This window comes from Eleutherodactylus coqui, chromosome 5 (genome assembly GCF_035609145.1).
Source record: "Eleutherodactylus coqui strain aEleCoq1 chromosome 5, aEleCoq1.hap1, whole genome shotgun sequence".
Classification (NCBI taxonomy): Eukaryota; Metazoa; Chordata; class Amphibia; order Anura; family Eleutherodactylidae; genus Eleutherodactylus; species Eleutherodactylus coqui.
The window spans coordinates 20756665-20822695 of NC_089841.1; the positions used below are offsets into that span (position 1 = coordinate 20756665).

At 40.6% G+C, this 66031-nt stretch overlaps 1 pseudogene; it reads left to right on the plus strand.

Annotated features, from left to right (window-relative positions):
• Positions 1 to 1908: 1908 nt before the first annotated feature.
• LOC136628714 (zinc finger protein 585A-like) lies at positions 1909 to 56595 on the plus strand (annotated as a pseudogene).
• The last annotated feature ends 9436 nt before the right edge of the window (positions 56596 to 66031 follow it).

Sequence of the window (66031 nt, forward strand, 5' to 3'; positions counted from 1 at the left end):
ACTCATTATGGTCAACGGGGTCTGTCCAGTACCTTATCCTGTGTATAAGAATAGTAAGTCCTAGTGGCTGAAGGAGCAGATCTCTCTGACCACCAGGATGTAGAATCCTCTGTAGAAGAATAGTAAGTCCTAGCGGCTGAAGGACCAGATCCCTCTGACCACCAGGTTGTAGACTCCTCTGTATAAGAATAGTAAGTCCTAATGACTGAAGAAGCAGATCACTCTGAGCACCAGGTTGTAGACTCCTCTGTATAAGAATAGTAAGTCCTAGTGACTGAAGGACCAGATCCCTCTGACCAGAAGGATGTAGAATCCTTTGTATAAGAATAGTAAGTCCGTGCTGCTGAAGCAGCAGATCCTTCTGACCACCAGTATGTAGACTCTAGAGATAAGCGAGCATACTCGTCCGAGCTTGATGCATGCTCGAGTATTAGGGTGCTTGAGATGCACGTTACTCGAGACGAGCACCACGCGGTAGTCATCTCAATTAAACGAGCACTGACCATTGAATTCAATGGAGTCGGCAATACAGCCGACTCCATTGAAAGCAATGGGCTGCCGGCGAGCGTGGGATGAATTTTCGGGAAGGGCTTAATAGTGAGACCTCGGAGCCCGAAATGCAGCCCTGCATGTTGCTCATCGCCTGCCCTATCCATTTCTGTGTTTTTTTCATGACTTTGGTGATTTGCTAAGATTTTCACAAATGAAAACCTTAGCGGAGCACCAGTCATATACAAAAATGCTCGAGTCGCCCATTGACTTCAATGGGGTTCGTTACTCGAAACAAACTCTCGAGCATCACTGAAAGTTCAACTCGAGTAACGAGCACTCGAGCATTTTGGTGCTCGCTCATCTCTAGTAGACTCCTCTATGTAAGAACAGTAACTCTTAGTAGATGGAGCAGATTCTTCTGACCACCAGGTTGTTGACTCCTCTGTCTAAGAATAATTAGTCTTAGCGGCTGAAGGACCAGATTCCTCTTACCACCAGGATTTAGACTCCTCTGTATAAGAATAGTAAGTCCTAGTAGATGAAGGACCAGATCCCTCTGATCACCAGGGTGTAGAAGATGCAATTCTTTGCAGGACAGGGCTGGGGCTGGAGGGCGCCCCCTGCAGGTTTATTTTGGTGGCCATTTGTATGACCTTCAGGATCTTTTCCATCTGTCATCAGGAATGTATTAGCCGTTCCTCGCTAGTGATATTTGTTATCTTTGTGACGGCGGCGTGTAACGGATTTCGCTATAAAAGCAGTCGGCCTACTTTCTGCTACAAATTGGGCCAGGACGGGATAGGGCGGTGTAAACTTTACTGAGGTTTGTGCAGCTTATTGGATGCCGCGATCTGGATGCTGGTAAACGTTTAGGTCGTGGAGTCAGTAAGTAATTAGTACAGAGAAGTAATTAGATGGGAATGGGCTCATCTTCTCACTCCTTTTCTGGAGGAGCCACGGGCATGGCTTGATAGGCATTCTGCCAGGACAACCCCGGGGCGTTACAGAGGGCCCCTGGCTGCCATGACACCTGCACGGCTCCCTGCGATCTCATCCCATTTAAATGGCGCTATCAGAATAGACAGCTTATCGGAGTTAGTGTCAGCCGCAATAAACAGCCAGCGCTCGCGCTGTATGGAGGGAGATCGCCGCGTTCATACATACCCCGACGCTGCAGGGCGTACATGTACTACCTATAGCACTAAGGGGTTAAAGGATTCCAGCAAATGTTTTTAGAAAATTCCTTATTAAATGAATTCCTAATAAAGTATTTCTAAGGTACTCCCACATTAAATGCTGCTATTAAAAATCCTACTTGTCCCTCACAATACCGGCGCTCATCCAGCTTTATTAGCAGATATAATAGCAATTGTCGTTGGGCGGTGGGGATGAGAAATGGCTGCAGGAAGAGGTTAACGGGAGGCTGTCCGGAGGATTCTGCTGCCCGATGTCACACATACATCCCAACACGCATGTACATTGCAGACATCTATATTGTGCGCTAAAACACCGCAGCGCTTCAGAGAAAACCCTGTAAAAAGCAGCTGAACTTGGAGATGTTGGTTTTTGTGGTTTTTACATTGGTTCATATTGTTTCCATTCAGGTCCCTACAGGACTGATTCATCAAAGATGGAGAAGGACAGAAACAAGATGGCGGAGAGTGTATTCAACCTCACCCTAGAGATACTCTTCCAGCTGACTGGGGAGGTGAGAGACTCTGAGGATGTCACATTACATCATTCTTATCTATGGTAATAACCGATGATGTCACTGGAGAGGGGAGAGATTCTGGTGATGTCATGTCATTCTTATCTATGGTAATGACTGATGATGTCACTGGAGAGGTGATGGACTCTGGAAATGTCTGTAGTGATATTTATTAATGTCTCCCCATACACAGGATTACACAGTAATGAGGAAGACCTGTAGTGATGACTGTCAGGCCCCTGTGTGTGATGGATGGGGAAGACCCCTGAGCCCAATCATGGGGCCCCCACTTCGCCCCCTGATACATGAGGACATTAATGTACAGAAGATTCTAGAACTCACCAACAAGATGATTGAGCTGCTGACTGGAGAGGTGACGCTGCAGGGAATGCTGGGACATTATACAGTAACAGCACTGGAGGCTTCTGGGTGATGACTGTATATTGTGTTGTCAGGTTCCTATAAGGTGTCAGGATGTCGCTGTCTATTTCTCCATGGAGGAGTGGGAGTATTTAGAAGGACACAAGGATCTGTACAAGGAGGCCATGATGGAGGACCACCAGCAACTCACATCACCAGGTAATGGATGTATTTAGCAGGATCATAGCTGTGGAGGGGTGATGTGGGGCATGTGCCCCTGGTGCTTGTAGGCAGGAAGTGGGGTGTGAGCCAGGCAAGACACTGTGCTAGTTGGATTAGTAGAGCCATTCACTACACAGTTGTTGATTAATGACAGTGTAATATCAGAAGGCCTACATATCACCAGTACACATTTAGGCCCCCGGCACATGGGCGGAAATTCCGCAGCAGGATGATTTCCTGCAGAATTTACGCCTTTGGAAGCTGCCATAAGATTGTGTTAGAAAACGCAATGCAATAAAACCAGGTATCCCCCCTCCTCTCATGCTTTTTGGGGGCTATTTTGTGACCTCAGCCGCGCGGATGGGGTGTAAAAAGTGGCACTCTGTGGGTTTCCGTAAGCTTGCCGAGGTGCGGCGGTCTCACACAGAAGGCGCTCAACAAGCTGCTCCTGGAACTGCATGAAGGGGAGCGTTCCCGGGGCTTCTTATAAAATACGTATTACAGGTAGCGGTCTGAGTAACACCGGGCTCATGTGGCCATATGTGATATCCGCTTGCGGAGGCCCGCAATCTGTGTTTGTAGCGTGCAGTATGTGTTTGTAGCCCAATAACATTTTAATGTATACTAATAAAGGATACATTTTAGGTATATGTCTATTCTGTGAAGGGTCTTTTCCTTTTGGTTACAATAAACTTTTTCTGCCTCAGAGAATTTATTTTGCAGCATGACCGGGAACTATGAAGTGTATAGGCTCCAGGGTCATACAAAGAAGCCATGGGGTCCCAGAGCAATACTCAGAATGCCTCCCTGCCCCGGCCTAGTCCTGGTCTGAGGTGACAGAATATAGAATTACTGTATGTACCAAGCTGTCTTATAGATGAGCAGTTCTGTATTTGCTGCACACCGTGTGTTACTGACATTCGGCTTCATGGGAGATTTTATATGAGTTCTTCATGGAAAACCAGAAACTAATGTTGGTGCAGAAATGGCCGAACTCCATCTGTATGGAATATAGTATTCCTGTAGCTTGGGCTCGGAGATCTTCCGGGGACAGGAGCCCGGGGCTTGTGGAGGACTCTGCTGTAAATTACTCTTCATGACCCTTTTTCAGACCCCCCTGGACCCCCATGTTATTGATGAAAACAAGAATTAGTTACTTGTAAGTCCCGATTCACATCTGTAGTTTTTGGTGATGTTTTCTGCACTGACAATCACTTGGTGTTTAAGTGAGCTGCAAACTAAGCGACTTCTAGGAGTGAATGATCCTCACTCCCTTGCTCTGCCAGGACTCGTGTTTACATGGACAGACAGTTGTCCGTAGGGGCTCTTTTCAGTGATTATTCTAGCCACTGTGTAAAAGCACCCTTAGATGATGATTAACTTTTTCTCCATGACTTGTCATTTGCACAGAAATGTTATAAAATATCAGGATCATTTTAAGATCTATAGTATAAAAAAAACAACAAGTTTATTCTTGACAGATGACTGTACCGGGAGCTCAGAGGGACGTCTGATATCTGCAGATTGTAAAGCAGAGGATTGCGGTATCACACAAGATACATATGAAGAACCTGCCATTATCCCAGATATCTCCTCAGCCCTTCACAGCAAAGATCCATCATCTGATCCTCTTATACAGGTCCCATCTTCTGATTCATCACAGACTGATAAGCAGAATAAATGTCACAGAAGGAGAAAACGTCAAAGGGCTGACAGAAAGGAGAAGCCATATTCATGTTCAGAGTGTGGGAAATGTTTTGCAGCAAAATCACTCGTTGTTAAACATCAGAGAATTCATACAGGAGAGAAGCCATTTGTATGTTTAGAATGTGGGAAATGTTTTGCAGTGAAATCAAATCTTATTAGACATCAAAATAGTCACACAGGGGTGAAGCCGTTTTCTTGTTCAGATTGTGGGAAATGTTTTGCAGTGAAATCAAATCTTATTAGACATCAAAATAGTCACACAGGGGTGAAGCCGTTTTCTTGTTCAGAATGTGGGAAATGTTTTGCAGTGAAATCAGACTTTGTTAAACATCAGAGAAATCACACAGGAGAGAAGCCATTTTCATGTTCAGAATGTGGGAAATGTTTTGCAGTGAAATCATATCTTATTAGACATCAAAATAGTCACACAGGGGTGAAGCCGTTTTCATGTTCAGATTGTGGGAAATGTTTTGCAGAGAAATCACTCCTTGTTACACATCAGAGAACTCACACAGGAGAGAAGCCATTTTCTTGTTCACAATGTGGGAAATGTTTTGCAGTGAAATCAGACTTTGTTAAACATCAGAGAAATCACACAGGGGAGAAGCCGTTTTCTTGTTCAGAATGTGGGAAATGTTTTGCACTGAAATCACTCCTTGTTATACATCAGAGAACTCACACAGGAGAGAAGCCATTTTCTTGTTCAGATTGTGGGAAATGTTTTGCAGTGAAATCATATCTTATTAGACATCAAAATAGTCACACAGGGGTGAAGCCATTTTCTTGTTCAGAATGTGGGAAATGTTTTGCAGTGAAATCAGACTTTGTTAAACATCAGAGAAATCACACAGGAGAGAAGCCGTTTTCATGTTCAGAATGTGGGAAATGTTTTGCAGTGAAATCATATCTTATTAGACATCAAAATAGTCACACAGGGGTGAAGCCATTTTCTTGTTCAGATTGTGGGAAATGTTTTGCAGGGAAATCACTCCTCGTTAGACATCAGAGGATTCACACAGGAGAGAAGCCATTTCCTTGTTCAGATTGTGGGAAATGTTTTACTGTGAATTCACATCTTGTTACACATCAGAGAACTCACACCGGAGAGAAACCGCTTCCCTGTTCAGAATGTTGGAAATGTTTTACTCGCAAATCACATTTACTGCACCATCAAAAAGTTCACACCGGAGAGAAGCTATTTTTTTAAATCTGTCTTGTCAAACTACAAAAAAGGTATAAAAAGTAAAGTGACATGTCATACACAAGAAAAGGGAAGCAATTCAGAGCAGTAAGTGATGAATAAGAAATGTATGTAATTACCAATAAACATCCGTTATCCGGAAACAAATACAATCCAGATAACCCACCTTTATATCAGCCGTGTACATAGAATATTTCACACTGATACGTATAACTGCGTCTCTAAACTTGTTTCTAACTGTTAATAAAAGTTTACTTGTATAACTTACATGTTTGTGTTTGGGCCGATCTTTCTTCTTCCTTTAGATGATGTTTCCACCACTGAGCCCAGCAAGAGGGTCTCCCCTCCATCTCATCACTATAGGGTCATATACTAGGAAGAGTCGTACACAGTAATATACAGCTGTGATCACATGGGAAAGGTTCTACAACTTCAGTGTAACATATCAGACTTTACTTATACAGGACTATACAACTTGGGGCGCACAGCCCGATAAAACAAACCCCCTACATGTTTCACACTCAGATGAGCTCTGAACACACCAGATTTCAGGAGAGCCAAGAGTTTTATACATAAGTGACAACTTGGGAAATCTGCTGCGACATAATAGTCCATATCAGGGTGCAAACATTTACAGATCAGGTAGATACTGCCAACAGGAATACATAAGATCTTACTTAGACTTCAAGCCTAACAGAACCCGGGCACACATCTCCGTAATCCAGTAAGACTCACGTAGGAAAGGTTTTCTGTGCCAATCACCTCACTGAGAGGGAGGATTAACCCTTAGAAGACATATTGAATCGGTTTTGGATGAAATGTTGTGATGTCATTCAGGCAAAAAGTGGTTCTTTGTACATTATAGCCATTTCCTTCCCGGGGAGGGGATTAGTACATGAGTTTCCTGAATTATGGAGTTGTGTGCCCGGGTTCCGTTAGGTGTGAATTCTAAGTCTGATCTTATGTATTTGTTCTGACAATATCTGCCCGATCTCAGATTTACATTTTCACTTTCTGTGGTGATTGAATGTAAATGTTCGCACCCTGATATGGACTATTGTGCCGGACCGGCTCTTCCAAGTTACTACTTATGTATAAACCTCTTGGCTCACCTGACATCTGACAAGCCATAACTAAGAGCTCAGCTGAGTCGGAAAGGTGTAGGCGGTTGGTCTTAATGGGATCTCCACAAAGGGCTTTCCCTTATTCACTAAGCTCAGTCTTTGCCACACGCTACTCTAGATGCTGAGGCAATAGTCAGACAGTGAGGGGCGCTGCTAGCAGCCCATCAGGATTCCGTTGGGTGATTATAAGGAGCTGATGAGCACCAGTGGCAGCCGCAGGCCTGGCAAACCCCTCCAAGTCAGCTAGAAGCATGGCGTAATATATTGCATATCAGTTATGCCCGGACAGGCAATAGTGTTTTGGACTGTTATAGGTCTACATCTAGAGGAAAGAAGGTTTCTACACAACATAGAAAGTGTTCTTTACTGTAAGAGCAGTGAGACTGTGGAATTCTCTGCCTGATGATGTGGTGATGTTCACTAGAAGAGTACAAGAGGCGCCTGGAAACCTTTCTTGAATGTAACAAGATTCCCAGTTATAGTCACTAGTTTGCTTCAGAGGGGCCGTGATACCCACGGCCGTGATACCCATTTGATTACTTCAAATGTCAATGGGACTTTCTAATGTTAAAATCGCAGAAGAACAAACTTGCGATTTTTTTGCTCTGCGATTTTAACATTGGAAAGTCCCATTGATGTTTGCAGTAAAATAAACGCAGCGATATCGCAGCATTAAAAAAACGCTAGTGGGTAAAAGCCCTAAAGCTTAGGAAGAAAGGGAGAAATCAAAACCATAAATTCAATGTTTTTCCCACAAGCATAAAGAATGACGGCTCACCCGGCCTCACTTGTTCCGCTGTCAGGAAACTTCATCGGCTCCATTTATTCCTAGGATGATGGGAATTTGATTGTGGAAATCCTCGTCTTTTGTACAATTGCATCTTAAGCGATAGGATTGCACAGAGGGGATGGGAATTTTTCATTTTTGGATATGGACCCTTTTGTAGTCTAACAGGCGGTTACTTAAAAAAATGTTTTGGTAATAATTCTCCCTTCTTTGTGACTCACACTAAATAGTCAATAGATCAGAGTCTTGGCCGGTAAATGTAGGATTCCAGTCATTAGTATTAAGGTACGGAGTAAAATGTAAAAAGACCTGTGAATGTAGCGTCTATATAAATTCCTATGTGACCAATGGTGCTGGGATGATATGTGTTTCCTTATAAACTCTCCCACATAGGGGTTTGCGGAACAGGGCAAGAAGCACGTACCCATTGCAGCGCCCATTGCAGTGCCCATCGCACTACCCATTGCAGTGCCCGTTGCAGTACCCCTTGCAGTGCCCATTGCAGTGCTCCTTGCAGTGCCCGTTGCAGCGCCCATTGCAGTACCCATTGCAGTACCCATTGCAGTACCCATTGCAGTGCCCATTGCAGTACCCGTTGCAGTACCCATTGCAGCACCCATTGCAGTACCCATTGCAGTGCCCATTGTAGCACCCATTGCAGTGTCCATTGCAGTGCCCATCACAGTGCCCCTTTCAGCACCTTTTGTCTGTTTCTCACTCGATTGACAATTGTTCAGTATAAATAAACGCTGTCGGTTACAAACTGGTGTTTCTTTTTTATTTATTACTGTAATTTTTATTTGAGATTTTCATATTTTACAATAATGTAATAAACATTTACCTGAAATGCGTCCCAGTCTCATTAATATGTAACAAAAGCCAGTGATATAGATTGGGGGGAAAGAGAGGAGAAAACATGTCTGAAAGGCAAATTTAGAGTAGTCTTCTGTTTTAGTGTCCCGGTCCAATCTTGAAGCTAGACTGTTAATTGAAAGTAACAGAATACTAACGGCCTGGCCAGGGCCAACCTGAATTTAGGGGGAAATAGGGCAGAATTAGGAAAAGATAGGGAAAGGGGGGAGGGGTGACTTCTGAGACAGGGGGAGTTTTTCCCATGGGGTGGACACTGCAGAGGACAGTCTCGGGCTATAGGATGGTGATTTAGTAGGCCTTTATTATTATTCTTTTTTACAGGGAGGTTAAGAATCTATTATTTTGCGAGGGGAGGGAGTAATCTAGCCATGGGGTCCATATTATCAAAACTTTCTTGAGCCTATTGGCTACAATAGAGGCCACCTTTTAATTTATTAGATACCAGTCCACCCTGTGCTTAACCTCGGTGAAGACCAAGGAAGCTTTGCACCACAAACGGGCAATAACTTGTTTCGTAGCCAGGAAAAGGAAGGAGATTAGTTTCCTGGAGTTGGGGGGGGGGGGGGGATTACTTATGTGTTTACTTAACAGCGCCTCCCAAGGGTTTTTGCACATGTTGTGGCCTGAGTATATTAAGACATAAAACTCAAATCCGTAGCCTCCTAGCCCGAGGACAGGACCACCAGATGTGGAGCATATCTCCCGAAACTAAAGATCCACGGAAACAGTGGGGAGAACGTCCAGGTAGTGCATGGGCTACTCGATCTGGGGTTATACTTTAAGCAATACTTTACATGAAGTTTCTAGCATTAATATATTTCTGGTGCTACTGTTAGTAGACTCCCATATCTGAATCCAATCTTCCTCAGAGAGAGTTTCGCCGAGGTCCTTTACCCAACGCACTATGTATGGTAATTGTGTACTATAGGGGGAATGCACCAGTCCCAAGTAAATCTGCAAAACGAGGCTTGCTGCGGGTGGGTATTTATAGCAATATCTCTCAAATGGAGTTGAGGTCAGTGGAGAGCTCGTGTTCGTAAGGAGAGAGGATATATCATGTTTTAGCTGCAGGTATCGGAATAAGTCTGAAGGCGGTAAGTTAAATCTCTTCTGTAGGATAGGAAAAGGGGTGGGTCCATTTATTGGAAGCAAATGATACAGTTTGATGAGGCCTGACTTGTCCAATTCCCAAACGATTGGGGCGATTCTATTCCCGGCAGAAACAAAGGGTTTCACAAAAGTGGTGTAAGAGGTAGATGAGGAGATATTAGCTTCCCTGAATACTTTATAGAGTCCCAGATATGAAGGGAGTGGCTAATGATGGGATTGCTGATTGGGGGCCTATGTTTGGGTGGTACCCATAAAATGGAGTCGGTAGTATAGGGGTGTATTTCAGTTGCTTCCAAGGACACCCAAAGAGGAGTGTTAGAGAAGGAGTGCAAGAGAGCTAGCGGAGCCACCTGGTAGTATTTCAAATAATTAGGAACTCCCAAACCTCCCTTCTGTCTGTGTCTATATAAGGTGGATCGCGAGACCCTTGGGACCGAGTCACTCCATACGAATCAATGGACATCTGCTGAAGAGTCTTCAGCATGTATCCAGGTGCCCGTATCGGGAGCGCTCTAAAATACTATAATAGTTTAGAGAGAAGTGACCTCTCTAAGGCGTTAACTCTCCTGATCCAGGAAATGTGGTATCGGCTCCAACTCTCCAGGAGTACCCTTGTCTCACGGAGGAGGGGAATGTAATTTTGACTATATAAGGATGTATAGGAGTTTCTCAATTGGATGCCCAGGTAGCCTAAAGAGCCTGTTGCCCACTGAAAGGGAAAGTTCATCTGAAGCAAATCTACTGACTGAGATAGTGTGAGGTTAAATGCTTTGGATTTTATATGGTTTATTGTTAAGCCAGAGATTGACCCGAATCTGGATAGTTCTGCCATTAGGTTGGATATGGTAGTGTGTGGGAAAGATATGTGAGCAATTAGCAGATCATCTGCAAACATTGAGAGTTTGTGGTGAACCGAAGCAATTTTGATCCCCTTTATATTAAAATTATTACGAATTTTAATAGCCAGAGGTTCTATGGCCAGGATGAAGAGTAATTGGGACAGTGGGCAACCCTGTTGTGTCCCCCGATGGATCGGGAATATATCGGAACAGAAGCCGCTATAACGTACAAAGGCCCTGGGGTGGGCATATAATATCCGTAGCCACGAGAGGAACTTTCCAGGGAACCCCTACCGGTCAAGGACCAAGAATAGGTATTCCCAGCCTAAAGTGTCAAAAGCTTTATGTATGTCTAGGGATAGAAGCATTGCTGGGAAACCTCTGGTTCTACAGAGGTTGGTGAGGTGGATTACTCTTCAAATACTATCAAGGGCCTGGGACAAATCCAACTTGATCTTTACCAACTAGTAAAGGAAGGACCATATTTGAACACGCCGCTAGGATTGTGGTGAGGAGCTATATGTCCACCTTTATTAAGGATATGGGGGGGGGGTAATTTTGTTTGTCTAACGAGTCTCTATCTGGCTTGGGTATCATTGATATAGAAGCCAGAAGGGCTGTCTGGCCAATTTGGTGACGGTCTCTCATTGCACTGAAGTAATCTGCTAGATAGGAGCACAGAATTGGTGAAAATGTCTTATAATACAGGGCCGAAAAGCCATCTGGGCCAGGTCTTTTATTGGTCTTCAGTGCTTTCATGGCATTTGTCACTTCTTCTTGGGTAATTTTAGATGCCAGATTGTCAAGGAATGTTTCTTCAAGTGTAGATAGTGGCATTTCTTGGAGATAAGAGGAGATTTGGTTTATAGGGAGGGAACATTGTTGTGGGTACAATTTGACTAGAAACTTCTGGAATTCCCATGTTATTGTGTGTGGGTTTGCAGTGACTTCATTTTGGTTTGTACCTAGCTTGTAAAAGGAATTTATGTTGGGATGTGAGCGAAATCTGAGGGCTAGGGGCGTGGAGGGTTTATTGTTGAATACATAATATCGCTGACAGGACTAACGCAATTTCTGTTCTATTGAGCCAGTAAGGCAAAGATCCAGTTCAGTTCTAGCTCAAGATAATGCTTGGAGATTAATTTTAGATGGGTGTTTTTTGGCTACCTCTTCAGGCTGAGAGACTGGTTGTTCTAATTTCAGATGTTGTGACATGCCTTCCCGTTTACTGCGGGCTGCTATTTGTATTAGATGACCTCGAATCACTACTTTGTGTGCTTCCCAAAGAGAAATGGGGGAGGAGGCGGAGGGACTGTTAATCTGAATGTATTCCTCCAGTTGTGGTGTTAATAGGGATACAACCTCAGTGATTGATAAAAGAGAGTCGTTAAGGATCCAAGATGTATTTGTGGGTTTAGACACCAAAGAATTACAGATGGTGGACAGCGGGCTATGATCAGACCATGGGACTGACAGGATTTTAGACTGCAGTATTTGAGATACAAAGGTCTCGTGAACTAGAATCTGGTCTATTGTCCTGTATAGGGAGTGCTGAGCTGAAAAGTGTGTACAGTCTTTAGTGGTTGGGTTTAGTTCCCGCCAAGTATCTACTAAGTGGTATTGTTGAAGGAGGGACTTAAAGTTGTGTGAGATCGCATGTTGGGGCAGCGGAGGACGGGCTAGGAGAGTGGTAGAATTCCTATCCAGACTCGGGTCAGAAATGCAGTTTGAGTCATAGCAGAGAATTTTAGTGCCTGTTTTGTCGGCCTCAACCAGTTCGAAAAGTTTCGTGAAAAATTGAATTTGCCTTGAATTTGCAGTATTGTAGGAGATGATGGTTACTGGGACATCTTGGATGGAGCCAGTTAGTAATAGGTAATGACCCTCTGGGTCCGCAATAGTGGAGACATGTGTGAAAGGAGCTGACACTGAAGCAGATGGGGACTCCCTTGTTTATGGTTGGTGCTTTTGCTGAATAAAATGTGGGGTATTGGGGAGAAAGCTAATGTGGGGCAGACTTGGTGGAGAACTGGGTTTCTTGCAGACATACTATATCTGCGTTTCTGCTCTTGTAGCATCGGAATGTCTTTGAACGTTTTTGCGGGGTATTGAGAAATTATTTTTAGGTCCATGGGCAGAAGTAAGGAATATGAAGAGTGGAAACTGTCTCAGAAACTCCACCCCATGGGAGGAGAGGTTTGGGGGAGTGGGGAGAGGGAAGAAGCAGTGGGAAATGGTGCGGCCAAGGAATACGATTAAAGGGGTTGTCCCGAGGCAAAAGTGAATATTTTTTTTTTGCCCAGTCCCCCTTCTAAAGCAAAGATTACTATGCACAAGTTTAAATGGCTTTTAACGATGGTTTCTACTCACCGTTCCAGCGTTTCAGCAACTTATAAAACTTCTTCCAAAGATGGCCGCCGGTCCTTTCCCAAGGTGCACCGCGGTTTTCTCCCATGGTGCACCGCGCTTGATGGAGCCCGATGTGCGCGCTCCCAAGACGCCACCGGTCACGTGATTCAGTCGATGACGTCATCGCGGGAGGAGGGAAATTCAACTGCTTGTAATGCCTATTCCAGCCACCGCATTGGTTGGACGGCACGACGAGCAGTAGGGAGGTGGAGTTATTTGAGAGGCCGTGAAAGGGAGGATTCAGCCACCACATGTTTCTCACTGCCATTTTACATAAAGAAGCCAAGGTAAGAGCACCCGACCCACTCCCCACAGCAGATAACCCCCTCCATCCAGCCCTCTATGTAGTCCCCGTTGATGCACTGTCTCAGCACCTCCTATATACTGCCTATATACTGACAGTAATCTGGCTGCAATTTGCCAACAACAAACCTGTAATCTGCCTGTAATATATACGACCATCTGACTGTAATCCGTCAAACAATCTGCATACAATCTGCCTACTTACTGCTTGTAATCTGTCTGTAATCCATCCAACAATCTGCCTACAATCTGCCTACAATCTGCCTACTTACTGCTTGAAATCTGTCTGTAATCCATCCTACAATCTTCCTACAATCTGCCTACTTACTGCTTGAAATCTGTCTGTAATCCATCCTACTATCTGGCTACAATCAGCATACAATCTTCCTACAATCTGCCTACAATCTGCCTACTTACTGCTTGAAATCTGTCTGTAATCCATCCTACTAATTGGCTACAATCTTCCTACAATCTGCCTACAATCTGCCTACTTACTGCTTGAAATCTGTCTGTAATCCATCCTACAATCTGCCTACAATCTGCCTACTTACTGCTTATAATCTGTCTGTAATCCATCCTACTATCTGGCTACAATCTGCATACAATCTGCATACTTACTGCTTGAAATCTCTCTGTAATCCATCCTACAATCTGCCTACAATCTGCATACAATCTGCCTACTTACTGCTTATAATCTGTCTGTAATCCATCCAACAATCTGCCTACAATCTGCATACAATCTGCCTACTTACTGCTTGTAATCTGTCTGTAATCCATCCAACAATCTTCCTACAATCTGCCTACTTACTGCTTGAAATCTGTCTGTAATCCATCCTACTATCTGGCTACAATCAGCATACAATCTTCCTACAATCTGCCTACAATCTGCCTACTTACTGCTTGAAATCTGTCTGTAATCCATCCTACTAATTGGCTACAATCTTCCTACAATCTGCCTACAATCTGCCTACTTACTGCTTGAAATCTGTCTGTAATCCATCCTACAATCTGCCTACAATCTGCCTACTTACTGCTTATAATCTGTCTGTAATCCATCCTACTATCTGGCTACAATCTGCATACAATCTGCATACTTACTGCTTGAAATCTCTCTGTAATCCATCCTACAATCTGCCTACAATCTGCATACAATCTGCCTACTTACTGCTTATAATCTGTCTGTAATCCATCCTACTATCTGCCTACAATCTGCCTTCACTTTGCATACAATCTGCCTGCAATCTGCCTACAATCTGCATGCAATCTGCCTACAAACTGTCTACACTTTGCATACAACCTGCCTGCAATCTGCCTACAATCTGCCTACTTACTGCTTATAATCTGTCTGTAATCCATCCTACTATCTGGCTACAATCTGCATACAATCTGCCTACTTACTGCTTGAAATCTGTCTGTAATCCATCCTACAATCTGCATACAATCTGCATACAATCTGCCTACTTACTGCTTATAATATGTCTGTAATCCATCCTACTATCTGCATACAATCTGCCTGCAATCAGCCTACAATCTGCTTGCAATCTGACTACAAACTGCCTACACTTTGCATACAATCTGCCTGCAATCTGCCTACAATCTGCCTACAATCTGTTTATAATCTGTCTGTAATCCATCCTACTATCTGCTTACACTTTGCATACAATCTGCCTGCAATCTGCATACAATCTGCCTACTTACTGCTTGTAATCTGTCTGTAATCCATCCAACAATCTGCCTACAATCTGCCTACTTACTGTTTATAATCTGTCTGTAATCCATCCTACTATCTGGCTACAATCTGCATACAATCTGCCTACAATCTGCCTACTTACTGCTTGAAATCTGTCTGTAATCCATCCTGCAATCTGCCTACAATCTGCATACAATCTGCCTACTTACTGCTTATAATCTGTCTGTAATCCATCCTACTATCTGCCTACAATCTGCCTACGCTTTGCATACAATCTGCCTGCAATCAGCCTACAACCTGCCTGCAATCTGACTACAAACTGCCTACACTTTGCATACAATCTGCCTGCAATCTGCCTACAATCTGCCTACAATCTGTTTATAATCTGTCTGTAATCCATGCTACTATCTGCCTACACTTTGCATACAATCTGCCTGCAATCTGCATACAATCTGCCTGCAATCTGCCTACTTACTGCTTGTAATCTGTCTGTAATCCATCCAACAATCTGCCTACAATCTGCCTACTGACTGCTTGAAATCTGCCTGTAATCCATCCTACAATCTGCCTACAATCTGCCTGCAATCTGCCTACTTACTGCTTGTAATCTGTCTGTTGTATATCCAGCAATCTGCCTGCAATTTGCCTACAATATACATATGTAAGATGGGAATGGGAAATAGTTACATTTTCCATAACTGTTATAGCACTGCAATCAATAATTTGTACTTTGATTTTGTTTATTTAGTTTAAATCACAGGCCACCATGTCCCACCTGGAGGAAGACCTTGAAGTTGAAATAGATTCCATCTGATTATGTTGAAGAGGTAAGACTTTGCTGCAAATAGAATTTGTTTAGTAATAAGACTTTGCAGCAAACCATGCCAAAAAACATAATGAAAGTAATGTTGAACTTTTTTTCGCAGGAATACATTTCTGATTCCGATGAAAATGAGGATGTTCCAGAAAGGCGGCAGTATTCTGAGGTAGGTGTTAAAATTGTAAAAATTCTGTTGGGTTTGTAATAGAGATGAGCGAGTATACTCGTTTCGAGTAATTACTCGATCGAGCACCACGATTTTCGAGTACTTCCGTACTCCGGTGAAAAGATTCGGGGGGGTGCTGGGTGGTTTCCAGGAGCGGGGTGTAGCAGCGGGGAACATATTTACACAAGTGTAAATATGCATACACACGTGTACGCACGTTTGTATGTGTTTATACAGTATTCTTCATATGTAATTCCTTCTTAGGTTCAACAACAACTGGCAGACTCCCTATATGCTCAGGCGGACATAAGCAGTGTCCGGTGCTTTCAAAATGATCCGCAGGGAGCACCAGAAGAGGGTGCCTCGGGATCCACTCAAGATCCATATGGCAGGCTTGCCAATACAGTGTGGTGTCACTGCGGGCAGTGCATTAGCATGCCCACAGCGGCAGAATGTGTCTGCTGCAGAGAACACGATGTTGTCCTCCAGATTTTACCAGAAGACTGCCTATGTGTAACAAAGCATCCACTTTTTGCACAATATGCGCTTGTGCGTGAAAACCTAGAACACGCGATCAGGCTATCTGCACTGTTCACCAGGAGACATTATGACACAACAAACAATAGGTATTTATTACAATTTTATTGTAAAACACACAAGGCAATGCAAGTATAATTTTTACAAAGGATAAAGTTTATTTAAAAAAAAAATTTACTTAGTGAAAAAGGCAACATGGAAAAACATAAGATATTATCAATGCGTCATCGTTTTTTTTATTTTTCTTTTCATGTAGACTTTATTAAAAAATGTAATAAGTTTTCAAAATAAATATAGTTCATTTTCCTTAGGGTTATGCGCGTTGGCGCATATCGGTCTTATACAGCTTGGATACATGGATTCCTGGGGAAACACCATAGAATCACCATACCATCGTGTTTCATAAAAGCAATCCGGACAGCTTACCCTGATCCTCAAGGAAACTACACAGGTTTCCAATTCTACATGGACCTGACGGAAAGCAATTTGGACTTTCAATTGAACTTGTAGGATTTTTTAATTTTTGCACTTTTTTTTCATGCTTTACAGATTTTTAAATGCTAAAAATGATTTATACTCAAATAAATTTTTTTGTGAAATGCATTTTTTTTGCAACGTCTCAACTATAATCAATTATCATTCTATCATTATGTATATACATGTGCGTATGTTAGCGTATATATATATACACTAACGAGCAATAACAACAAATCACAGCGCAACTTTTATTCTGCCTCAGCAATATAAAAAATAGCAACCAATCACAGTGCAGTATTCATTTTACCTCAGCGGTATAATATATAGCAACCAATCACAGCACAGCTTTTATTTTAATTCAGCATTCTCAATATCCTATTTGTGACATAATCAATGCTCGTGCCAAATTTCAAGTTTCTATGACATTGGGAAGCGAGAAAATTAGATTCCGTACGTAAAATTTGGACGCTAATTCTTTGGCGCTTAGAATTGAATAATCGATTTGGGACCAATTAACTTTTCCTATTTTTGACATAATCAATGCTCGTGCCAAATTTCAAGTTTCTATGACATTGGGAAGCGAGAAAATTAGATTCCGTACGTAAAATTTGGACGCTAGATTCCATATGTAAAATTTGGACGCTAATTATTTTGCGAATAGAATTGAATAATCGAGTTGGGACCCATTAACCCAATTTATGACATAATCAATGCTCGTGCCAAATTTCAAGTTTCTATGACATTGGGAACAGCAACCAATCACAGCGCAGCATTCATTTTACCTCAGCGGTATAATATATTGCAACCAATCACAGCACAGCTTTTATTTTACCTCAGCATTCTCAATATCCTATTTATGACATAATCAATGCTCGTGCCAAATTTTGCGCTTAGGATTGAATAATCGAGTTGGGACCCATTAAGTTTTCCTATTTATGACATAATCAATGCTCGTGCCAAATTTCCCATTTCTATGACACCGGAAAGTGAGAAAATAACATTCCGTACGTAAAATTTGGACGGTAATTCTTTTGCGCATAGAATTGAATAATGAAGTTAGGGCCTATTAGCTTTTCCTATTTATGACATAATCAATGCTCCTGCCAAATTTTGAGTTTCTATGACACCGAAAAGTGAGAGAATTAGATTCCGTACGTAAAATTTGGATGGTAATTCTCTTGCGCATAGAATTGAATAATGGAGTTGGGACCCATTAGCTTTTCCTATTTATGACATAATCAATGCTCCTGCCAAATTTCGGGTTTCTATGACACCGGAAAGTGAGAGAATTAGATTCCGTACGTAAAATTTGGATGGTAATTCTTTTGCGCATAGAATTGAATAATGGAGTTGGGACCCATTAGCTTTTCCTATTTATGACATAATCAATGCTCCTGCCAAATTTCGGGTTTCTATGACACCGGAAAGTGAGAAAATAACATTCCGTACGTAAAATTTGGACGGTAATTCTTTTGCGCATAGAATTGAATAATGAAGTTAGGGCCTATTAGCTTTTCCTATTTATGACATAATCAATGCTCCTGCCAAATTTTGAGTTTCTATGACACCGGAAAGTGAGAGAATTAGATTCCGTACGTAAAATTTGGATGGTAATTCTTTTGCGCATAGAATTGAATAATGGAGTTGGGACCCATTAGCTTTTCCTATTTATGACATAATCAATGCTCCTGCCAAATTTCGGGTTTCTATGACACCGGAAAGTGAGAGAATTAGATTCCGTACGTAAAATTTGGACGCTAATTCTTTTGCGCATAGAATTGAATAATCAAATTGGTACCTATTAACTTTTCCTATTTATGACATAATCAATGCTCGTGCCAAATTTCCCGTTTCTATGACATTGGAAAGTGAGAAAAGTACATTCCGCACGCTTTTGCGCATAGAATTGAATAATGGAGTTGGGACCAATGAACTTTTCCTATTTATGACATAATCAATGCTCGTGCCAAATTTCGAGTTTTTATGACATTGGGAAGCGAGAAAATTAGATTCTGTACGTAAAATTTGAACGCTAATTCTTTTGCGCTTAAAATTGAATAATCGAGTTGGGACCTATTAACTTTTCCTATTTATGACATAATCAATGCTCTTGCCAAATTTCGAGTTTTTATGACATTGGGAAGCGAGAAAATTAGATTCCGTACGTAAAATTTGCACGCTAGATTCCGTACATAAAATTTGGACGCTAATTCTTTTGCACTTAGGATTGAATAATCGAGTTGGGACCCATTAACTTTTCCTATTTATGACATAATCAATGCTCGTGCCAAATTTCAAGTTTCTATGACATTGGGAAGCGAGAAAATTAGATTCCGTACGTAAAATTTGGGCACTAATTCTTTTGCGCTTAAAATTGAATAATCGAGTTGGGACCTATTAACTTTTCCTATTTATGACATAATCAATGCTCTTGCCAAATTTCGAGTTTTTATGACATTGGGAAGCGAGAAAATTAGATTCCGTACGTAAAATTTGCACGCTAGATTCCGTACATAAAATTTGGACGCTAATTCTTTTGCACTTAGGATTGAATAATCGAGTTGGGACCCATTAACTTTTCCTATTTATGACATAATCAATGCTCGTGCCAAATTTCAAGTTTCTATGACATTGGGAAGCGAGAAAATTAGATTCCGTACGTAAAATTTGGGCACTAATTCTTTTGCGCTTAGAATTGAATAATCAATTTGGGACCCATTAACTTTTCCTATTTTTGACATAATCAATGCTCGTGCCAAATTTCAAGTTTCTATGTCATTGGGAAGCGCGGAAAATTAGATTTCGTACGTAAAATTTGGGTGCTAATTCTTTTGTGCTTAAAATTGAATAATCGAGTTGGGACCTATTAACTTTTCCTATTTATGACATAATCAATGCTCCTACCAAATTTCAATTTTCTATGACATTGGGAAGCGAGAAAATTAGATTCCGTACGTAAAATTTAGACGCTAATGCTTTGGCGCTTAGAATTGAATAATCGATTTGGGACCCATTAACTTTTCCTATTTTTGATAAATAATCAATGCTCGTGCCAAATTTCAAGTTTCTATGTCATTGGGAAGCGAGAAAATTAGATTTTGTACGTAAAATTTGGGCGCTAATTCTTTTGCGCTTAAAATTGAATAATCGAGTTGGGACCTATTAACTTTTCCTATTTATGACATAATCAATGCTCATGCCAAATTTCAATTTTCTATTACATTGGGAAGCGAGAAAATTAGATTCCGTACGTAAAATTTGGACGCTAATTCTTTGGCGCTTAGAATCGAATAATTGATTTGGGACCCATTAACGTTTCCTATTTTTGACATAATCAATGCTCGTGCCAAATTTCAAGTTTCTATGACATTGGGAAGCGAGAAAATTAGATTCCGTACGTAAAATTTGGGCGCTAATTCTTTTGCGCTTAAAATTGAATAATCGAGTTGGGACCTATTAACTTTTCCTATTTTTGACATAATCAATGCTCGTGCCAAATTTCAAGTTTCTATGACATTGGGAAGCGAGAAAATTAGATTCCTTATGTAAAATTTGGGCGCTAATTCTTTTGCGCTTAAAATTGAATAATCAAGTTGGGACCTATTAACTTTTCCTATTTATGACATAATCAATGCTCCTACCAAATTTCAATTTTCTATGACATTGGGAAGCGAGAAAATTAGATTGCGTACGTAAAATTTGGACGCTAATGCTTTGGCGCTTAGAATTGAATAATCGATATGGGAACCAATAACTTTTCCTATTTTTGATAAATAATCAATGCTCGTGCCAAATTTCAAGTTTCTATGTCAGTGGGAAGCGAGAAAATTAGATTTTGTACGTAAAATTTGGGCGCTAATTCTTTCGCGCTTAAAATTGAATAATCGAGTTGGGACCTATTAACTTTTCCTATTTATGACATAATCAATGCTCATGCCAAATTTCAATTTTCTATGACATTGGGAAGCGAGAAAATTAGATTCCGTACGTAAAATTTGGGCGCTAATTCTTTTGCGCTTAGAATTGAATAATCGAGTTGGGACCCATTAACTTTTCCTATTTTTGACATAATCAATGCTCGTGCCAAATTTCAAGTTTCTATGACATTGGGAAGCGAGAAAATTAGATTCCGTACGTAAAATTTGGACGCTAGATTCCATATGTAAAATTTGGACGCTAATTCTTTTGTGCATAGAATTGAATAATCGATTTGGGACCCATTACCTTTTCCTATTTATGACATACTCAATGCTCGTGCCAAATTTCATGTTTCTACGACATCGGGAAGTGAGAGAATTAGTGGCAATGATGGAAATCGAACGATTCTCGTGGGGAGTCGTAACCGTCGACGACGCTCGCGCTCGTGCAATTTATCATGGAATATTTGTACTATGCCTATAATCTTCCCAGAAGTGCACTCAGCTTACCCGTCGCGCGTTGCTGCGAAGACAGACAGACATTCATACATTCGTTTTACATATCTAGATAACAACCAATCACAGCGCAGCTTTCATGTTACCTCAGCAGTAAGAGAAATAACAACCAATCGCAGCGCAACTTTTATTCTGCCTCAGCAATATAAAAAATAGCAACCAATCACAGCGCAGCATTCATGTTGCCTCAGCAGTATAAGAGATAGCAACCAATCACAGCACAGCTTTTATTTTAACTCAGCATTCTCAATATGCAGCAATTGTCTTGCGAAACGTTCGGCGGATGCATCATTTTGTAGTTGAACACGCATCCCATTACTCGTAATGCCTTTTGTTTTTGTGCTTGAGATGGAAATCAAATGATCTTTGTCTGGGGGGCATAACTGTCGATGGTGGATAGTTGTACTATGCCAGTAATCTTCCCAGTGGTGTACTCAACAACTTCCCAAAGTTTCATGGTGATTGGATGAATGGTGTAGTAAAGGACAGACAGACAGACATACATACATTCATTTTTATATATATAGATGACATCAGGAAGTGAGAGAGTTAGATTCCATACGTAAAATTTGCAGCGCAAATTTTATTCTGCCTCAGCAATATAAAAAACAGCAACCAATCACAGCGCAGCATTCATTTTACCTCATCGGTATAATATATTGCAACCAATCACAGCACAGCTTTTATTTTACCTCAGCATTCTCAATATCCTATTTATGACATAATCAATGCTCGTGCCAAATTTTGCGCTTAGGATTGAATAATCGTTTTGGGACCCATTAACTTTTCCTATTTATGACATAATCAATGCTCGTGTCAAATTTCCCGTTTCTATGACACCGGAAAGTGAGAAAATAACATTCCGTACGTAAAATTTGGACGCTAATTCTTTTGCGCATAGAATTGAATAATGGAGTTGGGACCCATTAGCTTTCCCTATTTATGACATAATCAATGCTCGTGCCAAATTTCAAGTTTCTATTACATTGGGAAGCGAGAAAATTAGATTCCGTATGTAAAATTTGGGCGCTAATTCTTTTGCGCTTAAAATTGAATAATCGAGTTGGGACCTATTAACTTTTCCTATTTATGACATAATCAGTGCTCGTACCAAATTTCAATTTTCTATGACATTGGGAAGCGAGAAAATTAGATTCCGTACGTAAAATTTGGGCGCTAATTCTTTTGCGCTTAGAATTGAATAATCGAGTTGGGACCCATTAACTTTTCCTATTTTTGACATAATCAATGCTCGTGCCAAATTTCAAGTTTCTATGACATTGGGAAGCGAGAAAATTAGATTCCGTACGTAAAATTTGGACGCTAATTCTTTTGCGCATAGAATTGAATAATCGAGTTGGGACCCATTACTTTTCCTATTTATGACATAATCAATGCTCGTGCCAAATTTCAAGTTTCTATGACATTGGGAAGCGAGAAAATTTGATTCCATACGTAAAATTTGGGAACTAATTCTTTTGCGCTTAGAAATGAATAATCGATTTGGGACCCATTACCTTTTCCTATTTATGACATACTCAATCTTCGTGCCAAATTTCATGTTTCTACGACATCGGGAAGTGAGAGAATTAGTGGCAATGATGGAAATCGAACGATTCTCGTGGGGAGTCGTAACCGTCGACGACGCTCGCGCACGTGCAATTTATCATGGAATATTTGTACTATGCCTATAATCTTCCCAGGAGTGCACTCAGCTTACCCGTCGCGCGTTGCTGCGAAGACAGACAGACAGACATTCATACATTCGTTTTACATATCTAGATAACAACCAATCACAGCGCAGCTTTTTTATGTTACCTCAGTGGTATAATATATAACAACCAATCGCAGCGCAGCTTACATGTTACCTCAGCTTTATAATATATAACACCCAATCACAGCGCAGCTTTCATGTTACCTCAGCAGTAAGAGAAATAACAACCAATCACAGCGCAACTTTTATTCTGCCTCAGCAATATAAAAAATAGCAACCAATCACAGCGCAGCATTCATGTTGCCTCAGCAGTATAAGAGATAGCAACCAATCACAGCACAGCTTTTATTTTAACTCAGCATTCTCAATATGCAGCAATTGTCTTGCGAAACGTTCGGCGGATGCATCATTTTGTAGTTGAACACGCATCCCATTACTCGTAATGCCTTTTGTTTTTGTGCTTGAGATGGAAATCAAATGATCTTTGTCTGGGGGGCATAACTGTCGATGGTGGATAGTTGTACTATGCCAGTAATCTTCCCAGGAGTGTACTCAACAACTTCCCAAAGTTTCATGGTAATTGGATGAATGGTGTAGTAAAGGACAGACAGACAGACATACATACATTCATTTTTATATATATAGATGACATCAGGAAGTGAGAGAGTTAGATTCCATACGTAAAATTTGCAGCGCAAATTTTATTCTGCCTCAGCAATATAAAAAACAGCAACCAATCACAGCGCAGCATTCATTTTACCTCAGCGGTATAATATATTGCAACCAATCACAGCACAGCTTTTATTTTACCTCAGCATTCTCAATATCCTATTTATGACATAATCAATGCTCGTGCCAAATTTTGCGCTTAGGATTGAATAATCGTTTTGGGACCCATTAACTTTTCCTATTTATGACATAATCAATGCTCGTGTCAAATTTCCCGTTTCTATGACACCGGAAAGTGAGAAAATAACATTCCGTACGTAAAATTTGGACGCTAATTCTTTTGCGCATAGAATTGAATAATGGAGTTGGGACCCATTAGCTTTTCCTATTTATGACATAATCAATGCTCGTGCCAAATTTCAAGTTTCTATTACATTGGGAAGCGAGAGAATTCGATTCCGTACGTAAAATTTGGACGCTAATTCTTTGGCGCTTAGAATTGAATAATCGATTTGGGACCCATTAACTTTTCCTATTATTGACATAATCAATGCTCGTGCCACATTTCAAGTTTCTATGACATTGGGAAGCGAGAAAATTAGATTCCGTACAAAAAATTTGGACGCTAATTATTTTGCGCTTAGAATTGAATAATCGAGTTGGGACCTATTAACTTTTCCTATTTATGACATAATCAATGCTCGTGCCAAATTTCAAGCTTCTATGACATTGGGAAGCGCGAAAATTAGATTCCGTACGTAAAATTTGGACGCTGATTCTTTGGCGCTTAGAATTGAATAATCGATTTGGGACCCATTAACTTTTCCTATTTTTGACATAATCCATGCTCGTGCCAAATTTCAAGTTTCTATGACATTGGGAAGCGAGAAAATTAGATTCCGTACGTAAAATTTGAGTGCTAATTCTTTTGCGCTTAGAATTGAATAATCGAGTTGGGACCTATTAACTTTTCCTATTTATGACATAATCAATGCTCATGCCAAATTTCAAGTTTCTATGACATTGGGAAGCGAGAAAATTAGATTCCGTACGTAAAATTTGGACGCTAATTCTTTGGCGCTTAGAATTGAATAATCGATTTGGGACACATTAACTTTTCCTACTTTTGACTTAATCAATGCTCGTGCCAAATTTCAAGTTTCTATGACAGTGGGAAGCGAGAAAATTAGATTCCGTACGTATAATTTGAGCGCTAATTCTTTTGCGCTTAGAATTGAATAATCAAGTTGGGACCTATTAACTTGTCCTATTTATGACATAATCAATGCTCGTACCAAATTTCAATTTTCTATGACATTGGGAAGCGAGAAAATTAGATTCCGTACGTAAAATTTGGGCGCTAATTCTTTTACGCTTAAAATTGAATAATCGAGTTGGGACCTATTAACTTTTCCTATTTATGACATAATCAATGCTCGTGCCAAATTTCAATTTTCTATAACATTGGGAAGCGAGAAAATTAGATTCCGTACGTAAAATTTGGGCGCTAATTCTTTTGCGCTTAGAATTGAATAATCGATTTGGGACCCATTAACTTTTCCTTTTTTTGACATAATCAATGCTCGTGCCAAATTTCCAGTTTCTATGACATTGGGAAGCGATAAAATTAGATTCCGTACGTTAAATTTGGACGCTAGATTCCATATGTAAAATTTGGACGCTAATTCTTTTGCGCATAGAATTGAATAATCGAGTTGGGACCCATTAACTTTTCCTATTTATGACATAATCAATGCTCGTGCCAAATTTCAAGTTTCTATGAGATTGGGAAGCGAGAAAATTAGATTCCGTACGTAAAATTTGGGCGCTAATTCTTTTGCGCTTAGAATTGAATAATCGAGTTGGGACCGATTAGCTTTTCCTATTTATGACATAATCAATGCTCGTGCCAAATTTTGCGCTTAGGATTGAATAATCGAGTTGGGACCCATTAACTTTTCCTATTTATGACATAATCAATGCTCGTGTCAAATTTCCCGTTTCTATGACACCGGAAAGTGAGAAAATAACATTCCGTAAGTAAAATTTGGACGCTAATTCTTTTGCGCATAGAATTGAATAATGGAGTTGGGACCCATTAGCTTTTCCTATTTATGACATAATCAATGCTCGTGCCAAATTTCAAGCTTCTATGACATTGGGAAGCGAGAAAATTAGATTCCGTTTGTAAAATTTGGACGCTAATTCTTTGGCGCTTAGAATTGAATAATCGATTTGGGACCCTTTAACTTTTCCTATTTTTTTTTTTTTTAATTATTCTTTATTTATTCAAGAAAGGCATGCACAAGTTCAACCGACAGGGTTGTAATAAACATTTGTTACAGAGAAAAATAGTTGAACAATGTTAATTGTTACAGAAGCAAAACGTTTCTTGATTATTATTTTTTTAACGGAGGTTGGGATGGTGAAAAAGGTAAGGGTAGGAAGGGTGTGTGGAAGGGAGGGGGAGGGAGGGGGGGGGGAGAACATCTATTATTATATTATAACCTCTAACTCCAAAAGAAAATCATGAGACGAGTGGGATATGCAAGTTCTGTTTGAATTAAATTGTAGCTAAAGAGACTGTATGCCATTTAGTGGGATGTAGAGGAGGGGGTGCCTGGCCATTGGCCCCATATTTTTTTGAATTGTTCGTGTGTTCTACATGACCAGCTAACTTTTCCTATTTTTGACATAATCAATGCTCGTGTCAAATTTCTCGTTTCTATGACACCGGAAAGTGAGAAAATAACATTCCGTACGTAAAATTTGGACGCTAATTCTTTTGCGCATAGAATTGAATAATGGAGTTGGGACCCATTAGCTTTTCCTATTTATGACATAATCAATGCTCGTGCCAAATTTCAAGTTTCTATTACATTGGGAAGCGAGAGAATTCGATTCCGTACGTAAAATTTGGACGCTAATTCTTTGGCGCTTAGAATTGAATAATCGATTTGGGACACATTAACTTTTCCTATTTTTGACTTAATCAATGCTCGTACCAAATTTCAATTTTCTATGACATTGGGAAGCGAGAAAATTAGATTCCGTACGTAAAATTTGGGCGCTAATTCTTTTGCGCTTAGAATTGAATAATCGATTTGGGACCCATTAACTTTTCCTTTTTTTGACATAATCAATGCTCGTGCCAAATTTCCAGTTTCTATGACATTGGGAAGCGAGAAAATTAGATTCCGTACGTTAAATTTGGACGCTAGATTCCATATGTAAAATTTGGACGCTAATTCTTTTGCGCATAGAATTGAATAATCGAGTTGGGACCCATTAACTTTTCCTATTTATGACATAATCAATGCTCGTGCCAAATTTCAAGTTTCTATGAGATTGGGCAGCGAGAAAATTAGATTCCGTACGTAAAATTTGGGCGCTAATTCTTTTGCGCTTAATATTGAATAATCGATTTGGGACCGATTAGCTTTTCCTATTTATGACATAATCAATGCTCGTGCCAAATTTTGCGATTAGGATTGAATAATCGAGTTGGGACCCATTAACTTTTCCTATTTATGACATAATCAATGCTCGTGTCAAATTTCCCGTTTCTATGACACCGGAAAGTGAGAAAATAACATTCCGTAAGTAAAATTTGGACGCTAATTCTTTTGCGCATAGAATTGAATAATGGAGTTGGGACCCATTAGCTTTTCTTATTTATGACATAATCAATGCTCGTGCCAAATTTCAAGCTTCTATGACATTGGGAAGCGAGAAAATTAGATTCCGTTTGTAAAATTTGGACGCTAATTCTTTGGCGCTTAGAATTGAATAATCGATTTGGGACCCTTTAACTTTTCCTATTTATTTTTTTTTTTAATTATTCTTTATTTATTCCAGAAAGGCATGCACAAGTTCAACCGACAGGGTTGTAATAAACATTTGTTACAGAGAAAAATAGTTGAACAATGTTAATTGTTACAGAAGCAAAACGTTTCTTGATTATTATTTTTTTAACGGAGGTTGGGATGGTGAAAAAGGTGAGGGTAGGAAGGGTGTGTGGAAGGGAGGGGGAGGGAGGGGGGGGAGAACATCTATTATTATATTATAACCTCTAACTCCAAAAGAAAATCATGAGACGAGTGGTATATGCAAGTTCTGTTTGAATTAAATTGTAGCTAAAGAGACTGTATGCCATTTAGTGGGATGTAGAGGAGGGGGTGCCTGGCCATTGGCCCCATATTTTTTTGAATTGTTCGTGTGTTCTACATGACCAGCTAACTTTTCCTATGTTTGACATAATCAATGCTCGTGCCAAATTTCAAGTTTCTTTGACATTGGGAAGCGAGAAAATTAGATTCCGTACATAAAATTTGGACGCTAATTCTTTTGCGCATAAAATTGAATAATCGAGTTGGGACCTATTAACTTTTCCTATTTATGACATAAACAATGCTCGTGCCAAATTTCAATTTTCTATGACATTGGGAAGCGAGAAAATTAGATTCCGTACGTAAAATTTGGACGCTAGATTCCGTCCATAAAATTTGGACGCTAATTCTTTTAAACTTAGGATTGAATAATCGAGTTGGGACCCATTAACTTTTCCTATTTATGACATAATCAATGCTCGTGCCAAATTTCAAGTTTCTATGACATTGGAAAGCGAGAAAATTAGATTCCGTACGTAAAATTTGGGCACTAATTCTTTTGCGCATAGAATTGAATAATGGAGTTGGGACCCATTAACTTTTCCTATTTTTGACATAATCAATGCTCGTGCCAAATTTTAATTTTCTATGACATTGGGAAGCAAAAAAATTAGATTCCGTACGTAAAATTTGGACGCTAATTCTTTGGCGCTTAGAATTGAATAATCGATTTGGGACCCATGAACTTTTCCTATTTTTGACATAACCAATGCTCGTGCCAAATTTCAAGTTTCTATGACATTGGGAAGCGAGAAAATTAGATTCCGTACGTAAAATTTGGGCGCTAATTCTTTTGCGCTTAAAATTGAATAATCGAGTTGGGACCTATTAACTTTTTCTATTTATGACATAATCAATGCTCGTACCAAATTTCAATTTTCTATAACATTGGGAAGCGAGAAAATTAGATTCCGTACGTAAAATTTGGGCGCTAATTCTTTTGCGCTTAGAATTGAATAATCGAGTTGGGACCGATTAGCTTTTCCTATTTACGACATAATCAATGCTCGTGCCAAATTTCATGTTTCTACGACATCGGGAAGTGAGAGAATTAGTGGCAATGATGAAAATCGAACGATCTACGTGGGGAGTTGTAACCGTCGACGACGCTCGCGCACGTGCCATTTATCATGGAATATTTGTACTATGCCTATAATCTTCCCAGGAGTGCACTCAGCTTACCCATCGCGCGTTACTGCGAAGACAGACAGACAGACATTCATACATTCGTTTTACATATCTAGATAACAACCAATCACAGCGCAGCTTTTTTATGTTACCTCAGTGGTATAATATACTGTATAACAACCAATCGCAGCGCAGCTTACATGTTACCTCAGCTTTATAATATATAACACCCAATCACAGCGCAGCTTTCATGTTACCTCAGCAGTAAGAGAAATAACAACCAATCACAGCGCAACTTTTATTCTGCCTCAGCAATATAAAAAATAGCAACCAATCACAGCGGAGCATTCATGTTGCCTCAGCAGTATAAGAGATAGCAAGCAATCACAGCACAGCTTTTATTTTAACTCAGCTTCTCAATATTCAGCAATTGTCTTGCAAAACGTTCGGCGGATGCATCATTTTGTAGTTGAACATGCATCCCGTTGCTCGTAATGCCTTTTGTTTTTGTGCTTGAGATGGAAATCAAATGATCTTTGTCTGGGGGGCATAACTGTCGACGGTGGATAGTTGTACTATGCCAGTAATCTTCCCAGTGGTGTACTCAACAACTTCCCAAAGTTTCATGGTGATTGGATGAATGTTGTAGTAAAGGACAGACAGACAGACATACATACATTCATTTTTATATATGTAGATGACATCAGGAAGTGAGAGAGTTAGATTCCATACGTAAAATTTGCAGCGGAAATTTTATTCTGCCTCAGCAATATAAAAAACAGCAACCAATCACAGCGCAGCATTCATTTTACCTCAGCGGTATAATATATTGCAACCAATCACAGCACAGCTTTTATTTTACCTCAGCATTCTCAATATCCTATTTATGACATAATCAATGCTCGTGCCAAATTTTGCGATTAGGATTGAATAATCGAGTTGGGACCCATTAACTTTTCCTATTTATGACATAATCAATGCTCGTGTCAAATTTCAAGTTTCTATGAGATTGGGCAGCGAGAAAATTAGATTCCGTACGTAAAATTTGGGCGCTAATTCTTTTGCGCTTAGAATTGAATAATCGATTTGGGACCGATTAGCTTTTCCTATTTATGACATAATCAATGCTCGTGCCAAATTTTGCGATTAGGATTGAATAATCGAGTTGGGACCCATTAACTTTTCCTATTTATGACATAATCAATGCTCGTGTCAAATTTCCCGTTTCTATGACACCGGAAAGTGAGAAAATAACATTCCGTAAGTAAAATTTGGACGCTAATTCTTTTGCGCATAGAATTGAATAATGGAGTTGGGACCCATTAGCTTTTCTTATTTATGACATAATCAATGCTCGTGCCAAATTTCAAGCTTCTATGACATTGGGAAGCGAGAAAATTAGATTCCGTTTGTAAAATTTGGACGCTAATTCTTTGGCGCTTAGAATTGAATAATCGATTTGGGACCCTTTAACTTTTCCTATTTATTTATTTTTTTAATTATTCTTTATTTATTCAAGAAAGGCATGCACAAGTTCAACCGACAGGGTTGTAATAAACATTTGTTACAGAGAAAAATAGTTGAACAATGTTAATTGTTACAGAAGCAAAACGTTTCTTGATTATTATTTTTTTAACGGAGGTTGGGATGGTGAAAAAGGTGAGGGTAGGAAGGGTGTGTGGAAGGGAGGGGGAGGGAGGGGGGGGGAGAACATCTATTATTATATTATAACCTCTAACTCCAAAAGAAAATCATGAGACGAGTGGTATATGCAAGTTCTGTTTGAATTAAATTGTAGCTAAAGAGACTGTATGCCATTTAGTGGGATGTAGAGGAGGGGGTGCCTGGCCATTGGCCCCATATTTTTTTGAATTGTTCGTGTGTTCTACATGACCAGCTAACTTTTCCTATGTTTGACATAATCAATGCTCGTGCCAAATTTCAAGTTTCTTTGACATTGGGAAGCGAGAAAATTAGATTCCGTACATAAAATTTGGACGCTAATTCTTTTGCGCATAAAATTGAATAATCGAGTTGGGACCTATTAACTTTTCCTATTTATGACATAAACAATGCTCGTGCCAAATTTCAATTTTCTATGACATTGGGAAGCGAGAAAATTAGATTCCGTACGTAAAATTTGGACGCTAGATTCCGTCCATAAAATTTGGACGCTAATTCTTTTAAACTTAGGATTGAATAATCGAGTTGGGACCCATTAACTTTTCCTATTTATGACATAATCAATGCTCGTGCCAAATTTCAAGTTTCTATGACATTGGAAAGCGAGAAAATTAGATTCCGTACGTAAAATTTGGGCACTAATTCTTTTGCGCATAGAATTGAATAATGGAGTTGGGACCCATTAACTTTTCCTATTTTTGACATAATCAATGCTCGTGCCAAATTTTAATTTTCTATGACATTGGGAAGCAAAAAAATTAGATTCCGTACGTAAAATTTGGACGCTAATTCTTTGGCGCTTAGAATTGAATAATCGATTTGGGACCCATGAACTTTTCCTATTTTTGACATAACCAATGCTCGTGCCAAATTTCAAGTTTCTATGACATTGGGAAGCGAGAAAATTAGATTCCGTACGTAAAATTTGGGCGCTAATTCTTTTGCGCTTAAAATTGAATAATCGAGTTGGGACCTATTAACTTTTTCTATTTATGACATAATCAATGCTCGTACCAAATTTCAATTTTCTATAACATTGGGAAGCGAGAAAATTAGATTCCGTACGTAAAATTTGGGCGCTAATTCTTTTGCGCTTAGAATTGAATAATCGAGTTGGGACCGATTAGCTTTTCCTATTTACGACATAATCAATGCTCGTGCCAAATTTCATGTTTCTACGACATCGGGAAGTGAGAGAATTAGTGGCAATGATGAAAATCGAACGATCTACGTGGGGAGTTGTAACCGTCGACGACGCTCGCGCACGTGCCATTTATCATGGAATATTTGTACTATGCCTATAATCTTCCCAGGAGTGCACTCAGCTTACCCGTCGCGCGTTACTGCGAAGACAGACAGACAGACATTCATACATTCGTTTTACATATCTAGATAACAACCAATCACAGCGCAGCTTTTTTATGTTACCTCAGTGGTATAATATACTGTATAACAACCAATCGCAGCGCAGCTTACATGTTACCTCAGCTTTATAATATATAACACCCAATCACAGCGCAGCTTTCATGTTACCTCAGCAGTAAGAGAAATAACAACCAATCACAGCGCAACTTTTATTCTGCCTCAGCAATATAAAAAATAGCAACCAATCACAGCGGAGCATTCATGTTGCCTCAGCAGTATAAGAGATAGCAAGCAATCACAGCACAGCTTTTATTTTAACTCAGCTTCTCAATATTCAGCAATTGTCTTGCAAAACGTTCGGCGGATGCATCATTTTGTAGTTGAACATGCATCCCGTTGCTCGTAATGCCTTTTGTTTTTGTGCTTGAGATGGAAATCAAATGATCTTTGTCTGGGGGGCATAACTGTCGACGGTGGATAGTTGTACTATGCCAGTAATCTTCCCAGTGGTGTACTCAACAACTTCCCAAAGTTTCATGGTGATTGGATGAATGTTGTAGTAAAGGACAGACAGACAGACATACATACATTCATTTTTATATATGTAGATGACATCAGGAAGTGAGAGAGTTAGATTCCATACGTAAAATTTGCAGCGGAAATTTTATTCTGCCTCAGCAATATAAAAAACAGCAACCAATCACAGCGCAGCATTCATTTTACCTCAGCGGTATAATATATTGCAACCAATCACAGCACAGCTTTTATTTTACCTCAGCATTCTCAATATCCTATTTATGACATAATCAATGCTCGTGCCAAATTTTGCGATTAGGATTGAATAATCGAGTTGGGACCCATTAACTTTTCCTATTTATGACATAATCAATGCTCGTGTCAAATTTCCCGTTTCTATGACACCGGAAAGTGAGAAAATAACATTCCGTACGTAAAATTTGGACGCTAATTCTTTTGCGCATAGAATTGAATAATGGAGTTGGGACCCATTAGCTTTTCCTATTTATGACATAATCAATGCTCGTGCCAAATTTCAAATTTTTATGACATTGGGAAGCGAGAAAATTAGATTCCGTACGTAAAATTTGGATGCTAGATTCCGTACATAAAATTGGGACGCTAATTATTTTGCGCTTAGAATTGAATAATTGAGTTGGGACCCATTAACTTTTCCTATTTATGACATAATCAATGCTCGTGCCAAATTTCAAGCTTCTATGACATTGGGAAGCGAGAAAATTAGATTCCGTACGTAAAATTTGGACGCTAATTCTTTGGCGCTTAGAATTGAATAATCGATTTGGGACCCTTTAACTTTTCCTATTTTTTTTTTTTTAAATATTCTTTATTTATTCAAGAAAGGCATGCACAAGTTCAACCGACAGGGTTGTAATAAACATTTGTTACAGAGAAAAATAGTTGAACAATGTTAATTGTTACAGAAGCAAAACGTTTCTTGATTATTTTTTTTTTAACGGAGGTTGGGATGGTGAAAAAGGTGAGGGTAGGAAGGGTGTGTGGAAGGGAGGGGGAGGGGGGGGGAGAACATCTATTATTATATTATAACCTCTAACTCCAAAAGAAAATCATGAGACGAGTGAGATATGCAAGTTCTGTTTGAATTAAATTGTAGCTAAAGAGACTGTATGCCATTTAGTGGGATGTAGAGGAGGGGGTGCCGGGCCATTGGCCCCATATTTTTTTGAATTGTTCGTGTGTTCTACATGACCAGCTAACTTTTCCTATTTTTGACATAATCAATGCTCGTGCCAAATTTCAAGTTTCTATGACATTGGGAAGCGAGAAAATTAGATTCCGTACGTAAAATTTGGACGCTAATTCTTTGGCGCTTAAAATTGAATAATCGAGTTGGGACCTATTAACTTTTCCTATTTATAACATAATCAATGCTCGTGCCAAATTTCAAGTTTCTTTGACATTGGGAAGCGAGAAAATTAGATTCCGTACGTAAAATTTGATGCTAGATTCCGTGCATAAAATTTGAACGCTAATTCTTTTGCACTTAGGATTGAATAATCGAGTTGGGACCTATTAACTTTTCCTATTTATGACATAATCAATGCTCGTGCCAAATTTCAAGTTTCTATGACATTGGAAAGCGAGAAAATTAGATTCCGTACGTAAAATTTCGGCACTAATTCTTTTGCGCATAGAATTGAATAATGGAGTTGGGACCCATTAACTTTTCCTATTTTTGACATAATCAATGCTCGTGCCAAATTTCAATTTTCTATGACATTGGGAAGCGAGAAAATTAGATTCCGTGCGTGAAATTTGGACGCTAATTCTTTTGCGCTTAGAATTGAATAATCGATTTGGGACCCATTAACTTTTCCTATTTTTGACATAATCAATGCTCGTGCCAAATTTCCAGTTTCTATGACATTGGGAAGCAAGAAAATTAGATTCCGTACGTAAAATTTGGACGCTAGATTCCATATGTAAAATTTGGACGCTAATTCTTTTGCGCATAGAATTGAATAATCGAGTTGGGACCCATTAACTTTTCCTATTTATGACATAATCAATGCTCGTGCCAAATTTCAAGTTTCTATGACATTGGGAAGCGAGAAAATTAGATTCCGTACGTAAAATTTGGGCGCTAATTCTTTTGCGCTTAGAATTGAATAATCGAGTTGGGACCGATTAGCTTTTCCTATTTATGACATAATCAATGCTCGTGCCAAATTTCATGTTTCTACGACATCAGGAAGTGAGAGAATTAGTGGCAATGATGAAAATCTAACGATCTACGTGGGGAGTTGTAACCGTCGACGACGCTCGCGCACGTGCCATTTATCATGGAATATTTGTACTATGCCTATAATCTTCCCAGGAGTGCACTCAGCTTACCCGTCGCGCGTTACTGCGAAGACAGACAGACAGACATTCATACATTCGTTTTACATATCTAGATAACAACCAATCACAGCGCAGCTTTTTTATGTTACCTCAGTGGTATAATATACTGTATAACAACCAATCGCAGCGCAGCTTACATGTTACCTCAGCTTTATAATATATAACACCCAATCACAGCGCAGCTTTCATGTTACCTCAGCAGTAAGAGAAATAACAACCAATCACAGCGCAACTTTTATTCTGCCTCAGCAATATAAAAAATAGCAACCAATCACAGCGGAGCATTCATGTTGCCTCAGCAGTATAAGAGATAGCAAGCAATCACAGCACAGCTTTTATTTTAACTCAGCTTCTCAATATTCAGCAATTGTCTTGCAAAACGTTCGGCGGATGCATCATTTTGTAGTTGAACATGCATCCCGTTGCTCGTAATGCCTTTTGTTTTTGTGCTTGAGATGGAAATCAAATGATCTTTGTCTGGGGGGCATAACTGTCGACGGTGGATAGTTGTACTATGCCAGTAATCTTCCCAGTGGTGTACTCAACAACTTCCCAAAGTTTCATGGTGATTGGATGAATGTTGTAGTAAAGGACAGACAGACAGACATACATACATTCATTTTTATATATGTAGATGACATCAGGAAGTGAGAGAGTTAGATTCCATACGTAAAATTTGCAGCGGAAATTTTATTCTGCCTCAGCAATATAAAAAACAGCAACCAATCACAGCGCAGCATTCATTTTACCTCAGCGGTATAATATATTGCAACCAATCACAGCACAGCTTTTATTTTACCTCAGCATTCTCAATATCCTATTTATGACATAATCAATGCTCGTGCCAAATTTTGCGATTAGGATTGAATAATCGAGTTGGGACCCATTAACTTTTCCTATTTATGACATAATCAATGCTCGTGTCAAATTTCAAGTTTCTATGAGATTGGGCAGCGAGAAAATTAGATTCCGTACGTAAAATTTGGGCGCTAATTCTTTTGCGCTTAGAATTGAATAATCGATTTGGGACCGATTAGCTTTTCCTATTTATGACATAATCAATGCTCGTGCCAAATTTTGCGATTAGGATTGAATAATCGAGTTGGGACCCATTAACTTTTCCTATTTATGACATAATCAATGCTCGTGTCAAATTTCCCGTTTCTATGACACCGGAAAGTGAGAAAATAACATTCCGTAAGTAAAATTTGGACGCTAATTCTTTTGCGCATAGAATTGAATAATGGAGTTGGGACCCATTAGCTTTTCTTATTTATGACATAATCAATGCTCGTGCCAAATTTCAAGCTTCTATGACATTGGGAAGCGAGAAAATTAGATTCCGTTTGTAAAATTTGGACGCTAATTCTTTGGCGCTTAGAATTGAATAATCGATTTGGGACCCTTTAACTTTTCCTATTTATTTTTTTTTTTAATTATTCTTTATTTATTCAAGAAAGGCATGCACAAGTTCAACCGACAGGGTTGTAATAAACATTTGTTACAGAGAAAAATAGTTGAACAATGTTAATTGTTACAGAAGCAAAACGTTTCTTGATTATTATTTTTTTAACGGAGGTTGGGATGGTGAAAAAGGTGAGGGTAGGAAGGGTGTGTGGAAGGGAGGGGGAGGGAGGGGGGGGGAGAACATCTATTATTATATTATAACCTCTAACTCCAAAAGAAAATCATGAGACGAGTGGTATATGCAAGTTCTGTTTGAATTAAATTGTAGCTAAAGAGACTGTATGCCATTTAGTGGGATGTAGAGGAGGGGGTGCCTGGCCATTGGCCCCATATTTTTTTGAATTGTTCGTGTGTTCTACATGACCAGCTAACTTTTCCTATGTTTGACATAATCAATGCTCGTGCCAAATTTCAAGTTTCTTTGACATTGGGAAGCGAGAAAATTAGATTCCGTACATAAAATTTGGACGCTAATTCTTTTGCGCATAAAATTGAATAATCGAGTTGGGACCTATTAACTTTTCCTATTTATGACATAAACAATGCTCGTGCCAAATTTCAATTTTCTATGACATTGGGAAGCGAGAAAATTAGATTCCGTACGTAAAATTTGGACGCTAGATTCCGTCCATAAAATTTGGACGCTAATTCTTTTAAACTTAGGATTGAATAATCGAGTTGGGACCCATTAACTTTTCCTATTTATGACATAATCAATGCTCGTGCCAAATTTCAAGTTTCTATGACATTGGAAAGCGAGAAAATTAGATTCCGTACGTAAAATTTGGGCACTAATTCTTTTGCGCATAGAATTGAATAATGGAGTTGGGACCCATTAACTTTTCCTATTTTTGACATAATCAATGCTCGTGCCAAATTTTAATTTTCTATGACATTGGGAAGCAAAAAAATTAGATTCCGTACGTAAAATTTGGACGCTAATTCTTTGGCGCTTAGAATTGAATAATCGATTTGGGACCCATGAACTTTTCCTATTTTTGACATAACCAATGCTCGTGCCAAATTTCAAGTTTCTATGACATTGGGAAGCGAGAAAATTAGATTCCGTACGTAAAATTTGGGCGCTAATTCTTTTGCGCTTAAAATTGAATAATCGAGTTGGGACCTATTAACTTTTTCTATTTATGACATAATCAATGCTCGTACCAAATTTCAATTTTCTATAACATTGGGAAGCGAGAAAATTAGATTCCGTACGTAAAATTTGGGCGCTAATTCTTTTGCGCTTAGAATTGAATAATCGAGTTGGGACCGATTAGCTTTTCCTATTTACGACATAATCAATGCTCGTGCCAAATTTCATGTTTCTACGACATCGGGAAGTGAGAGAATTAGTGGCAATGATGAAAATCGAACGATCTACGTGGGGAGTTGTAACCGTCGACGACGCTCGCGCACGTGCCATTTATCATGGAATATTTGTACTATGCCTATAATCTTCCCAGGAGTGCACTCAGCTTACCCGTCGCGCGTTACTGCGAAGACAGACAGACAGACATTCATACATTCGTTTTACATATCTAGATAACAACCAATCACAGCGCAGCTTTTTTATGTTACCTCAGTGGTATAATATACTGTATAACAACCAATCGCAGCGCAGCTTACATGTTACCTCAGCTTTATAATATATAACACCCAATCACAGCGCAGCTTTCATGTTACCTCAGCAGTAAGAGAAATAACAACCAATCACAGCGCAACTTTTATTCTGCCTCAGCAATATAAAAAATAGCAACCAATCACAGCGGAGCATTCATGTTGCCTCAGCAGTATAAGAGATAGCAAGCAATCACAGCACAGCTTTTATTTTAACTCAGCTTCTCAATATTCAGCAATTGTCTTGCAAAACGTTCGGCGGATGCATCATTTTGTAGTTGAACATGCATCCCGTTGCTCGTAATGCCTTTTGTTTTTGTGCTTGAGATGGAAATCAAATGATCTTTGTCTGGGGGGCATAACTGTCGACGGTGGATAGTTGTACTATGCCAGTAATCTTCCCAGTGGTGTACTCAACAACTTCCCAAAGTTTCATGGTGATTGGATGAATGTTGTAGTAAAGGACAGACAGACAGACATACATACATTCATTTTTATATATGTAGATGACATCAGGAAGTGAGAGAGTTAGATTCCATACGTAAAATTTGCAGCGGAAATTTTATTCTGCCTCAGCAATATAAAAAACAGCAACCAATCACAGCGCAGCATTCATTTTACCTCAGCGGTATAATATATTGCAACCAATCACAGCACAGCTTTTATTTTACCTCAGCATTCTCAATATCCTATTTATGACATAATCAATGCTCGTGCCAAATTTTGCGATTAGGATTGAATAATCGAGTTGGGACCCATTAACTTTTCCTATTTATGACATAATCAATGCTCGTGTCAAATTTCCCGTTTCTATGACACCGGAAAGTGAGAAAATAACATTCCGTACGTAAAATTTGGACGCTAATTCTTTTGCGCATAGAATTGAATAATGGAGTTGGGACCCATTAGCTTTTCCTATTTATGACATAATCAATGCTCGTGCCAAATTTCAAATTTTTATGACATTGGGAAGCGAGAAAATTAGATTCCGTACGTAAAATTTGGATGCTAGATTCCGTACATAAAATTGGGACGCTAATTATTTTGCGCTTAGAATTGAATAATTGAGTTGGGACCCATTAACTTTTCCTATTTATGACATAATCAATGCTCGTGCCAAATTTCAAGCTTCTATGACATTGGGAAGCGAGAAAATTAGATTCCGTACGTAAAATTTGGACGCTAATTCTTTGGCGCTTAGAATTGAATAATCGATTTGGGACCCTTTAACTTTTCCTATTTTTTTTTTTTTAAATATTCTTTATTTATTCAAGAAAGGCATGCACAAGTTCAACCGACAGGGTTGTAATAAACATTTGTTACAGAGAAAAATAGTTGAACAATGTTAATTGTTACAGAAGCAAAACGTTTCTTGATTATTTTTTTTTTAACGGAGGTTGGGATGGTGAAAAAGGTGAGGGTAGGAAGGGTGTGTGGAAGGGAGGGGGAGGGGGGGGGAGAACATCTATTATTATATTATAACCTCTAACTCCAAAAGAAAATCATGAGACGAGTGAGATATGCAAGTTCTGTTTGAATTAAATTGTAGCTAAAGAGACTGTATGCCATTTAGTGGGATGTAGAGGAGGGGGTGCCGGGCCATTGGCCCCATATTTTTTTGAATTGTTCGTGTGTTCTACATGACCAGCTAACTTTTCCTATTTTTGACATAATCAATGCTCGTGCCAAATTTCAAGTTTCTATGACATTGGGAAGCGAGAAAATTAGATTCCGTACGTAAAATTTGGACGCTAATTCTTTGGCGCTTAAAATTGAATAATCGAGTTGGGACCTATTAACTTTTCCTATTTATAACATAATCAATGCTCGTGCCAAATTTCAAGTTTCTTTGACATTGGGAAGCGAGAAAATTAGATTCCGTACGTAAAATTTGATGCTAGATTCCGTGCATAAAATTTGAACGCTAATTCTTTTGCACTTAGGATTGAATAATCGAGTTGGGACCTATTAACTTTTCCTATTTATGACATAATCAATGCTCGTGCCAAATTTCAAGTTTCTATGACATTGGAAAGCGAGAAAATTAGATTCCGTACGTAAAATTTCGGCACTAATTCTTTTGCGCATAGAATTGAATAATGGAGTTGGGACCCATTAACTTTTCCTATTTTTGACATAATCAATGCTCGTGCCAAATTTCAATTTTCTATGACATTGGGAAGCGAGAAAATTAGATTCCGTGCGTGAAATTTGGACGCTAATTCTTTTGCGCTTAGAATTGAATAATCGATTTGGGACCCATTAACTTTTCCTATTTTTGACATAATCAATGCTCGTGCCAAATTTCCAGTTTCTATGACATTGGGAAGCAAGAAAATTAGATTCCGTACGTAAAATTTGGACGCTAGATTCCATATGTAAAATTTGGACGCTAATTCTTTTGCGCATAGAATTGAATAATCGAGTTGGGACCCATTAACTTTTCCTATTTATGACATAATCAATGCTCGTGCCAAATTTCAAGTTTCTATGACATTGGGAAGCGAGAAAATTAGATTCCGTACGTAAAATTTGGGCGCTAATTCTTTTGCGCTTAGAATTGAATAATCGAGTTGGGACCGATTAGCTTTTCCTATTTATGACATAATCAATGCTCGTGCCAAATTTCATGTTTCTACGACATCAGGAAGTGAGAGAATTAGTGGCAATGATGAAAATCTAACGATCTACGTGGGGAGTTGTAACCGTCGACGACGCTCGCGCACGTGCCATTTATCATGGAATATTTGTACTATGCCTATAATCTTCCCAGGAGTGCACTCAGCTTACCCGTCGCGCGTTACTGCGAAGACAGACAGACATTCATACATTCGTTTTATATATCTAGATAACAACCAATCACAGCGCAGCTTTTTTATGTTACCTCAGTGGTATAATATACTGTATAACAACCAATCGCAGCGCAGCTTACATGTTACCTCAGCTTTATAATATATAACACCCAATCACAGCGCAGCTTTCATGTTACCTCAGCAGTAAGAGAAATAACAACCAATCACAGCGCAACTTTTATTCTGCCTCAGCAATATAAAAAATAGCAACCAATCACAGCGGAGCATTCATGTTGCCTCAGCAGTATAAGAGATAGCAAGCAATCACAGCACAGCTTTTATTTTAACTCAGCTTCTCAATATTCAGCAATTGTCTTGCAAAACGTTCGGCGGATGCATCATTTTGTAGTTGAACACGCATCCCGTTGCTCGTAATGCCTTTTGTTTTTGTGCTTGAGATGGAAATCAAATGATCTTTGTCTGGGGGGCATAACTGTCGACGGTGGATAGTTGTACTATGCCAGTAATCTTCCCAGGAGTGTACTCAACAACTTCCCAAAGTTTCATGGTGATTGGATGAATGTTGTAGTAAAGGACAGACAGACAGACATACATACATTCATTTTTATATATGTAGATGACATCAGGAAGTGAGAGAGTTAGATTCCATACGTAAAATTTGCAGCGGAAATTTTATTCTGCCTCAGCAATATAAAAAACAGCAACCAATCACAGCGCAGCATTCATTTTACCTCAGCGGTATAATATATTGCAACCAATCACAGCACAGCTTTTATTTTACCTCAGCATTCTCAATATCCTATTTATGACATAATCAATGCTCGTGCCAAATTTTGCGCTTAGGATTGAATAATCGAGTTGGGACCCATTAACTTTTCCTATTTATGACATAATCAATGCTCGTGTCAAATTTCCCGTTTCTATGACACCGGAAAGTGAGAAAATAACATTCCGTACGTAAAATTTGGACGCTAATTCTTTTGCGCATAGAATTGAATAATGGAGTTGGGACCCATTAGCTTTTCCTATTTATGACATAATCAATGCTCCTGCCAAATTTCAAATTTTTATGACATTGGGAAGCGAGAAAATTAGATTCCGTACGTAAAATTTGGATGCTAGATTCCGTACATAAAATTGGGACGCTAATTATTTTGCGCTTAGAATTGAATAATTGAGTTGGGACCCATTAACTTTTCCTATTTATGACATAATCAATGCTCGTGCCAAATTTCAAGCTTCTATGACATTGGGAAGCGAGAAAATTAGATTTCGTACGTAAAATTTGGACGCTAATTCTTTGGCGCTTAGAATTGAATAATCGATTTGGGACCCTTTAACTTTTCCTATTTTTTTTTTTTAAATATTCTTTATTTATTCAAGAAAGGCATGCACAAGTTCAACCGACAGGGTTGTAATAAACATTTGTTACAGAGAAAAATAGTTGAACAATGTTAATTGTTACAGAAGCAAAACGTTTCTTGATTATTATTTTTTTTTACGGAGGTTGGGATGGTGAAAAAGGTGAGGGTAGGAAGGGTGTGTTAAAGGGAGGGGGAGGGGGGGGGAGAACATCTATTATTATATTATAACCTCTAACTCCAAAAGAAAATCATGAGACGAGTGAGATATGCAAGTTCTGTTTGAATTAAATTGTAGCTAAAGAGACTGTATGCCATTTAGTGGGATGTAGAGGAGGGGGTGCCTGGCCATTGGCCCCATATTTTTTTGAATTGTTCGTGTGTTCTACATGACCAGCTAACTTTTCCTATTTTTGACATAATCAATGCTCGTGCCAAATTTCAAGTTTCTATGACATTGAGAAGCGAGAAAATTAGATTCCGTACGTAAAATTTGGACGCTAATTCTTTGGCGCTTAAAATTGAATAATCGAGTTGGGACCTATTAACTTTTCCTATTTATAACATAATCAATGCTCGTGCCAAATTTCAATTTTCTTTGACATTGGGAAGCGAGAAAATTAGATTCCGTACGTAAAATTTGGACGCTAGATTCCGTACATAAAATTTGAACGCTAATTCTTTTGCACTTAGGATTGAATAATCGAGTTGGGACCTATTAACTTTTCCTATTTATGACATAATCAATGCTCGTGCCAAATTTCAAGTTTCTATGACATTGGAAAGCGAGAAAATTAGATTCCGTACGTAAAATTTGGGCGCTAATTCTTTTGCGCTTAAAATTGAATAATCGAGTTGGGACCTATTAACTTTTCCTATTTTTGACATAATCAATGCTCGTGCCAAATTTCAAGTTTCTATGACATTGGGAAGCGAGAAAATTAGATTCCGTACGTAAAATTTGGACGCTAATTCTTTGGCGCTTAAAATTGAATAATCGAGTTGGGACCTATTAACTTTTCCTATTTATAACATAATCAATGCTCGTGCCAAATTTCAAGTTTCTTTGACATTGGGAAGCGAGAAAATTAGATTCCGTACGTAAAATTTGATGCTAGATTCCGTGCATAAAATTTGAACGCTAATTCTTTTGCACTTAGGATTGAATAATCGAGTTGGGACCTATTAACTTTTCCTATTTATGACATAATCAATGCTCGTGCCAAATTTCAAGTTTCTATGACATTGGAAAGCGAGAAAATTAGATTCCGTACGTAAAATTTCGGCACTAATTCTTTTGCGCATAGAATTGAATAATGGAGTTGGGACCCATTAACTTTTCCTATTTTTGACATAATCAATGCTCGTGCCAAATTTCAATTTTCTATGACATTGGGAAGCGAGAAAATTAGATTCCGTGCGTGAAATTTGGACGCTAATTCTTTTGCGCTTAGAATTGAATAATCGATTTGGGACCCATTAACTTTTCCTATTTTTGACATAATCAATGCTCGTGCCAAATTTCCAGTTTCTATGACATTGGGAAGCAAGAAAATTAGATTCCGTACGTAAAATTTGGACGCTAGATTCCATATGTAAAATTTGGACGCTAATTCTTTTGCTCATAGAATTGAATAATCGAGTTGGGACCCATTAACTTTTCCTATTTATGACATAATCAATGCTCGTGCCAAATTTCAAGTTTCTATGACATTGGGAAGCGAGAAAATTAGATTCCGTACGTAAAATTTGGGCGCTAATTCTTTTGCGCTTAGAATTGAATAATCGAGTTGGGACCGATTAGCTTTTCCTATTTATGACATAATCAATGCTCGTGCCAAATTTCATGTTTCTACGACATCAGGAAGTGAGAGAATTAGTGGCAATGATGAAAATCTAACGATCTACGTGGGGAGTTGTAACCGTCGACGACGCTCGCGCACGTGCCATTTATCATGGAATATTTGTACTATGCCTATAATCTTCCCAGGAGTGCACTCAGCTTACCCGTCGCGCGTTACTGCGAAGACAGACAGACATTCATACATTCGTTTTATATATCTAGATAACAACCAATCACAGCGCAGCTTTTTTATGTTACCTCAGTGGTATAATATACTGTATAACAACCAATCGCAGCGCAGCTTACATGTTACCTCAGCTTTATAATATATAACACCCAATCACAGCGCAGCTTTCATGTTACCTCAGCAGTAAGAGAAATAACAACCAATCACAGCGCAACTTTTATTCTGCCTCAGCAATATAAAAAATAGCAACCAATCACAGCGGAGCATTCATGTTGCCTCAGCAGTATAAGAGATAGCAAGCAATCACAGCACAGCTTTTATTTTAACTCAGCTTCTCAATATTCAGCAATTGTCTTGCAAAACGTTCGGCGGATGCATCATTTTGTAGTTGAACACGCATCCCGTTGCTCGTAATGCCTTTTGTTTTTGTGCTTGAGATGGAAATCAAATGATCTTTGTCTGGGGGGCATAACTGTCGACGGTGGATAGTTGTACTATGCCAGTAATCTTCCCAGGAGTGTACTCAACAACTTCCCAAAGTTTCATGGTGATTGGATGAATGTTGTAGTAAAGGACAGACAGACAGACATACATACATTCATTTTTATATATGTAGATGACATCAGGAAGTGAGAGAGTTAGATTCCATACGTAAAATTTGCAGCGGAAATTTTATTCTGCCTCAGCAATATAAAAAACAGCAACCAATCACAGCGCAGCATTCATTTTACCTCAGCGGTATAATATATTGCAACCAATCACAGCACAGCTTTTATTTTACCTCAGCATTCTCAATATCCTATTTATGACATAATCAATGCTCGTGCCAAATTTTGCGCTTAGGATTGAATAATCGAGTTGGGACCCATTAACTTTTCCTATTTATGACATAATCAATGCTCGTGTCAAATTTCCCGTTTCTATGACACCGGAAAGTGAGAAAATAACATTCCGTACGTAAAATTTGGACGCTAATTCTTTTGCGCATAGAATTGAATAATGGAGTTGGGACCCATTAGCTTTTCCTATTTATGACATAATCAATGCTCCTGCCAAATTTCAAATTTTTATGACATTGGGAAGCGAGAAAATTAGATTCCGTACGTAAAATTTGGATGCTAGATTCCGTACATAAAATTGGGACGCTAATTATTTTGCGCTTAGAATTGAATAATTGAGTTGGGACCCATTAACTTTTCCTATTTATGACATAATCAATGCTCGTGCCAAATTTCAAGCTTCTATGACATTGGGAAGCGAGAAAATTAGATTTCGTACGTAAAATTTGGACGCTAATTCTTTGGCGCTTAAAATTGAATAATCGATTTGGGACCCTTTAACTTTTCCTATTTTTTTTTTTTAAATATTCTTTATTTATTCAAGAAAGGCATGCACAAGTTCAACCGACAGGGTTGTAATAAACATTTGTTACAGAGAAAAATAGTTGAACAATGTTAATTGTTACAGAAGCAAAACGTTTCTTGATTATTATTTTTTTTACGGAGGTTGGGATGGTGAAAAAGGTGAGGGTAGGAAGGGTGTGTTAAAGGGAGGGGGAGGGGGGGGGAGAACATCTATTATTATATTATAACCTCTAACTCCAAAAGAAAATCATGAGACGAGTGAGATATGCAAGTTCTGTTTGAATTAAATTGTAGCTAAAGAGACTGTATGCCATTTAGTGGGATGTAGAGGAGGGGGTGCCTGGCCATTGGCCCCATATTTTTTTGAATTGTTCGTGTGTTCTACATGACCAGCTAACTTTTCCTATTTTTGACATAATCAATGCTCGTGCCAAATTTCAAGTTTCTATGACATTGGGAAGCGAGAAAATTAGATTCCGTACGTAAAATTTGGACGCTAATTCTTTGGCGCTTAAAATTGAATAATCGAGTTGGGACCTATTAACTTTTCCTATTTATGACATAATCAATGCTTGTGCCAAATTTCATGTTTCTACGACATCAGGAAGTGAGAGAATTAGTGGCAATGATGAAAATCTAACGATCTACGTGGGGAGTTGTAACCGTCGACGACGCTCGCGCACGTGCCATTTATCATGGAATATTTGTACTATGCCTATAATCTTCCCAGGAGTGCACTCAGCTTACCCGTCGCGCGTTACTGCGAAGACAGACAGACATTCATACATTCGTTTTATATATCTAGATAACAACCAATCACAGCGCAGCTTTTTTATGTTACCTCAGTGGTATAATATACTGTATAACAACCAATCGCAGCGCAGCTTACATGTTACCTCAGCTTTATAATATATAACACCCAATCACAGCGCAGCTTTCATGTTACCTCAGCAGTAAGAGAAATAACAACCAATCACAGCGCAACTTTTATTCTGCCTCAGCAATATAAAAAATAGCAACCAATCACAGCGGAGCATTCATGTTGCCTCAGCAGTATAAGAGATAGCAAGCAATCACAGCACAGCTTTTATTTTAACTCAGCTTCTCAATATTCAGCAATTGTCTTGCAAAACGTTCGGCGGATGCATCATTTTGTAGTTGAACACGCATCCCGTTGCTCGTAATGCCTTTTGTTTTTGTGCTTGAGATGGAAATCAAATGATCTTTGTCTGGGGGGCATAACTGTCGACGGTGGATAGTTGTACTATGCCAGTAATCTTCCCAGGAGTGTACTCAACAACTTCCCAAAGTTTCATGGTGATTGGATGAATGTTGTAGTAAAGGACAGACAGACAGACATACATACATTCATTTTTATATATGTAGATGACATCAGGAAGTGAGAGAGTTAGATTCCATACGTAAAATTTGCAGCGGAAATTTTATTCTGCCTCAGCAATATAAAAAACAGCAACCAATCACAGCGCAGCATTCATTTTACCTCAGCGGTATAATATATTGCAACCAATCACAGCACAGCTTTTATTTTACCTCAGCATTCTCAATATCCTATTTATGACATAATCAATGCTCGTGCCAAATTTTGCGCTTAGGATTGAATAATCGAGTTGGGACCCATTAACTTTTCCTATTTATGACATAATCAATGCTCGTGTCAAATTTCCCGTTTCTATGACACCGGAAAGTGAGAAAATAACATTCCGTACGTAAAATTTGGACGCTAATTCTTTTGCGCATAGAATTGAATAATGGAGTTGGGACCCATTAGCTTTTCCTATTTATGACATAATCAATGCTCCTGCCAAATTTCAAATTTTTATGACATTGGGAAGCGAGAAAATTAGATTCCGTACGTAAAATTTGGATGCTAGATTCCGTACATAAAATTGGGACGCTAATTATTTTGCGCTTAGAATTGAATAATTGAGTTGGGACCCATTAACTTTTCCTATTTATGACATAATCAATGCTCGTGCCAAATTTCAAGCTTCTATGACATTGGGAAGCGAGAAAATTAGATTTCGTACGTAAAATTTGGACGCTAATTCTTTGGCGCTTAGAATTGAATAATCGATTTGGGACCCTTTAACTTTTCCTATTTTTTTTTTTTAAATATTCTTTATTTATTCAAGAAAGGCATGCACAAGTTCAACCGACAGGGTTGTAATAAACATTTGTTACAGAGAAAAATAGTTGAACAATGTTAATTGTTACAGAAGCAAAACGTTTCTTGATTATTATTTTTTTTACGGAGGTTGGGATGGTGAAAAAGGTGAGGGTAGGAAGGGTGTGTTAAAGGGAGGGGGAGGGGGGGGGGAGAACATCTATTATTATATTATAACCTCTAACTCCAAAAGAAAATCATGAGACGAGTGAGATATGCAAGTTCTGTTTGAATTAAATTGTAGCTAAAGAGACTGTATGCCATTTAGTGGGATGTAGAGGAGGGGGTGCCTGGCCATTGGCCCCATATTTTTTTGAATTGTTCGTGTGTTCTACATGACCAGCTAACTTTTCCTATTTTTGATATAATCAATGCTCGTGCCAAATTTCAAGTTTCTATGACATTGGGAAGCGAGAAAATTAGATTCCGTACGTAAAATTTGGACGCTAATTCTTTGGCGCTTAAAATTGAATAATCGAGTTGGGACCTATTAACTTTTCCTATTTATAACATAATCAATGCTCGTGCCAAATTTCAATTTTCTTTGACATTGGGAAGCGAGAAAATTAGATTCCGTACGTAAAATTTGGACGCTAGATTCCGTACATAAAATTTGAACGCTAATTCTTTTGCACTTAGGATTGAATAATCGAGTTGGGACCTATTAACTTTTCCTATTTATGACATAATCAATGCTCGTGCCAAATTTCAAGTTTCTATGACATTGGAAAGCGAGAAAATTAGATTCCGTACGTAAAATTTGGACGCTAATTCTTTGGCGCTTAAAATTGAATAATCGAGTTGGGACCCATTTACTTTTCCTATTTTTGACATAATCAATGCTCGTGCCCAATTTCAAGTTTCTATGACATTGGGAAGCGAGAAAATTAGATTCCGTACGTAAAATTTGGGCGCTAATTCTTTTGCGCTTAGAATTGAATAATCGAGTTGGGACCCATTAACTTTTCCTATTTTTGACATAATCAATGCTCGTGCCAAATTTCAAGTTTCTATGACATTGGGAAGCGAGAAAATTAGATTCCGTACGTAAAATTTGGACGCTAGATTCCATATGTAAAATTTGGACGCTAATTCTTTTGCGCATAGAATTGAATAATCGAGTTGGGACCCATTAACTTTTCCTATTTATGACATAATCAATGCTCGTGCCAAATTTCAAGTTTCTATGACATTGGGAAGCGAGAAAATTAGATTCCGTACGTAAAATTTGGGAACTAATTCTTTTGCGCTTAGAATTGAATAATCGAGTTGGGACCCATTACCTTTTCCTATTTATGACATACTCAATGCTCGTGCCAAATTTCATGTTTCTACGACATCGGGAAGTGAGAGAATTAGTGGCAATGATGAAAATCGAACGATTCTCGTGGGGAGTCGTAACCGTCGACGACGCTCGCGCACGTGCCATTTATCATGGAATATTTGTACTATGCCTATAATCTTCCCAGGAGTGCACTCAGCTTACCCGTCGCGCGTTGCTGCGAAGACAGACAGACAGACATTCATACATTCGTTTTACATATCTAGATAACAACCAATCACAGCGCAGCTTTTTTATGTTACCTCAGTGGTATAATATATAACAACCAATCGCAGCGCAGTTTACATGTTACCTCAGCTTACTAGCGTACCCGTCGCGCGTTGCTGCGAAGACAGACATACATACATACTTCGTTTTTATATATCTAGATGACGGCAGCAGCGACCACTGAGGTTTTGTAGGCCGCTGCTACCCCCTTCCAGGCTGAATAAAATAGCCGTTGTGTGAGAATCGCTGGGGGGGGGGGAGACATACTTACTGCTGGGAGAATTGCTGGGGGGGATGGGAGACATTCTGACTGCTGGGATAATCGCTGGGGGGGATGGAAGACATTCTGACTGCTGGGAGAATTGCTGGGGGGGGATGGGAGACATTCTGACTGCTGGGATAATCGCTGGGGGGGATGGGAGACATTCTGACTGCTGGGAGAATCGCTGGCGGGGGAGCGGAGGCATGACTGCTGGGAGAATCGTTGGGGGGAGGGGGGCATGGTGACTGCCAAGAAAATCTCTGTGGGGGAAGGGGGGCATGATGACTGCCAGGAGAACCGCTGGGGGGGAGCCATTATGACTGCTGGGGGAACCACTTGGGGGGAGGGGGGCATTATTATTGCTGGTGGACAGCTGGGGGTGGCATTGTGACTGCTGGTGGACCACTGGGGGGGGGGGGGTATTATGACTGCTGGGGGAACCGCTGGGGGGGAGAGCGGGCATTATTACTGCTGGGGGACCGCTGGGGTATGTCACTCTTATTACTAATGGGGGGAGTGTCACTATTATTACTGCTGTGGGATGTCACTATTATCGCTGGGGTGAAGGTGTCACTATTACCGCTGGGGTATGTGTACATGTGGCAGAAATGGGCAGGGCTCTTTCAGAATAGACCGGGTGCAGATTTTGACTGCTTTTTAGATGCGGAAATGCTGCAGAATTTTCCACAGAAATCTCCGCTGAGGACATTCTGCAGTATTTCCGCGTCCAAAAAGCAGTCAGAATCTGCACCCGGTCTATTCTGAAACAGCCTTGTCCTTTTTAGAACGACGGGGGTAAAATCATACGTTGTGATAAGCCCCGCCCCCTGACGTGTTGGCACTTTGCGATACATAAGTGGGTTTTGGGTTGTAGTTTGGGCACTCGGTCCCTAAAAGGTTCGCCATCACTGGCCGAGTACATGTTTGCCCACTTCCAACTCCAATGGAGACTGACTGTAAATGGCTGGCGTGCTCTAGTATTTATGGTTTCAAGCTGTACGTGTCATTGCATACAGTCTATCTATCTATCTATCTATCTATCTATCTATCTATCTATCTATCTATCTATCTGGGTTATTGCATACAGTCTATCTATCTATCTGGGTTATTGCATACAGTCTATCTATCTATCTATCTGGGTTATTGCATACAGTCTATCTATCTATCTGGGTTATTGCATACAGTCTATCTATCTATCTATCTATCTATCTATCTATCTATCTATCTATCAGGGTTATTGCATACAGTCTATCTATCTATCTATCTATCTATCTGGGTTATTGCATACAGTCTATCTATCTATCTATCTATCTATCTATCTGGGTTATTGCATACAGTCTATCTATCTATCTATCTATCAGGGTTATTGCATACAGTCTATCTATCTATCTATCTATCTATCTATCTATCTATCTATCTATCAGGGTTATTGCATACAGTCTATCTATCTATCTATCTATCTATCTATCTATCTATCTATCTATCTATCTATGACATCAGGAAATGAGAGAATTAGATTTTGTAGGCCGCTGCTTCCCCCTTGCGGGCTGAATAAAATAGCCGTTGGGTGGAACATACAATTTATCCGGCTGCTGTGGCTTCTTAGGAAGATATCCTAGTACTTGTTTACCCACTTCCAACTCCAATGGTAATTGGCTGGCGTGCTCTAGTGGTTCCAAGCTCTACGTGTCATAATAGAGCCTTAATGACATCACAATGCAGCTTTATAGAACATGTTGGGGCATGTTCAAGGGCGTCCGATGTTGATGACATCAGTGATGACATCACAATAGCAGGTGGCTTACTTATTCGATCTACGTGGGGGGGGGGCGTAACTTTCGACGACGCTCGCGCGCCATTTATCGTAGGATATTTGTACTATGCCTATAATCTTCCCAGGAGTGTACTTAACAACTTCCCAAAGTTTCATGGCGATCGGATGAATGGTGTATTAGCGCATAAAGGACAAACAGACACGCAGACACGCAGACACGCAGACAGACATACATTCAATTTTATATATATAGATAACACCCAATCACAGCGCAGCTTTCATGTTACCTCAGCAGTAAGAGAAATAACAGCCAATCACAGCGCAACTTTTATTCTGCCTCAGCAATATAAAAAATAGCAACCAATCACAGCGCAGCATTCATGTTGCCTCAGCAGTATAAGAGATAGCAACCAATCACAGCACAGCTTTTATTTTAACTCAGCATTCTCAATATGCAGCAATTGTCTTGCGAAACGTTCGGCGGATGCATCATTTTGTAGTTGAACACGCATCCCATTACTCGTAATGCCTTTTGTTTTTGTGCTTGAGATGGAAATCAAATGATCTTTGTCTGGGGGGCATAACTGTCGATGGTGGATAGTTGTACTATGCCAGTAATCTTCCCAGGAGTGTACTCAACAACTTCCCAAAGTTTCATGGTGATTGGATGAATGGTGTAGTAAAGGACAGACAGACAGACATACATACTGTATGTTCACCATTTTGCATGGTTCTTTGCGTTACCCAGGAAACACCACGTGGAGGTAACCATGCGACGTTTCCTTTATATAAAATGACATCAGGAAATGAGAGAATTAAATTCCATACGTAAAATTTGGACGCTAATTCTTTTGCGCTAGAATTGAATAATCAAGTTGGGACCCATTAGCTTTTCCTATTTGGGAGATAATCTATGCTTGTGCCAAAATTTATGTTTCTACGACATCGGGAAGTTGGATAACTTTTGGTGAGTGAATGAGTTAGTGAGTCAGTGAGGGCTTTCGTCTTTATATATATATAGATACGGGAAATAGCTGAGATCTCAGGAAAATTGCATAATCATCTAATATTTATAGCACTGGAAAGAAAGGCACTGTGATACTAGTGCAGAGGGATAGCGGTTCCTGAGGAACTACCCTATCAGTAGAGAAACGTGTCGAACCGAGCCGACCCAATAGGAATAATTTCCTGGTTACAATTGACATTCTATCTCAAAATCAAACTCCTATAGAGATTTCTACCGCGCCCGCGACCCTTACATGAGAAGTCTTGATGGTAGTGCATTTATGTAAACCATCTGTACATCTATCACTTGTATATGTGAGGTCTAGATGGTAGCGGTTTATGCTCACAGATAAGTGATTTAGTGACAGTAGCGGATTTCTGATCGGTCTGTCATCTAATCCCGTTAATTGTTCTGACTGCGGTTCTGGTTATTGTAAGAACCTGCAGTCTGTGTTTGTAGCCCAATAACATTTTAATGTATACTAATAAGGGATACATTTTAGGTATATGTCTATTCTGTGAAGGGCCTTTTCCTTTTGGTTACAATAAACTTTTTCTGCCCCAGAGAATTTATTTTGCAGCATGACCGGGAACTATGAAGTGTATAGGCTCCAGGGTCATACAAAGAAGCCATGGGGCCCCAGAGCAATACTCAGAATGCCTCCCTGCCCCGGCCTAGTCCTGGTCTGAGGTGACAGAATATAGAATTACCGTATGTACCAAGCTGTCTTATAGATGAGCAGTTCTGTATTTGCTGCACACCGTGTGTTACTGACATCCGGCTTCATGGGAGATTTTATATGAGTTCTTTATGGAAAACCAGAAACTAATGTTGGTGCAGAAATGGCCGGGACGAGTTGTGTTTTTCAATGGCACTATTTATTGTACCATATAATTTACTGAAAAACTTTTTAAAAATTCTTAGCGGAGAGAAATGGAAAAAAAAATGACACTCCACCATCTTTCGGTGCGTCCTGTTTCTACGGCGCACAAACTGCAACAAAAACGACCTGATATTTTTATTCTATGGGTCAGTACGATTACTACGATACCAAACTTGTATAGTTTTCCTTTTGCTTTAGTACTTGTATTTTTTTTTAAGATATTAAATTTTTTTCAATTATTTTCTGCCGTCATCTTGTGCGCGCGATAACTTTTTTATTTTTCCGTCGACGTAGTTGAGCAAGGGCTCATTTTTTGCGGGATGTCCTTCAGTTTCCGATAGTATCAATTTGGAATACATACGACTTTTTGATCGCTTTTTATTGCGTTTTTTCTGGGAGACAGGGTATTTAAAAAAATGCATTTCTGGCGTTCTTTTTTTTTTTTTTTTTACGGACGACGTTCACCGTGCAAAAAAAATAATGCACAACATTGATAAATCGGACTTTTACGGATTGACAGCGGCATTTAAAGGGTTAATAGCCGCGATCGGCCGAGCGCGGCTATTGCCCGCGGGTGTCAGCTGTAATAAACTGTATGGACGGAGCTAGCGCCGCTACCTCCCTCCATACACGTCCTGCAGCTGCAGGACGTAAAAACACTATGGCCCGATCGTTAAGGGGTTAAGTGAGCTGCAAACCAAGCGACTTCTATAAGTGAATGATCCTCACTCACTTGCTCTGTCAGGACTCGTGTTTACATGGACAGACAGTTGTTTGTAATGGCTCTTTTCAGTGATTATTCTAGCCACTGTGTAAAAGCACCCTTAGATGATGATTAACTTTTTCTACATGACTTGTTATTTGCAGAGAAATGTTATAAAATATCAGGATCATTTTAAGATCTATAATATGAAAAAAAAATCAACTTTATTCTTGGCAGATGACGGTAGCGGGAGCTCAGAGGGACGTCTGATATCTGCAGATTGTAAAGCAGAGGATTGTGGTATCACACAAGATACATATGAAGAACCTGCCATTATCCCAGATATCTCATCAGCCATTCAGAGCAAAGATCCATCATCTGATCCTCTCAAACAGGTCCCATCTCCTGGTCCATCACAGACTGATAAATGTCACAGAAGGAGAAAACATCAAAGAGCTGAGAGAAAGAAGAAGCCATATTCATGTTCAGAGTGTGGGAAATGTTTTGCAGTGAAATCACTCCTTGTTACACATCAGAGAATTCACACAGGAGAAAAGCCGTTTGTATGTTCAGAATGTGGGAAATGTCTTGCAGTGAAATCACGTCTTATTAGACATCAAAATAGTCACACAGGGGTGAAGCCATTTTCTTGTTCAGAATGTGGGAAATGTTTTGCACAGAAATCATACTTTGTTAGACATCAGAGAATTCACACAGGTGTGAAGCCATTTTCTTGTTCAGAGTGTAGGAAATGTTTTGCAGCAAAATCACTCCTAGTTATACATCAGAGAATTCATACAGGAGAGAAGCCGTTTTCTTGTTCAGAATGTGGGAAATATTTTGCAGTGAAATCACTCCTTGTTAAACATCAGAAAATTCACACAGGAGAGAAGCCATATTCTTGTTCAGATTGTGGGAAACGTTTTGCAGTGAAATCATATCTTATTAGACATCAAAATAGTCACATAGGGGTGAAGCCGTTTTATTGTTCAGATTGCGGGAAATGTTTTGCACTGAAATCACTCCTTGTTACACATCAGAGAATTCACACAGGAGAAAAGCCATTTTCTTGTTCAGAATGTGGGAAATGTTTTGCACAGAAATCAGACCTTGTTGGACATCAGAGAATTCATACAGGGGTGAAGCCGTTTTCTTGTTCAGAATGTGGGAAATGTTTTACTCGCAAATCACATTTACTGCACCATCAAAAAGTTCACCCACGAGCGAAACTGTTTGTATGTTCAGAATGTGGGAAATGTTTTGCAGTGAAATCACTCGTCATTAGACATCAGAGAATTCACACAGGAGAAAAGCCGTTTGTATGTTCAGAATGTGGGAAATGCTTTGCAGTGAAATCAGTCCTTGTTACACATAAGAGAATTCACACAGGGGTGAAGCCATTTTCTTGTTCAGATTGCGGGAAATGTTTTGCAGTGAAATCAGTCCTTGTTACACATCAGAGAACACACACAGGAGAAAAGCCGTTTGTATGTTCAGAATGTGGGAAATGTTTTACTCGCAAATCCCATTTACTGCGACATCAAAAGGTTCACACCGGAGAGAACTACAAAAAAGGTATAAAAAGTAAAGTGACATGTCATACACAAGAAAAGGGAAGCAATTCAGAGCAGTAAGTGATGAATAAGAAATGTATGTAATTACCAATAAACATCTGTAATCCAGAAACAAATATAATCCAGATATCGCACCTTTATATCAGCCGTGTACATAGAATATTTCACACTGATACATATAACTGCGTCTCTAAACTTGTGTCTAACTGATCATAAAAGTTTACTTGTGTAACTTACATGTTTGTGTTTGGGCCGATCTTTCTTCTTCCTTTAGATGATGTTTTCACCACTGAGCCCAGCAAGGGCGTCTCCCCTCCATCTCATCACTATAGGGTCATATACTAGGAAGAGTCGCACACAGTAATATACGGCTGTGATCACATGGGAAAGGTTCTACAACTTCAGTGTAACATATCAGACTTTATTTATACAGGACTATACAACTTGGGGCACACAGCCCGATAAAACAAACCCCCTACATGTTTCACACTCAGATGAGCTCTGAACACACCAGATTTCAGGAGAGCCAAGAGTTTTATACATAAGTGACAACTTGGGAAATCTGCTGCGACATAATAGCCCATATCAGGGTGCAAACATTTACAGATCAGGTAGATACTGCCAACAGGAATACATGAGATCCTACTTAGACTTCAAGCCTAACAGAACCCGGGCGCACATCTCCGTAATCCAGTAAGACTCACGTAGGAAAGGTTTTCTGTGCCAATCACCTCCCTTAGAGGGAGGATTAACCCTTAGAATACATATTGAATCGGTTTTGGATGAAATGTTGTGATGTCATTCAGGCAATATGGGTTCTTTGTACATTATAGCCATTTCCTTCCCGGGGAGGGGATTGGCACAGGAAACTATTGGTACATGAGTTTCCTGGATTATGGAGTTGTGTGCCCGGGTTCCGTTAGCCGTGAATTCTAAGTCTGATCTTATGTATTTGTTCTGACAATATCTGCTCGATCTCAGATTTATATTTTCACTTTCTGTGGTGATTGAATGTAAATGTTCGCTCCCTGATATGGACTATTGTGCCAGACCGGCTCTTACACGTTACCACTTATGTATAAACCTCTTGGATCACCTGACATCTGACAAGCCATGACTAAGAGCTTACCTGAGTCGGAAAGGTATAGGTGGTTGGTCTTAATGGGTTGTGCACAAAGGGCTTTCCCTTATTCACTAAGCTCAGTTTTTGCCACACGCTCCTCTATATGCTGAGGCAATAGTCAGACAGTGAGGGGTGCTGCTAGCAGCCGATCAGGATTCCGTTGGGTGATTATAAGGAGCTAATGAGCACCAGTGGCAGCCGCAGGCCTGGCAAAGCCCTCCAAGTCAGCTAGAAGCATGGCGTAATAGATTCCATATCAGTTATACCCAGACAGGCAATAGTGTTTTGGACTGTTACCAGGTCTACATGTAGAGGAAAGAGTGTTTCTACACAACATAGAAAGTGTTCTTTACTGTAAGAGCAGTGAGACTGTGGAATTCTCTGCCTGATGATGTGGTGCTGCTCACTAGAAGAGTACAAGAGGGGCCTGGATACCTGTCTAGAGTGCAACAAGATTCCCAGTTGTAGTCACTAGTTTACTTTAGAGGGGCCGTCATCCCGGGATCCCTGATCTGGCTAACAGACTTCATTGGGTATATTTGCCTTCCTGTAGATCAATATTGGGGTAATAGGCTGAACTCCGTGGATTTACTATGTTTCTATGTTTTGTTAATATTTATTGTATCGCTGCAATCACAATCTGTGGTAAAGGATAACATTCTATATAAATTACACCAGCATGACAAAGTAATAATGCACCAAGTGTGGAAATGCTGGTTTTATTCACAAAACCTCGCTGTAGGGGCTTTTACCCACTGGAGTTTTTTTTAACGCTGCGATCAAAACAAGGTAGTAACGGCGCAGTTTCGATCGGGATAGGATTTTTCTCAAATCGTCATCGGTCTGCGTCCAGTGAGCGCCGTCATCACGCTGGGACTACCACCGCCACAGCGTAGGCCTTCCATCATCAGAGCAGAAAAGTATCCCGCCCATCATACCTACTACACATGCGCCAACCAGGCCAGCTGTTCCACGGCCCGATCTACGTCACTCCTCACATACCTCCGGCGTATGCGCAAGAAAGAACGACTATCGAGCAGCCAGTTGCCATAGCAGCGGACACTCCCTGTGATAATGCGGGCCCATCATGCCTACTACGCATGTGCCAACCAGACTGGCTATCGCACGGCCCGCCCTATGTCCCTCATCACATACCTAAAGCGCATAATGCGAATCTTTAGCTGGCTGACTGCATGGCCATCTGAGTCAAAATGCCTAGGTATCGGCAAATCTAGCTTCTTCGTACGAATAGTACTTTTATGGCTCAGAATCCATGACCGAGCCTCCATCGTGGTTTCACCCACATATAGTAGGCGACATGGACACACGATACGGTATATAACATGCGTGGACTGGCAAGTCTATCTTTTCTGGATCTGGTATTGTTTACCCGTCTGGGTATGGTGGAACGTATCGCCCCTAAGAAGGTTGCTACAGCATGAGCATCCGAGACAGGGAAAGTTGCCTACACATCCAAAAGATGGGGTGCCTGCTGCATGACTATCCATCATACTATGCACCACTCTGTCCCGGATGTTCGCACCTCTTCTGTATGCCACCAAAGGGGGCCGGCCAAATTCATCCACCGACGGGCAATTTTTTTCCCGACATGTGCCAGTGCCTATGAATAATACTGGAGATCCAACCACTCATGGGTCCAAATGTCGAGATAAACGGTATCCTAGGGGCCTTTTCAGATTTCCCTCTGGGAACCAACAAATCACCCCTCGGCACAGTACGTGCTCTTGCAGCCACAGATGCCACCAAGTCATCAGTGTAACCCCTCTGTAAAAACCGTTTGCACATCTTCGAAAGCCTGGCATCAATGCAATCATCTGCCGCATTTTGGCGAACACGAAGGCATTGACTCCATGGCAAGGACTCTACCAAACATCTAGAATGACAACTCCAGTAATGGAGTAAGTTATTTCGATCTGTCTCCTTGCGGTACAAGTCAGTGGTAAGCACCGTTCCCTTTTTGACCACTAGGATATCCAAAAATTCGATCGACACAGTAGAGGAGGTCAGCGTGGATTTCAATTCCGGAACTAAATTATCAAGGTAATTGTGGAAATCTCTCAGCTCATCAAATGAGCCGTTCCAGAGCATAAAGATGTCATCTATGTATCTCCACGAGCTGCCAGTGTGGAGACACAGACACACCTCTCAATGTGGTCCATATACGTGCCTGCATAAGTAGGGGCCACATTGGACCCCTTTGCAGTGCCCTGGCACTGCCTATAAAAGATTTATTAAAGAGGAAAAAAATCTCAAGAATGAATTCCAGTAGCGCCAGGGCAAACTGCAGGCATGTATTGGACCACTGAGATGTCAACAAATGCTCCCTTATGGCTTTGAGACCTCAGGAATGGGTAGTGTTAGCATAAGGGGACACCACGTCCAGTGTCACCAGGATCGGGGTGTCAGATACCCTCGCTGCACTCAACTTAGATAAAAATTCCACTTCTCGAATAAAGGAGGTGGCCCATGTTGCTTATTGTCAATGGGCTGCGCGACAGCCGCTCTTTCTGGCGCATGCGCTATAGGATTGTGATCAGTGACGTAGGGTGCGTTGTGCGCTAGCCGGTCTGGTAGGCGCCTGCGTAGTAGGCATGATGGGCCCGCATTACCACAGGGAGCGTCTGCTGCTATCGCAACTGTCTGCGTGATAGCTGTTCTTTCTTGCTCATGCGCTTGAGGTATGTGAGGAGTGACGTAGGTTGGGCCGTGGAACAGCTGGCCTGGTTGGCGCATGTGTAGTAGGTATGATGGGTGGGACACTTTTCCGCTCTGATGATGGAAGGCCTACGCTGTGGCAGTGGTAGTCCCAGCGTGATGACGGCGCTCCGACTAATGACGATCAATCAGCTGGTGGTAATTAGTTTTTAATTATTACATGTATATAAACTTTGAGTGTGGGTAGTTTGAGCTTGAGAAAGATCCTATTCAGATCGAAACGTCGCCGTTACTACCTGGTTTTGCAGTCCATGTTGTGGTTTTTGTTACTGGAACCATAATGGAATAAAGTTCCTTTTTATTCATCTTGTTGCCGTGGATGCTGCCTCTCTATGTATGGACTTCTTGGTGAGTGGAACAGGCTTTGGATCCAGCCTGAGGAGGCGTGTCATCATTGTGGCTGTAGATCACCTTAGCGTGTGAGACACCTATGTGAGTGCTGTTGTGGCATTGTGAATTCTCCGACATAGAGGTTTGCAGAACTGGGCAAGAAGCACGTACCCATTGCAGTGCCTTTTGTCTGTTTCTCACTTGATTGAGGGTCAGAAGTGGTGTCGTGTCTCCATAAGGAGAGCACCCAAAAAGTGTGTGGGGACACCTAGGGGGTGAGTGGATCAGGAAATGGTATAGACTTTTCCCAAGGAGAGCACCTGGGGTGCTTTATAAGTAAGTAGACTTATAAAGCAATGCTTCTCTGGGAAATTTATGCAAATCAGAAACATGGAAAAATACCTCTACAGCGCCATCTATTGGATAACAGCATTCCTTCAATTCAAAGTGACCTTGTAAAAAAAAATGTCTACAATGATTGGGATTTTATAACTAAGCCAGTAACTATGCATAAACAGACTGTTTCGGGGTGTTTGCCCCTCATCGGGTGTCCCCACATCCCTTCTGGGTGCTCTCATTTGGGAGAGACTATCATCCCCAAATCCACTCACCCCCTAGGTGTCCCCACACACTCTTTGGGTGCTCTCCTTAAGGAGACACGACACTGCTTCTGACCCACATCATAGGCCCCTCACAGACTAAGCCAGACACCTGCTGCATACTGATGAGGGGCAAACACCCCATAGGTGGATGGTTTCTGGCTTCGTTTAAAATTCCCAATCATTGTAGACATTTTTTTTATAAGGTCACTTGAATTGAAGGAATGCTGCCATCCAATAGATGGCGCTGTAGAGGTATTTTTCCATCATTTGATTGGCAATTGTTCAAATTATTATTGTTCAATATAAACCGAATGCTGTCGGTTACAAACTGTTTTTGTAGATGTGGAATGGAGTGGTCAATACTCAAGAAGAAGGACGGCTGAGGGGAGAACTATATAAAAACATATCAGGGGGCACTAGACTCTACTAAACAGAAAGACTGGGTCCTTTATCCACTGGGCTTTAGCATTCTTATATAGAGGAAACTAGACTGTACCAAACAAAAGGACTGGGTCCCTTGGTTCAGTGAGGCTAGCATTCTTATATAGAGGAATCTAGGCTCTACTGGTCAGGGGGAGCGGGTCCTTTAGCCCACTAGAGCTTACATTCTTACATCGAGTTATAGGTGGCAAACACCCTGTCCAAGAAGGGGTGCAATTTATCACAACCCCACCAGACGTGTATCAGAGTGCCTCTATTGGTCCCACAGCGCCAACACATATCCGACACTGAAGGGAACATCGCGTGGAGTCTCGTCGGGTATCTGTACCATCTAGCCAACACTTGTACCCTTTCTCCTGAGCAGCGCATGCCATGGTCAACTTGTGTGTGAAAATGAATGACTTTCGCCAGTCGCTCTGAGTGTTTTCTTCCCCCGACTCCTGCTCACAGGCCCACTTGAACTTCTCTACTTACTCCTGCAGCAGAAGACCGTATATTTGTGACAATGCGCGCTCCAGAGGGGACCACAACTCAAACAACTCCTCAAAGGGTGTCAGCTCCAAGCCCAGGGTGTCGCCTGCTTCCCAAGGCATTAGGAAAGAGCCTAGCTGGAAGTACTGGAGCCAGGAGATATGAATATCTCCAAATTGGTGTTTGAGTTCCTGAAGAGAGGGCATTGATTGTCCACCAAAAACCTGCTGGACTCTGATATCCTCCGATTCTCCTAACCCAGAAAGCGATCTCGCGCCCCCCCCTGGCGGGAAAGCTGGATTATCAAATAATGGCATCAAAGGACTATTCTCTCTCTCCGTATGATAGCTTTTAAAGTCAAGCAAGCCTGCCCCTCCTTTTGATTTGGGATACGACAACGTGCGCATACCCACCCCGGGGTCTCTGTCCCCCCCAAACAAATCTGATCAGTGCCGACTACAGTTTGTTAAAAAATGTTTGGGGTACCATAATCGAGATGGCCTGGAAAATGTATAAGAACCGGGGTAGGACGTCCACTTTAATGGTATGTATCCTCCCAAACCATGACAAGACTCTGGTGGAATAGGTGGGGAGGTCTTGTAGAGTGCGGTCCAGCAGGGTGGAGTAGTTCATGGAGAAGAGCTTAGAGTTTTCCATTGGGATATGTATTCCAAGATATTTTATGGCCTCTTGTTGCCTCTTAAGGGGATAGTGTTCTATTATGTGGGGTTTTTTCGTTTCTGGGCCCAGGAATATATTTTGGGCTTTAGTTTTGCTGTAGTTAATTTTAAAATTGGATAGGTGGCCAAATCTCTCAAATTCTACAATCAAGGAGGGAACTGTGGTTTTGTGATGTATAACAATAGATCGTCGGCATATAGGGCCGCTCTATAATAGGTCCCCCCCACTGTCAGTCTGCTGATGATTGGGTTGTTTCTGATTGCCATCGCTAGATGGTCCATCGCTAATACAAATAACAGAGGGGACAGGGGGCAGCCCTGCCTAGTACCATTCCAATATGGATGGAGGAGGAGAGCGTGCTGTTTATCCTAACCCTGGCCGTGGGGCAAGCGTAAAGGGCAAGTGTTCTAGTCAAGAATTTAGGACCCAGCCCTATCTGTTTAAGGATTCCCGCAAGAAACTGACCTCACTGATTATAATGGGGTCCGTCCAGCATTCTGATGAGCATTTTTCTGCACAGAATAGCGCAGCGTCTACTAGAGCCGGCACCACTGACAATAGGAATAAGTTACTCTGAATGGTGTCACCAAACTAGAAGCAGCTCCTATCCATGGAGGCGCTGCAGCAGTCGGCTCACTCACTTGGGTTTAATGGTGATCCAAACGCCATCAGAGCCCTCCTATTCTTCCCAGCAGCTGGCACCTCAATTCTAACGGTTGGCATGAAGGGGGAATAAGTCCCATTCATCTCCTGTCCCGTTGGTCTTGTGGGTAACATTGATAAACCAATGCGGTTTTCCCTCACGCAGTGTGAATGGTTCTTTATATCCACCAGTACACTATACTGTCCACGGTCCGTGGGTGAGACCTGATTATCACACTTAGGCCTCATGTCCACGGGCAAAATAAGAATTAAAATCCGCAGCGGATTTTAACTCTTCTCCTGCCCGCGGATCCGCACCCCATAGGGATGCATTGACCACCCGTGGGTAGATAAATACCCGCGGATCGTCAATAAAAGTGATTTTTTTAAAAATGGAGCATGAAAAAATCTGGACCATGCTCCATTTTCATGCGGGTCTCCCGCGGGCTTCTATTGAAGCCTATGGAAGCCGTCCGGATCCGCGGGAGACCTAAAATCTGATTTTACTCACACACTTCGGTTCTTCTCTTCTCCGCGGCGCCATCTTCTCTCAGTCGCGGCCGGATCATTTTGCTTCGGCCCGGCGCATGCGCGGGGCACGTCATCATGCACATCCGCCGAGCCGAAGAAAGAAGATCCGGCCGCGACGCAGAGAAGATGACGCCGCATCGAAGAGAAGAAACGGAGCGGATGGGAGGTGAGTTTATTCTCATTTATTCTTATTTTCAGCCCTCATGACCGCGGGGCAGGAGGGACCCGCTGCAGATTCTCCATGGAGAATCCGTAGCGGGCCTGATTTTCCCCGTGGACATGAGGCCTTAGGCCTCATGTCCGCGGCACGCGCAGATTCCAAGTGCCAAATCCCGCAGTGGAATCCGCCTGTGCCCGTAAGCAATGGGCACTTTCTTATCTGTGCGGATGCGGTGTGGGTCCTCTCCGCCCCTGCCAGATCTTCTTTCTTCTGCATGGCGGATGTGTGCGGGCGTACCGCGTATATTTTTTCTTTTTAAATCTCCTGCTTTCTTGCGGATTCGCAGCACGTCCGCAGTGTCAGCTGAGGGTGAACCGCAGATCGCACGGTTCACATTGACTTCAATGGAAGCTGTCTGTGTGGGAATCCGCAGAAAATGGAGCATGCTGCTGGTTATAGAAACTCAGAGATCTCATCGCCAGAAGACTCAGAGTCCGTAAATCTCATGGAGCGTCTGTAGACTAAGGGCGGCATGTGTTTTTATGGGCACTTCAGCACAACGTATTTGCTCCACGAACAAAGCGCTTTTGTGTGCGTGTCTGCGCATTTTACCATACTTTCTTGCACAAGATGGGCGTGTTCACTTGCATGCGGGACACGCCCACGCCCTGATTTAAAGGGTTATTTAGCCTAATGAGTCCCAGATGTGCTCTTTCCTCAGCAAAGTTTTGTAGTGTTTCAACCATTCGCTGCGCATGTGACGCACCCCCCATAGACTTCTATAGGAACCTTTGAAGGCAAATGCACAGAAAATAGAGCAGGTTCTATGTAAGAAATACCCATACAAATAACCGAAATGTGAGAGAACCCGCTGATATTAGTGGCTGTTTCTGTTTCCCGCTGTACATTTTACGCGCTCAAAACCGCCCGTGTGAAGCCGCCCTGAGGGTGACTGTAGATGGAACAATTATGGTTCCTCATGAAGGAGCCGGCGCCCCCTGGTGGATGATGGGAGTAGCTGCTGGAAGTTGTCAGCTGTAACCCTTTCACTGCCTGAGAGGTAACATGTGCTCCTTACACAGCAGGGCGGACAATAAGGAGTTTAATGGCTCCTTCACACTGGCGAGGGTGATATTGGCTGTGATTCATGGCCCGATATCACCCTCACAACCCTTCTGAAAACCCCTGGATGCGAGGCATTTTCACATAAAACAGCCTCACATCGCTATTGGGATTCCCTTCTTCCGGCATTTATGGTGGGATACCGCTGTATTAGTGTCCAGACCGCCTGTACGGTGGAAATTAACATGCAGGACCTGTGATTGGCAGGCAACGCGAAACTGCAATGCGGTACACAGCCATCCCACTCGCCCCTATTGTAATCTGCACTGCTAAAGTTCTCCCTGCCTCTGAAAAGCATAGCGGCAATGGCAGACCATATTACTACTAGGGCCACGATGTAGGACACTATTACTACTAGGACAGCAATGGGGTACCCTATTACTACTACGGCCACAATGAGGGACCCTATTATTATTGGGGTGGCATTGGAGGACCCTATTACTACTAGGGCCACAATGAGGGACCCTATTATTATTGGGGTGGCATTGGGGGACCCTATCCCACTAACGTTAGGACTGATAGTGAAATGAATGACCCCACTTTCTATGCGGCCGTCATCCTTCATACGTCGTCATTTGTCATATTAAATATCTGTACTTCAAAAAAGCCTTGAGTGAAGAGCCGAGGCCGGGGCTTCTGAAGATGATAAAAAGGCCTCCAGACTGCCCCCGTGTGGAGATGACATGTTCCTCGCTGTTCACATATGTTCCGAAATATTCTCTCTAAACCCCTTAATGATGCCATTACTGTACTTACGTGTTCTGAGAAGCTAATCATGTAGATTCTACTGCGCCTGCGCTGCATTTTAGAGGTTAAATTCTTTATCTTGCCTATTCATATTGTGTTTATGTTTCATTGACCAATAGTAATAAATGAATTATAATAAATGTGAATTATTGTAATCAAAGCATGTGTCTCTATAAAAGCTGCTGCCTGTCAATCAATAAACAGATAACTTTGGATCACATCCAGTCTGACAATTTGTTTTCGGGCCCATATATACTTCTAACCAATTTGGACCCCAGAAGCATATCACATAGCAAATATATTTATTTGCACTAACAGGGGCAGCAATGGGGGACTCTCATACTACTGGGGCAGCAATGAAGGACCCTATCACTATTGGGGTGGCAATAGGGGACCCTATTACTACTGGGTCCGCAATGGGGGTTACTATTACTACTGGGGCCGATATAAGGGACAGTATTTGTTAGGGTTGTGTTGTGCTGGTATCTTTTTCCCTCAGTGTTGCAATCAGCACAGGTTCACAGGTGGTTGATTTAGCTGTCCAGGTTGTTTGCTCAGCTCAGCTAATCCCCATATATATGTGCATATATGTCTGTTCAGCTTGCTATGATTTGTGTCTTGCTGCCTCTGCAGTGCTCTGCTACATCCACAATACACATACAGTACAGGAGCGTGTACATTACACACATACAGCTCTGCTACATCCACAATACACATACAGTACAGGGGCGTGTACATTACACACATACAGCTCTGCTACATCCACAATACACATACAATACAGGAGCATGTACATTACACCCATACAGCTCTGCTACATACACAATACACACAGTACAGGAGCGTGTACATTACACACATACAGCTCTGCTACATCCACAATACAGTACAGTACAGGATCGGGTACATTACACACATACAGCTCTGCTACATCCACAATACACATACAGTACAGGAGCGTGTACAT